We start from the raw sequence: 72089 nt of genomic DNA, 5'->3' as shown, positions 1-72089 counted from the left end.
TTCTCTATATGTTGTAACGTTAGGGGAACATTCTCTAAAGGTTGTAACGTTAGGGGAACGTTCTCTATATGTTGTAACGCTAGGGGAACGTTGTCTATATGTTGTAACGTTAGGGGAACGTTAAGGGAACGTTAAGGGAACGTTCTCTATATGTTGTAACATTAGGGGAACGTTGTCTATATGTTGTAACGTTAGGGGAACATTCTCTAAAGGTTGTAACGTTAGGGGAACATTCTCTAAAGGTTGTAACGTTAGGGGAACGTTCTCTAAAGGTTGTAACGTTAGGGGAACGTTCGGGGAACGTTCTCTAAAGGTTGTAACGTTAGGGGAACGTTCTCTATATGTTGTAACGCTAGGGGAACATTCTCTAAAGGTTGTAACGTTAGGGGAACGTTCTCTAAAGGTTGTAACGTTAGGGGAACGTTCGGGGAACGTTCTCTAAAGGTTGTAACGTTAGGGGAACGTTCTCTTTATGTTGTAACGCTAGGGGAACATTCTCTAAAGGTTGTAACGTTAGGGGAACATTCTCTATATGTTGTAACGTTAGGGGAACGTTGTCTATATGTTGTAACGTTAGGGGAACGTTAAGGGAACGTTCTCTATATGTTGTAACATTAGGGGAACGTTGTCTATATGTTGTAACGTTAGGGGAACGTTCTCTAAAAGTTGTAACGTTAGGGGAACGTTCTCTAAAAGTTGTAACGTTAGGGGAACGTTCTCTAAAGGTTGTAACGTTAGGGGAATGTTAAGGGAACATTCTCTAAAAGTTGTAACGTTAAGGGAACGTTCTCTAAAAGTTGTAAAGCGCTGGAAAGCCTTCTATAAGCTGTAATAAGTTAGGGGGTTGACATTTTTTTATAATCTTCTGCATTTATTGTTGTGCTGCTGTGTCCCCTCTGTGTGTAACAAGCATAGTGTGCGCTGGCCGATTACCCAGCCTAGGAGCATTTTACTAATGCTCTGTTAAAATAACAATGAAATGCTGCGTTATTGACTTTAGACCAGGTTTTTGTTGGTCAATAGCGCGATCACTTCCCGCTGCCTCAAGATAGCAATACGCCCAGAATGCACCTGAACACACCTCCCTGTAAGACCAGCACGCCCATGGGCGCAGGCTTTGCGCTGCATCGGGTGCAAGATAGGGCCCCTAGTGTTTAACGGTCACATGATTAAAATGGTCATGTTTGTCATTGTCATTGACAATCGGCCTATTCAGTCGTTTAGGTCACTTTACGTCCTTGATTTTAATAGTTTATAAATGTAATTTCTAGCAGACAGAGTTGTAACATGTGACCATAATGGAAGGGCCTCTCTACGTTTGCAAAAAAGCAAAATCTTAGTAAGTATATTCAACACATGACCAGTTATATTTCAGTGAGACATAGGAACATGTTCTTAGACGATGCATCTTAAATATTTCGTTAAGGGAAAAAGTCTTGAACACATTTTAAGATGCTGTGTTATCTGTAAGAGATGCATCACATTGTTTGAATATCAAATCTTATATCAAGAAATCTTAGCAAGTAAATGTTTACTTGTTCCATTGGCAGATTTTTATTACAAGCAACAACTGCTACTACTACTACTAATAATACTACTACTACTACTACTACTACTACTACTACTACTACTACTATCTTCTCTTTCTGTGAGGTTTCCTACAGCTGTCATCCTTCTGCTTGTTCCGTCTTTGAGCTTCCTCCATTAAACTCTTGGCTTCCTCGGAAACAAAAGAGGGATTTCCTCCCCACAGACCAGCTCTCAAACCACACACACACAGACACACACACACACACACACACACACACACACACACACACACAACAGTTATACACGAACACAGACACAACACAACACACATACACCACACACCACACACAGAAGTTATACACAACCAACACACACACACACACACACAAACCACACCCCACCACACACACACACACAGTTATACATGCACAACACAAAACACACACATCACCACACACACACTACACACAGAGTTACACAACCACCACAAACACACACAATACAATACACACAACACACAGATTATACACACACAAACAACACACACACATACACAACACACACACACACAGACGTTATACACGAACACAACACCAACACACACACACACACACACACAGACAGTTTACACAACACAACACAACACAAAACACACACACACACACAGACAGTTATACCGAACACAACTACACACACAACACACAACATTATACACAAACACACACACACACACATTACACACACACACAACATTATACACACGAACACACAACACACACACACACAGACGTTATACACGAACACAGACCCACACACACACACACGCAACACACACACATTACAAACACACAACACTAACCACCACACACAAACACACACACACACACACACACACACACACACACACACACACACACACACACACACACGTTATACGGACACACTCACACACACACACACACACCCACACACACACACAACACACACACAGACAGTTATACAACCACCACAAACCACACACACACGCACACACGGTCTCCACACACACACACACAGACTTATACAAGAACACAGACACAAACACACACACATACACACGGTCTCACACACACCCACACACACACACACACACACACACAGTCACACACACACACACACAGACAGTTATACACGAACACAGACACAAACACACACACACATACACACGGTCTCACACACAGACACACACACACACACAGTCACACACAGGGACACACACACACACACACACACAGACAGTTATACACAAAACCAGACACAAACACACACCACCGGTCTCACACACACAGACACACACACACACACAGACAGTTATCACAAACACAGACACACACACACACATACCCACGGTCTCACACACACACACACACAGGCACACAGACAGTTATACACACAAACACACAAAACACACATACACCGGTCTTACAACACACACACACACACACACACAGTCACACAGGGCACACACACACACAAAACACACACACACACACACACACCACCACAGACAGTTATACACGAACACAGACACAAACACACACATACCGTTCTCACAACACACAAAACACACACGCACACAAACACCACACACACACAACTTACAACAACACACTTACACACAAACACAGACACACACACACACACACACACACACGGTCAACACACACACACACACGAAAACTGCCTACACACCGCTACACGTCCCACAGTAGGAGGCAGATTTGGGGTTAGCAGAGGAATGCAATGACCAAAGACTATAAAAATACTGTTTTTTACGATCACTTTGCTACTAATTTCTAGCCTGCTGAGAGCGTCCTGATCTGGCGAGCTCCAGTTTTCTACTCGCAGATCAGTCTGGCATCTCAAGATAGAGAAAATTTGGAGCCGTTCGCCAAACGACCGGGCCAATCAGCGTTGGTTTTGAGGCGGGTTTAGGTGGTGACAGACAGATGGTTTATCCAATCAGCTAACCAGTATTTTCAGACAGCGGTAGCCCCAATTCTGTTAGCCGCTCGCTAATGCTTTTTTCTCTTGGATCCTTCTTTTGGAATATGGACCAGGAACCTGACATGGGGCCTTTTATTCCTAAATCCTCGTTACACAAACGGCAAATCTCCTTTACCGACATGTTGCTAGCTTGCTGAGCTAACGAGCTATGCTTTGCCTGCAGCAGCAGCAGGGGTAGCCTGGCTTGTGGTTGTATTTTCATACGCTTCGTTGATCTGATTGGTTGATTTGGCCCGTCTATCACCAACATAGGTGATAGACAGATGGTTTATCCAATCAGCTAACCAGGATTTTCGCCCCTTCCCAAAAGTTCTCCAACGGAAAGTTCCCAGATGAATATGCCGAGACCAGCACGCCCAGAATGCACCTGAACACACCTCCCTGTAAGACCAGCACGCCCAGAATGCACCTGAACACACCTCCCTGTAAGACCAGCACGCCCAGAATGCACCTGAACACACCTCCCTGTAAGACCAGCACGCCCAGAACGCAAACGAACACACTCCCTGTAAGACCAGCACGCCCAGAATGCACCTGAACACACCTCCCTGTAAGACCAGCACGCCCAAAAAGCGAGCACCCTGAACACACCTCCCTGTAAGACCAGCACGCCCAGAATGCACCTGAACACACCTCCCTGTAAGACCAGCACGCCCAGAATGCACCTGAACACACCTCCCTGTAAGACCAGCACGCCCAGAATGCACCTGAACACACCTCCCTGTAAGACCAGCACGCCCATGGGCGCAGGCTTTGTGTGTGTGTGTGTTCCCAGATGGATATGCCGAGCAAATGCGAAGCGACCCATCTGGCGGAGTCAGGTTAACTAATTTCCGAACCTTGATGTCATTTTTCAGAACTCTAGACACAAAACTCACAACAGTCATCACTTGTAACACAGGCTGTCCAATGTTCAAAACATTACATCATTCATTCATATCTTTAAAGAAATCTTGCACAATCACTGGTTCAAAAGACTAATTTATTGTGAAATACCATTGAAACATTACTTTAGATCACCCACACACAAGCTACCCATAGTTTCACTGTGGCATCGTTCGTACAATCATTAAATATTGTAGTACAAAATAGGTGATACATGTTTCATTATGGTACTACATGTACATACATCCCTGTAAAAGTACTGCAGTAGTAGAGAGAATACTACAGACACAGTGGAGTAATTGAACAAAACCTGAAATGTATTGATGAAAAACAATATAGTACGATCACAACATAGGTTTACTTGAATCAAAGCTAAATAATTGGCTACAAAACAGAAAAGAAAAGACAGTAGTACTGTAAAACATCAAATGCAGTATTCCTCAACTTGCCTGTACTCTAAAAAGCAAAACAAAGAAGTGATTACTGTACTTCTACATCTTCATCAACTCTGTCTTGTGGATTTGGCCACAAGTTCTTATCTACATGGCAATTAGCCAAACATCTTGGATTGGAAAAAACCTTCGGGAATGGCAAACAACGTGGTACGAGTGTATATGTATATGTATATATACAGTATATATATAAAGTATATATCTCAATAATGGCAGAATTGGACCAGCAATTCCAAGGGCCTGCATGCATACAGTGCAGTACTGTCAATACTGTAAATAGTCTCAAAGGTGGTATAAATAGGGGGGGTGGGAGCATAGAAACAGTGTCTGATAAACAGTAGTACATTACAGTAAAGGTAGTACATGGGACCATAGAAACAGTGTCTGATAAACAGTAGTACATTACAGTAAAGGTAGTACATGGGACCATAGAAACAGTGTCCAATAAACAGTAGTACATTACAGTAAAGGTAGTACATGGGAGCATAGAAACAGTGTCTAATAAACAGTAGTACATTACAGTAAAGGTAGTACATGGGACCATAGTAACAGTGTCTGATAAACAGTAGTACATTACAGTAAAGGTAGTACATGGGACCATAGAAACAGTGTCCAATAAACAGTAGTACATTACAGTAAAGGTAATACATGGGAGCATAGAAACAGTGTCTAATAAACAGTAGTACATTACAGTAAAGGTAGTACATGGGACCATAGTAACAGTGTCTGATAAACAGTAGTATATTACAGTAAAGGTACTACATGGGAGCATAGAAACAGTGTCTAATAAACAGTAGTACATTACAGTAAAGGTAATACATGGGAGCATAGAAACAGTGTCTAATAAACAGTAGTACATTACAGTAAAGGTAGTACATGGGACCATAGTAACAGTGTCTGATAAACAGTAGTACATTACAGTAAAGGTAGTACATGGGACCATAGAAACAGTGTCCAATAAACAGTAGTACATTACAGTAAAGGTAGTACATGGGACCATAGTAACAGTGTCTGATAAACAGTAGTACATTACAGTAAAGGTAGTACATGGGACCACAGAAACAGTGTCTGATAAACAGTAGTACATTACAGTAAAGGTAGTACATGGGACCATAGAAACAGTGTCCAATAAACAGTAGTACATTACAGTAAAGGTAGTACATGGGACCATAGAAACAGTGTCTGATAAACAGTAGTACATTACAGTAAAGGTAGTACATGGGACCATAGAAACAGTGTCTGATAAACAGTAGTATATTACAGTAAAGGTAGTACATGGGACCATAGTAACAGTGTCTGATAAACAGTAGTATATTACAGTAAAGGTAGTACATGGGACCATAGAAACAGTGTCTGATAAACAGTAGTATATTACAGTAAAGGTAGTACATGGGACCATAGTAACAGTATATTATATACAGTAGTACATTACACTAAAGGTAGTACATGGGACCATAGTAACAGTGTCTGATAAACAGTAGTACATTACAGTAAAGGTAGTACATGGGACCATAGTAACAGTGTCTGATAAACAGTAGTATATTACAGTAAAGGTAGTACATGGGACCACAGAAACAGTGTCTGATAAACAGTAGTACATTACAGTAAAGGTAGTACATGGGACCATAGTAACAGTGTCTGATAAACAGTAGTACATTACAGTAAAGAAGGATGATGAAATAGTACATCCATAGATACTGTATTCTAATTGGTTCATGCTCTACGCTAACTGGTGACAATGAATCTCGTTATCTTGAAACTTTCATGATCTAAAAATGGAATATTGTTTGTCTGTTTCCATACAACTAGTCATTAAGAGTACTGCAACAGTTACTTATAATTTTGAGTAGTTGTATTAATTGATAGTTAGATGATTGTAATGAAATGAATAGACAATCATCTGAAATGTAATGTGTGAATTGCTTTTTGAAATAGTAGTACTTTGATGTTAAGTTGTGTCATATTGAAGAGCTGATCTTTGTTAAATGAAAAAATGATCTCAGGTTTATGTGTATTGTATCCAAACAATTGAAAAAAGTGTTAGAGTTTTGAAAAATGCATTTTGATCATTGGTTGTGAGTTTTGTGTCTAGAGTTTTGAAAAATGACATCAAGGTTCTGAAATTAGTGCCAAAGTGATCGTAAAACACTGTAATACAAAACATAGCAAAAGGCAGACAAGTACATATATATGTACTGTATTTACCATTTATTTACAATATCCAGGTAAGTTGATTGAGAACAAATTCTCATTAGCAACGACAACCTGTCACATTCACACAGTTCCACATTCATACCTGGAAGTCTGATCTACTGGCCACTGAGCAATATGCAGTTTATATATATACAATATATATATATATATATATATATATATATGGGCAATATGCAATACATATATATATATAATATATATATATATATATATATATATATATATATATATATATATATATATATGAGAAATATGCAGTATACATATATATAATATACATATATATACATATATATATATATATGAGCAATATGCAGTATACATATATATATACATATATATACATATACATATATATATATATATACATGAGCAATATGCAGTTTATATATATATATATATATGAGCAATATGCAGTTTATATATATATATATATATATATATATATATATATATATATATGTATACTGCATATTGCTCAGTGGCCAGTAGATCAGACTTAATATATATATATATACACACATACAGTACTTTCTTTTTCTCTTTTTCATCAAACCGCAGTTTTTGTAAGTTCCCGCAATTTCATCGCATTAAATTGCATAAATATCCCGCATATTCCATCGCATTTTTTAAGAAAACATGCTGCATAATTAAGGATTTTTGCCCCGCAACAACCACTGGATAGCGTTACGTGTCGTGGAGCAGAGCTAAGCTAGCTAGCGAGCGAGCGAGGTGACGTATATTGTGCGAGACGAGCGATGTAGTTCACCGAACGGTTTCACACTAAACCAAGTGGCGCTACGACAAACTGAGACTTTCTTCACTTGCTAAATTACCTTCTAAAAGGACAAACATCCTATGTGTAATTCATGGGATCAAAACGATTATTAGTCTCTCCCTGTTCACTACCCATAGGCCAGTCCTCCCAGAAAAAGTTTTTTTGTGATTGTTGCGGGCAAAAATCCTTGATTATGCGGCACGTTTTCTTAAAAAAATGCGATGCAATATGCTATATATGATATTTATGCAAGTTTATGCGATGAAATTGCGGGGGAACTTGCAAAAAACTGCAGTTTGATGAAAAAGAGGAAAAACAAGTGATTCCCCGCCCCCCCTCCAACACGCTGCTTTTCTATGATGTTCACGTCGCGTAATGACGTCACTTCATAACGTTCCCATGGCAACAGGGGCTAAATGGCTGCTCTTGTGTGAAGTAAACACAACATTTTTCAACTTTCTGCCAAGATGTATTATGGGACTTTTTTGCAACCAAAATGCGGGGATTATGACATCATGCGAGCACCGCATATTTTGCGCGGAAATCGGCAATTTATGTGGCGAAAGTGCAGCATATTTACACATAAATATGCCGCACTTTGGCTGATTATGCGTTGAATTATGCGATCGCATAATCACGTTTTTCTGGAGGGACTGAAAGGCCTAATTTACAGGGGGGATACGGGGGTTACAGCCAGGGTTCAAAATTAGCACCGTTTACCAGCCAAATGCTGGTAAAATATGCATGTGGCTGGTAGATTTGCTTCACTCACCAGCCAAAAAAACAATGGTAATCTATTAAAGTGTCTAAAGTGGCTGGTCAAATTTGAACATTCACTAGTCATTTGGCTGGTGGACGAAAAAGTTCATTTTGAACCCTGGTTACAGCCCCCCCCCCCAAATGATCAAAACTGGCCAGTGCAACTTCAGGTTTCAGATTCAATATTCAGGTTTGCCCAAAAGTGTAGATCTCAACCCAAAGTTACGCCCTTGTCACTACCGGACATATTTCTTCCAAAATAAGTTCCCATGGTGGTCCAGTGGAAGGGGAGGGGCTTCGCCTCTCTATTGAGAACATAAAGTCTTTATGAAAATGTTAACTGAGGTAATAAAAGTGAGAAGTAGGCTGATTTTCTCAGAGACTTCTTTAGAAAGAGGCCTGTGTGTGGAGCCGGTGGAGTTAGAGAGAATGCAGCTTTAAAGGGCTTCAGCCTTGACTTCACTTTTCAGACCTGAAAGCTTTTTATTCTTCTTTTCTTTTTTTTTGGGACAGTCTATGGCAGTAACACTCTCTTTGCCTCTTCCCATTACCCCCAAAATCCTGCATAGCTTCGGGGGGGTGGGGTGGGATGGGGGGGGATCTTTACAGTCTGGCCCTGAGCCAAAACACTGAACCCTCCCTGTAATCCACTCCTGCTGATATACACAGCTGCTGCTGCTGGGTGTGTGTGTGTGTGTGTGTGTGTGTGTGTGTGTGTGTGTGTGTGTGTGTGTGTGCATGTGTGTGTGTGTGTGTGTGTCTCTGTTAATGTGTGTGTGTTGTGTGTGTGTGTGTGTGTGTGTGTGCGTGTGTGTGTCTCTGTTAATGTGTGTGTGTGTGTGTGTCTGTGTGTGTGACTGTGTCTCTAAGTGTGTCTGTGTGTGCGTGTGTGTGTCTGTGTGTCTCTGTTTATATGTGTGTGTGTGTGTGTGTCTGTGTGTGTGTGACTGTGTCTCTAAGTGTGTATGTGTGTGCGTGTGTGTGTGTGCGTGTGTGTGTGTGTGTCTCTGTTAATGTGTGTGTGTGTCTGTGTGTGTGTGTGTGTGTGTGTGACTGTGTGTCTCTGTTTATATGTGTGTGTGTGTCTGCATGTGTGTGTGCGTGTGTGTGTATGTGTGTGTGTCTGTGTGTGTGACTGTGTCTCTAAGTGTGTCTGTGTGTGTGTGTGTGTGTGCATGTGTGTGTCTGTGTGCGTGTGTCTCTGTTAATGTGTGTGTGTGTGTGTGTGTCTGTGTGTGTGCGTGTGTGTGACTGTGTGTGTCTCTGTTAATGTGTGTGTGTGTGTCTGTGTGTGTGCGTGTGTGTGACTGTGTGTGCGTGTGTGTGTGTGTCTCTGTTAATGTGTGTGTGTGTGTGTGTCTGCGTGTGTGTGACTGTGTCTCTAAGTGTGTCTGTGTATGCGTGTGTGTGTGTGTGTGTGTTTGCGTGTGTCTCTGTGTGTCTCTCTGTGTGTGTGTCTGTGGCTTACAATGGCTGTCTCAGTGTCTAGCCACAGTTTGTGTGCTGTGTTTTTTCACGGCAGACCGGTCATATCTCAATCTGCCTGCCAGGGTTCAGGAGGCCCGTCAGGAACGAGATGGATCGGACTCCCAACATTACAGCCTGGCTGCTGAACCCCCGAGTAACACAAGTCAGCTGTGAACACTTGCAGGTTTCAGGTCCCTAACCCCTTTTCCTGTTCGTAATGGTGGAAATGAAACTGGATAGCTGGGCGTATTCTGCCTCCAGATGTAGTAATTCTCTCTCTCTCTCTCTCTCTCTCTCTCTCTCTGTCTCTCTCTCTCTCTCTGTCTCTCTCTCTCTCTCTCTCTCTCTCTCTCTCTCTCTCTCTCTCTCTCTCTCTCTCTCTCTCTCTCTCTCTCTCTCTCTCTCTCTCTCTCTCTCTGTCTCTCTCTGTCTCTCTCTCTCTCTCTGTCTCTCTCTCTCTGTCTCTCTCTCTCTCTCTGTATCACTTTTTCACCTTTTTGATGACGAGAGCACAAAGAACATGTTTCAGAAAGAGCAAAGGCTTAAATATAGCCTTATGTTACACACGTTTAAAGTGTACGCCACAGATTTAGCCAGTGGTGGAATGTAACTAAGTACATTCACTCCTGTACTGTACTTCGGTACACATGTTGAGGTACTTGTACTTTACTTGAGTCTTTTTCTTTTCATGCCACTTTCTACTTCTACTCCGCTACATTTCAGAGAGAAATATTGTACTTTTTTACTCCGCTACATTCATCTGTTCCAGCTTTAGTTACTAGTTACTTTAGTTACTCCGCTACATTCATCTGTTCCAGCTTTAGTTACTAGTTACTTTAGTTACTCCGCTTTAGTTACTAGTTACTTTAGTTACTCCGCTACATTCATCTGTTCCAGCTTTAGTTACTAGTTACTTTAGTTACTCCGCTACATTCATCTGTTCCAGCTTTAGTTACTAGTTACTTTAGTTATATTCCTTCATCTGTTACAGCTTTAGTTACTAGTTACCTTAGTTACTCCGCTACATTCATCTGTTCCAGCTTTAGTTACTAGTTACTTTAGTTACTCCACTACATTCATCTGTTACAGCTTTAGTTACTAGTTACCTTAGTTACTCCGCTACATTCATCTGTTACAGCTTTAGTTACTAGTTACTTTAGTTACTCCGCTACATTCATCTGTTCCAGCTTTAGTTACTAGTTACTTTAGTTACTCCGCTACATTCATCTGTTACAGCTTTAGTTACTAGTTACCTTAGTTACTCCGCTACATTCATCTGTTCCAGCTTTAGTTACTAGTTACTTTAGTTACTCCGCTACATTCATCTGTTCCAGCTTTAGTTACTAGTTACTTTAGTTACTCCGCTACATTCATCTGTTCCAGCTTTAGTTACTAGTTACTTTAGTTACTCCGCTACATTCATCTGTTCCAGCTTTAGTTACTAGTTACTTTAGTTACTCCGCTACATTCAAAGCATCGAAGTCAACATTGAATTTGTGGTACTTACCATTGTGGTTATAGGATCTGCAATGCCTGATACGGTACTGGTGCAAAATATATATATATATATATATATATATATATATATATATATATATGCTATGTTACTTTTGATAAGGTATTATGCAATTGGTCATTGTGCAATACAGAAGTTATTGACCACAGCATGAGTTAACGGGAAATGTGCAATCATTATCAAAATGAAGTGCAATACGAGGGGGAGGATGTGTTTTGGGTTCTCTTCTGTTCTTTTGTGATTGTGAGGAAAGGTGTGTGTGTGTGTGTGTGTGTGTGTGTGTGGGGATTATTGTGTGAGGTTTATCAGATATTCATTGAAGCATTGGATGACATGAATATGTTTCTAGGTTAACTGTATGTTTATTGTGTGTTTATGCGCGATGTGTCGACATTTCGTTTCCCAAGATGAATTTCTCCTACAGGAGACAATCAAGGCTTATCTTCTTAACTCGCTTATACTCGCCATTCCTGACCTGTCGCACGACAGTGTGACGTCATGGGAGCGCCACTAGCTGCAGTCTTCTCCTGAACAGAGGAGGCGCTAGTGAGGAAAGGCTACCGACGTTGCTCTTTCTACGGACAAGAAGAAGAAGAAGAAAAAGGTAAACAACGGCAGAACTGGCAGCAGCATTGACATCAATGTCTGCACTATGATTGGATGACCTACTTCACATGTGTCAAACTCGAGGCCCGCGGGCCAAATGCGGCCCCTCGCTGATTTTGATCCGGCCCGCATATCAATTTAGGTTCACAATACATTTTGGCCCGCCTAGTTTTTGTAGCTTTTTCAATGTTTTGTCGCTTTTTCTGAAGTTTTTGTCACTTTTGCAGACGCTTTTGGTGCCTTTTTCCAACGTTTTTGGGGCCTTTTCTGGTGTTTTTTTTCCAATGTTTTTGTCGCTTTTTTCGCCCTTTTCTGTCGCTTTTTTCTTTGATGGCTAAGTTACTTTTTGGGGGGTTTATTTCTTAATCAAACTGTAAGTGAGAATATACGAGACACGCAATAATCCAGTTAAAGATCCTTGACTTTGTCGATGAAATAAAAGCATGTGAATAAACTTAACATGTCTGGCCCTTGATGTGATTCTTAGGTTCCAGTGTGGCCCTCTGGGAAGTTGAGTTTGACACCCCTGACCTACTTGGTGGGATCGAGCCTTTCATTCACCATAAAAGAACTCATCTTAACCCAGTAAGTTTGTCGCGCGACAGGTTGGAAATGGCGATTGTAAAGACGCCATAATACTTCCTCACCTTCCTGCTTTGCTCCCGTCAGAACTACTACGGCCACTAGAGGGCGCCGCCACTACAAACGGAAATATAGGTCGTAATTGCTGCTTGAACAAACGACTTATGTGGCCGTTTTTTAGGCCAGGAAAGTCTCCGTAAGAAGACACGTTACGGACGCAATTTAGCCAGAAAAATCTCAGAATTGACAAGTGCATAAAATAAATAGTTTTTGTGTCTCTCGCCTCCCTGTCCTCTCCTTTGCACTCTCAGCTTGTCGCGCTGTAACATTCAGTTTTCTGTGTAAAGTCATGCAGTCGTGTTAATGGTTATAACAGATGTTCCAGCTGTTCATGGCTTTGACCCGGGGCTGACCTGCTATTGTGCTCTGCAGCTGAAACACAAGAACTGTGTGTGTGACAATGATTCTTATTGACTTCGCTTTGAAACACCCTGAAATACGGCAGGCTGAGGCTTTACATTTACATCGCTATGTCTCGGGTTTTTAAGCAGAGTTTTGAGCCAGTGCACACAAGTTTTTTTTTTAAACGTTGGCGTCAGCGTCGGTGTTACCAAAGGTCTCCGTTTGCAGCAGTTGAGACGGAAACACAACCTGCAGATTCCAAACCAAAACGGGTCAGAAATGTTTCCTAATGTCTCCGGTTTAGGGGTTCGGAAACACCAGAGCAGGGGGAATGAGAGGGGGGAAACGCCAGAGCGGGGAATGAGAGGGGGAAACGCCAGAGCGGGGGAATGAGAGGGGAAACGCCAGAGCGGGGGAATGAGAGGGGAAACGCCAGAGCAGGGGGGAATGAGAGGGGGAAACGCCAGAGCAGGGGGGAATGAGAGGGGGAAACGCCAGAGCAGGGGGGAATGAGAGGGGGAAACGCCAGAGCAGGGGGACATTGGGAGGTTGGAGGGGGTTGAGGTCTCACAAAGCCAAACAAACTTAAAATAAAGCGCCAAACACTTTGAAAACAATACAAAAAAAGGAGACAAAAACATTGAAAAAAGTGTCCCAAAAAAACTCGTAAAAGGCGGGAAAAAACTGATAAAAGGAAAAACATTAAAAAAGGGACAAAAACTAAGGGAAAAGCCCAGTTTTGGTTATATTTACATTTACAATTTACGATGCAGGACTTTGACTTGTAGTTTTAAACAGTCTCTGTTTGTAACAGTGTGGTAGCCTATTAGTACTTTTACTTTAGTAATCTGAGTACTTCTTCCACTTATCAAAACAACATAAAGACCCGCTTGTTTCCCTCCTCGTAGGTCAAGAGGTCAGAGAAGTGTCTAACTGCTGCTTTAAGGTCCAATAAAAGTGTCCTTTTTGTCCCATCTTAAACTCCTCCTCCCTCCTTCTTTTGTGCCTCCTTCTCTCCTGCAAACAAATGGGATCAACCTGTTGTGCTGCCTGATCCGGGATCAGTTCAGTTTGCTCGCCCTCGTGCTTGTGGAACAGCGGGAGCGCGCTTCGCTGAACTGATCCAGGGTCTGTAACGTCACGGAGCTCCAGCCCAGCCCCTCCAGTGTGTTCCGACGGACAGCCTCGCGCAGTCTTTTCCCTTCAACCACTCCAGAAGCTCCTTCTTCCACCAAATCGACTTGAATCAGCGAGAGGGTTTTTTTTGAAAATGCGGAAACGACCGTTTTAAAAACGCCTTTAGTGGGAATTATGCGTGTTTTAAACCGGACTAACGATGTTGGAATTAAATCAAAACGGGCCTCTACTTTTTCCCCTGGAGTGACGTTAACTGCGCGTAAACTTTTCGGTCGGAGCGACTGCTCCACGCTCGGTTTCATAATGTCAACGGCCCTGAGTCGGTTATGAGTGATTGTTATTGTGATTTTTTTAACCGTTTTGAGCGTTTCCTGTCACTGCACTGCTTTTTATGGACTCTTTTCTCGGTGGAAACCAGCTCAAGGAGGACTTCTTCCACACCTCAGGAATTCGACGTCAGTGAACGCCGCAGGTAGCTAAGCTAGGCTAGCTAGGCTAGCTTGTAAGATAGTTTTGGTTGTGACTAGAATGGATACAGCTCCGGCCGGAAGTTACGCAAAATTACGCTAAATATCCCTAAATATACTTTTATTTAATAATATAATGTTAACGCTTTCACCCAGGAAACGTGTGTTCGTTCATTCGGAGTGTTTTAATCCAAACCACGATTTTATTTTTCCCTCTCACCGAAACGTAACTATTCGTTTTGGTGCGTCGCCGTAGCTGTATCCCTTCTACCCTCAACGGACAAAACAAGCAGTTAACACAGCGTGTGGTGCGTGCAGCACGCATTTAACGTAAGCTGAATGTTTTCTTAAAGGTTTTCTAGTCATGTAGGTGTGTTGTTGTTGTTTTTCAAACCGACTGTAACTCGGGCTAAACTCAAACCCCTTTTTTTTTTTTTTCAATGTTAGCAGCTAACGTCCAAACATGCCGCAGCTAAACGGGGCAGACGGAGACGACTTGGGAGCAAACGATGAACTCATTGCGTTTAAAGACGAAGGGGAACAAGAGGAAAAGAGGAATGTGTCCTCTGAACGGGACCTAGACGACGTAAAGTCCTCTCTGGTCAACGAGTCCGAGTCCAGCTCAGACTCCGAGGTAAGTTGGACCCACTTATCAACTTTTAATTAGATCCCCAGCAGTGGTTCCCCCCCTAGCTTTGTGGAAGACTTGAGTGCACAGTATGGTTTCGAGGTCCTTCCTCAAGAAAATGGGAAGTTTTTCAATACATTTCACCATAAATGTTGGGTCTCTTTGTGGATTTTTTGGGTCTCTTTGTAGTCGTGTTGTCTCTTTTTGTTGTTGTGATCTTTTTTCTTTCTTTGGGGTTTCATTTCCACATCATTTTGAACTATTATTACCATATATGCAGGGTCCAGAATTAGCACCATCTACTAGCCAAATGCACAAGTGGCTGATGGTAGATTTACTTTACTTACCAGCCCCCCAAAAAACGATGGCTATCTATTGAGTGGGCCGGTGGACAAAAAAAGTTTATTTTGGACCCTGCATATCTGTGTCTTAAACATTGGAAAAGCTAGGGTAGATAATGAATAAATACTCAAAAAGCTTGAAGATTATAAGGTTTAGGTGCAGCTAACAGCTAAGCCTAATGAATATAACTAAAAGACTTTTCTAAGAGCTAATGGTTGTAGTTGGACTTCTTAAGCAAGTTTTGTCATTAAGCATTTTGAGAGTTATGTATTTATTAGATAGCTCTAGCTTTTCCAATGTTTTAGACACAGATATGGTGATAATAACGGTCCAAAATAATGTAAAAAAGAGACCCAAAACTACCACACAGGGACACAAACCGACTATAAAGGGACGCCAGATGACCACAGAGACTCAAAACAACCCCAAAGAAAACACAAATGACCAAAAAAAGAGACATTAAAACCCACAGAGACAGTATCCCACAAAGAGACACAAAATGTTTGGGGGGGGAAATGGCATTTTCTTTATATTGAGAATAGTCACATTTTCTTGGGGAAGGACGCCTAAACCCCTTCGACGAACACATAAGGCTTCCACAAAGCCAGGAAATACACTGGACCAGATTTAAAACTTTTAATTAGAGCCCCAGTGGAGTTTGTTTGTGTGCTTTTCCACAGCATCCACAATGCTCGCTCTATCTTTGTTTACGCTTCTCTGTGTTTGTGTGTGTCTGTGTGCAGGCAGACAGACGCCCCAGGACCAATCCAGATGCGGAGAGCAGGGCCAGGCAGAATTATCTGTTTCAGGAAGGTAATTAACACACTTTTTTTTTAGTGCTACTAATGCTACTATGTCTCACAGACTTCACTATACAAGTAAACGTAACGTGCCTGCTGAGAGTAGGGCTGCAACTAGCGATTATTTTCAAAGTCGATTTAATCGGTGGATTTCCTGGATGAATGGATTAGTTGTTTGGTTTATAAAAAGGTTAGAAAATTGTAAGAAAAAATGATGGATCAGTGTTTCCCCCAAAAAGCCCAAGATGACGTCCTCAAATGTCTTGTTTTGTTCCACAACTCAAAGATATTCAGTTTGCTGTCACAGAGGAGAGAAGAAACTAGAACACAGTCACATTTAACAAGCTGGGATCAGAGAAGCTTGACTGTTTTTTCATAAAAAAAAATGATTTGAATCGTTATCAAAATAGCTGGTGATTCATCGATGCATCCTTGAAGCTCTATTATCCTTCCCTAAGCAAAGAGCAGACACTCTGCGACATGGCTCGGCTTTATACTGTCATGCTATCTGCTCAGGTTTGACTACAGTGGACTGGCCCAACTGGCTTGAGAAGATTAGATTAGATTCAACTTTATTGTCATTGTGCAGAGTACAAAGACAACGAAATGCAGTTGGCGTCCAACCAGAAGTGCAAAAAGAGCAGAAAAGTGCAATGTGATATACAAAGTATAGACAGGACAAGAGATATAGTGCAGTGTAGACAGTAGTGTACAGTTGGTTTACAGAAGGTGGTTTTGAGTAATATAAATTAAATATAAATATGTGCAGTGTATTAGCAGTTACCTTATAAGAACAGAATACATATGGCTATGTAATATGAACAATGTATGAACAACATGTACAGATATGCGCAATAGCAAGAATAATATACTTTAGATATATGCAGTGTATTAACCGAGAAAAGCAACTTCAAGTGGAAGCCGCCATGACTGTGTAACTGGTTCCACTAGTCTAACCAGCAGCCGTTCATTAGCAACCCTTCTGGTACGAGAAACTTGTATCTTGACCTCTCTTACCAAATAGCGGAAACATGGGATGAAACTGAGTGTGTGTGTGTGTGAGAGTAAAATAGTTTTTTCATGCTTCTCGCTTTCAGCGCGGCCGGATCAGTCAAAATAGACAAGCTTGTGTACAGCGAGATTTGCTGTGGCGTACCTGAATGTAAAAGTACTTAAAGTAATAAATGCACAATTACTCTTATTATACACTCGTGCACAGTCATCCCAGTCAATAAATCTATGAACAAGCATTTTACAAGCATGGAAACGGTATTGCACAGGTTGTATTATTGCACATATAGTTCATGCCACTGAGTTGCTACATTCGTAGGTAAGTGGAGACACTTTGTTTCTTCCACTGTGCCTGTAGAGCCGCTACTCGCTCCGAAGCTAACCACTGTCGCTCTCTCACTCGCTCTACAACACACTGCCCAAACACACGCGCCGGCCCTGCTTTTCTCTTAAAGAGACAGACTCACAAGAATAAACTTCAGCCCATGCTTTTAAAGTTTTCGCTGCCTCATCTTGGTGTGAGCTACAGAGTCGCCTTTTAAACTAGATTATTTTATTAGCATGCACGATTATAGGCCAGATTAAGGACCATTTGATTACTCAATGTACATTGTTTGGTGTAATCGGCTGTTTTGTTTTAAGTCTGTTTGTTCTTTTAGTTGAAACTTTGTACGCGTTGGTCTCGGCCAGGACTCTTTTTGTAGAAGAGTTTCTGAATCTAAATGGGTATATTCCTGGTAAATTAAAGATAAAATAAAAAAACCAACTGGTGTTTGGTTGAGTTTGGAGAGAAGGCTCCAAAAGAACCAGCCCCCTCCCTGTTTTACCTGCACCCACACCCTCTGGATCAGGCTGTATTCACTTTTGCTTACAATATCAACGGCTAAAAGCATGCTAATTGCAAAGCTATCCAGCTCAACCCACCAGGTGAGCAATAGCCAAATAATGACCCTCAGCTACCGCACGTTAGCCGGCAACAAAGCACAGCCATCACATTAGGCTAACAATGTGTCGGGCTAATTAGCATGCCTATGGAGCCATCGAAGGAGCCACACAACCTGTTAAATTATAATGAAACCCCATGATGGGCGAGCTGATCTTTGGGACCCTTTTGTTGCTCACTGTGACGTTGAACTTGTTCCTCAGCCCTGCGGAGGCAGCAGGACGCCGGCCTCTTCCAGCACTCCCCCTACGTTGGATATCCCTTCTTCATGATCCCGGACCTGGGGAACCTCTGCAGTCCCTACCTCGCCAACGGAGCTCTCCCACCAAGTGCCAGGACGGTAAGTCAACCACTGCCAACAGTTCCCTGTCTATATAAACGCAGTGTGTTTGGTTTTAATATTTGTTTTTTGGGGAGAAAGACCGGTTTGGTTGTTCTGCACCTGGTGCGACATCCAGGTTTCCTCCCAGAAAAGTTGTCTAGCCCGGTGGCGAGTGTCTTTGGGCCCGGTCACACGCTGATGACAGCATTAAGGTAGATTGTGTGATACCAGAATAATGGATGGAGTCACAAAATAGAGAATTTAAAAAAAGCTGTAAGATGGATTCCATAGGGCCCTTTTTCTAAGGCAGGGCTAAAAAAAAAAATATACGACCACATCTTAAGTTTCCAACTGAGCCGCCCAGCTGTAGCTGAAAAAATACATTTAAAAATACTAATTTCCAGTAGCTTAGGCCTGCAGTACACTGGGGGCAAAACCCTGGCGAGCCTGATGTTTGGTTATCACAGAACCATCTGGGAAGCAGTCATTGGAAACTGTTTGGGCACTTTAAAAAAAATACCTGGCAGGTGATTGGACGAACCATCAGTCTACCACTTCCGCCATTGTTGTTTTGAATCAACGGTCGCTGCCATCACACACACACACACACACACACACACACACACACACACACACACACACCTAAACCACGGCCATAGCTGGCAGACACCGATTGGTTCGTTGAGCTGCTGGTTCAGACACAAGCGCTTTATTTATGTTCACTGTGCACTACCATAGCATCTGTACAATCCTCTGTTTTAGACACAAATCTTTTTAACCTACTCTCACCTTACTTCTACTTTACGTTTTTGTTTTTCTACTGTAGCTATGCAACTTTATACTTCATACACTCATTGACTCGCTCTTTTCTTTACCTTGAATTTGAGCGCGAGCAACTGCAACTAAACGATCTCCCCAGGGGATCAAAAATAGTGCTTTCCATTTCCCGTTAGCTCCAGCCAGGTTAGCCGTTGGCAGCGTAGCCAGTTTATAACAACGCTGTTTTTGTGCGTACAAACAGCGTAGCAGCGTGTCCACAGATAGAACATGGACAGCACCGTGTGAACGATAGGGGTGGGGGAAAAAATCGGTACAGCATAGTATCGCAATATTTTCCGTGGCAATACTGTATCGATACACAGACGCCAAGTATCGATCTTTTATTATATATGTGTTGGTCAGTTTGTCTGCTTGACAATCCCATTTTGCAGCAATAAAATTGAAATGAGATGAACAAACAGAGAAATGTGTCTTTTTAGACAAAACAGATGTTGACGGTTTTCTTTTGGGGACATAATTTTGAAATTTGGAAAAATTTAAGTTGGGGAAAAAAAGGTAATACATTGCAATATATCGCAGAATATTGCAATAATATTGTATCGTGACATAAGTATCGTGATGATATCGTATCGTGAGGTCTGTGGTGATTCCCACCCCTAGTGAACGACTGCTGAGAGACACAAATTAGACAGAAGTGCTTATAACTTTGCGTTACTACAGCTTTCACAACTGCTGATGCACGGAGCAGCCTCGTTTTTGTATTTTTTATATTTTATATTCTTTGACCTCGGGAAAATCCAACCTCCGATTACAAATGGAGCGCACAGTTCTGATTCTGAAAGCCTGACGAGATGGATTTGTCGTGCGATTATGTAATCGCCGATTCTCGCGCTATATCGTTGTATCGCCAGAATCCAGCCGCTGCTCACAGTAAACGGTGACGTGCAGATGTCAGTTTAGTTAGCTGTTAGATGGAACATCTTCATGGTTCTAGCTTCTCCAGAGCGAGGATTTGCTGCTTTCTGAGTTTGAAAGTTTTTACATCTGTGGTCCCTGGGCAAGGGAGATACAAGGAAAATATAGACACTATAGACAATACTTTTAAAACAGATAAAAACTTACCCACAAACAACATGTGACAAGCATTACGTCACATATAAACCAGAATACAAAATACACATTCCATGTAATAAAAAGATCAATGATCGCATAGTTGAGTCGCCTTCAGCCAAGTCTTTAAGGACCTTTTTAAAACTGCTGAGACTTGCACAATCTCTTGCACGTTTCTACTACAGTAAATGGAAAAAGCTGACCAAATGTAGTCTTCCTAAATTGAGTGTAACGGTCACCTCTTACAGAAGCACTGGAGAGCCTTACATTATCTCTGCAAAATGACACACATTGCTTGAGTGGTGGTGGTGCAAGATCATGGGTCAATTTATACATCAGGCACATTTCTGCAAAACAGAGAAAACTGTCAAAGGTTAGTAGGTTGTGTTTTTTTTTTTTATGATGGTGCAGTGGTGGTAGTTTCTTGGCTTGTTTTGTCAAGAACTTTGACAGCTTGTTTGTAAAGGGTACACAAGGGTTTTAGCGTAGTCCCACCCGCCTGGGACCAGCTTGTAGAACAGTAAGATAAAATGTGAGAAGATCATTGAATGCATAAACTGTTTAGCTCCGGCTATTGTTAACTGGTGTCTTATAGGTCTAAAATTAGGTAAACTAGCTTCTATCAGTATTGTCTTTGCAGAGGCTTGGTTTGTGAAGCTGTGGCTGAAGCAGAAGTATAAATTAATTTGTGTGTGTGTGTGTGTGTGTGTGTGTGTGTGTGTGTGTGTGTGTGTGTGTGTGTGTGTGTGTGTGTGTGTGTGTGTGTGTGTGTGTGTGTGTGTGTGTGTGTGTGTGTGTGTGTGTGTGTGTGTAACTCAAAGCCACAGCAGCCGGTTCTAGCTGCCTCACACTGTGGAGAAGTTGTTTGACTGATTGAGACCCCGATACCACCGACACCCCCCCCCCCCATTGTCCTGCAAGCTTTTGTGCATTTGCATTCAGGGATGTAAGGATGCATCGTGGATCGGTTCAAAATAGATATCTAAATGTGTAAAGTTCATACGTTTCTAAACGGCCCAGGGCGTAATCTGTTTTAGATTTCACTTGTTTGACTTCAGGCGTCACTACGTGTTCTCAGTTCATTTATTTAAAGAACATTTTTTTATATTTTAGTTACTGTATGTTGATGTGGGATTTTTTCTTTCTTTTGTTCTTAAAGATAAAATACATTTTCAGAGTCACTTTTGATAAGGGGACACATCTGTTGTTTTGCAGTTTATAGAAAAATAAAAGGTAACATAAGTTTTTCAATTTAGCTGCAGCTCATTCTGTTAAGAAAATCCTTAATATTGAACTTAAAATCATGAATCACATCGCGTGTGTCTCCCCCTGTGTGTGTCCCTCTCTCTCTGTGTGTGTGTGTCTCTCTCTGTCTCCCTCTGTCTGTGTGTGTGTCCCTCTCTGTGTGTGTGTGTGTGTGTCTCTGTCTTTCTCTCTGTGTGTGTGTGTGTGTGTGTGTGTCTCTCTCTCTCTGTGTGTGTGTGTCTCTGTCTTTCTCTCTCTCTGTGTGTGTGCGCGTGTGTGTCTCCCCCTGTGTGTGTCCCTCTGTGTGTGTGTGCGCGTGTGTGTTTGTCTCTCTCTCTCTCTGTGTCTCCCTGTGTGTGTGTGTGTGTGTGTGTGTCTCTCTCTGTGTGTGTGTGTGTGTGTGTGTGTGTGTGTGTGTTTGTCTCTCTCTCTCTCTCTGTGTCTCCCTGTGTGTGTGTGTGTGTGTGTGTGTGTGTGTGTGTGTGTGTGTGTGTGTGTGTGTGTGTGTGTGTGTGTGTGTGTGTGTGTGTGTGTGTGTGTGTGTGTGTGTGTGTGTGTGTGTTATGATAAGGTGGTTTGTGATGCTAGGGTTGGACAGGCCTGGACAGAGTCTGGGGGGTGAAGTTGCCCGCCTGCAGCAGAAATGAAGCTCCCATCATGGCTGCTGCTGTGCAGTAGATTAGCTGCTCTAGCTGGCTGCTGCACAGTGGGTTCGACAGCGTGTTGCCCAATTTCTAATCTAAAGCTTTATGGAAGCTCAGCAGGGATTAGAGGGACACTGGGCGATGGTTTAATACAGTAACACTCATGGCCACTAATCTGAAAATTGCCTCGTTGGCGCAACCAGGAATTTATTTGAAGCAAAATATTATTGCAGAGGACAGTTGGGCACAAGGTTGTGGTGAGGCTGTGTGAGCGGTTCACGGTCTGGTTTGTGCAGGGTGTGGTCTTCATGGGCAGTTAAAACAACAGATTCTTGTGTGGAATAAAACCTGCACAATACCAACAGAGGGCTGGTAGCAGTGCTGCAGCTCCCACCGAAGCCACTGAGGTCATTCACTCGGGGTCATACAGTTACACGTGCACATGCTCGGGGAGCTGATTCCAATGTGTTTAGGCTCGGCTTTTTTGGTAGAGCGGCAAAGATGAATCGATGAGTTGTCAACTATTCAATTAATCGCCGACTATTTTAAGTTGGTAAATCTTAGCACAGCGGCGCAAAAGTGCAATAAATGCACCAGCAGTTTTTGCACTTCGCACTTTAATGATTACAGTTACCGTTTTTAAGGTGTTGTCTTGTCTGTACAGGCATGTATCCTTCTTTTTATGTCCTGAGATGCTTCGTTGATCTTATGATCTTATGTTTTTATGTTGATTTTTGAATGGGTTTTCTGTTACAGGTTTGTGTTGTGCAGCAACAGATTGTAGCACTATGCCCAAGACAAATTTCCCCCTCATCCTTGGCTGATTTTAGAGACCAAACAACTAATCCATAATGTCAGAAAATGTTGGTTTTTATCCGCAACTCAAATATATTAAGTTGACTGTCACAAACTGGAACATATTCTCATTTAACTGCTGAACTAGTGAGTTAGTTTGTAAGGTTTGTAGCGCTCCGATTGATGCCCAGGGACACAGGTTTGTGAATTCTTTTCCTTCTCTGGTTTGTTTTGAAAGTCTGTCCTCTGTGGATTTAGCCCAGACGCACATGTAGGCTAAACACACAGCCGAACCCACTCACACAAACACCTGCATTCCTCAGCTTTGTAACGCCCTCCCCCCTCAGTTAGCGGCCCATTGTTGTTATTAGCACAGTCTGAATGGTCCTAATGCATGGCTCCACAGGGGGGTCGTTACATCTCATTATACCTAACACACTGCCCATGGCTTCTCCGGACACACACACACGCATGCACACACCACACACAGTCTCACACACACAGACGCACACAAGCAGACATACAGACACACGCATAGACACACAGACACACACACCACACAGTCTCACACACTGATACACACAGACGCAGACATACAGACACACGCATAGACACACACACCACACAGTCTCACACACAGATACACACAGACGCACACAAGCAGACATACAGACACACGCATAGACACACAGACACACACACAGATGCAGACACACGCACACAGTTGTACACGCAGAGAGACACACAGATGCACGCAGACATACAGACACACACACACACAGAAACAACCACACAGACACACACACGCACACATAGACACCCATAGATACAGGCACACACACACACACACACGCACACACACATATATATATATATATATATATATATATATATATATATATATATATATATATATATATATATATATATATATATATATATATATATATACACACACAAATCCATGTTATGTTCCTCTTTCTAAATGACATAAATATCAGACTGACTGACTTCATTCTTCTTAGAAAACAATCAGTTTTTAGAAATGTCTCATGATATATAGTCTCTAGAAGTTTAAGTTTTGTCTTCTGTTAAAGAAGGACAGGAAAATTCCAACACTCAATACTATGGAATCGCTCATAAATGAAAATAGCAACACAAATCCTATCAAATCGGTACAAAAGCATACGGTGCCAGCCCTAGTGTAGCTGTAGCCTGTCTGATTGTTAGTGCTCAGAGACGACAGTTATTCCTTCTCTCCCCTCACATTTCTCTCTTTACACAATGGAGACCTTGTGTACTGTTCAAGCCTCCTCGGCGCGAGCGTTAGGTCGTGTTTATGAGAGACAGGAGGCGGAGATGCGTCTGCCAGCCCGAAGGCGAGTCAAGGTAAACACGCTCTCGTGAGTCGGACGCTACCTGAACCACAATACTGGCTGTTTACTGTACTCGTGTACTCAAGGCAGGAAGCGGGAGCCAGCATGTAGACAACCTGTCTGCTACCTACCCCCCCCCACCTGCTTCCAGTCGGCCGCTCACCTCTTCCTCCGCTCTGCACACGCTCAGATGGAGACGTCCACGTGCTTCATTCTCGCCTGTTAAATATCTACACTGCAAATACGACACATTCAGAAAGACAAGACAGCAGCGTAACGAAACGCGCCGCGAACAGCACGACCAAAGTTATACAAATATCTTGTTTTAATAGGGCTGTGCAATTAATCAAAATGTAATCGTGATTATGAATTCTGCTCCCAATGATCAGAAAAACTGAATGATCGAGAGAAACCATTATTTAAGCTCATTGCGTTTTGCAAGTAAACTCTTATTTTCTCTTGTGAATGGAAAAAATAAAAGTTTAAAATAGGAAAAGTATTAAGGCAAATTTTCTCACTGTTTTTTAAGTTCAATAATTGCAACATCTTTCCAGAAGTCAACGAGTAATCGTGTCAAATTATCGTGATTTCAATATTGACCGAAATAATTGTGATTTTATATATTTATTTTTTTTCATAATCGAGCAGCCCTATGTTTTAATCAGCTTTAATAAGCTGCAACTTTTATGCTCACTCTGTGCAGATGAACGGAGCGGCTAGGGCTGTTACTTGCTTACTATTATATATTTAATCGTTGATTTTAATGTGTGGATTATTTTCTGGATGAATAGATTATTTCTTTGTCTCTAAAATGTCAGAAAATGGTGAAAAATGTTCCCCAAAAGCCCCAAAATCACGTCCTCAGATGTCTTTGTTTTGTCCACAACTCAAAGATCTTCAGTTTCCGGTCCCAGAGGAGAGAAGACACTAGAACATGGTCACATTTAACAAGCTGACGTCAGAGAATTTCTGCCATTTAAACAAGCGCACAGATTAGGAATAAAATGGAAAACCAGCCTCTGGAGACTCCACCAGCTGAGTCCCAGCGACATCATCATCTGGTTTTTGCCTCTTTCTCCCGTTGTTTTATCGACATTTTTGGCGCATTTGGTGCATTTTTGGTGCATTTTCAGTTAAGTTGCTTTTTTCAGTTTTCTTAGAAAGTTTTGTTGCTTTTTCTCTTTGCCTCCTTCTCTGCTACGTTGTAAAACCAGCCTCTGCGACTTGGAGCAGCCGAGTCGCGGCGACTCCATCGGCCGGTTTGAGTCGAGCTGAGACGGGCCGGTTCAGACCGCCGAAACCTTTCTCTCTGACGTTCTGAAACGGTTTTTTTTGTCTTGTTGTGAATCTTTTGTGTAAGGAGTAAAAACACCCAGTTGGCTCAGGTTGGCTGACTTTTCAACACACACACACACACACACACACACACACACACACACACACACACACACACACACACACACACAAGGCTGTCACACCTGAGCAGCAGTGAAAGGCAGGACACTGATAAGCTATCTGGTGTGTGTGTTGATCATGCTAGAGGTGGCAGGCGTCTCACTTTATTTTCACTCTGTTTAAAAAGATTTATGTTGACAAAGCTGTGTGTGTGTGTGTGTGTGTGTGTGTGTGTGTGTGTGTGAATGTGAATGTGGCTGTGCTTGTTTAGTTAAAGTTGGTCCCTTTCAGCCGGCAGAACAATCCCAGAATTCCTCTGTTTACTCGACATTGTCTCCAAAGTCTTAAAATACCAAGAGGATGACCTGTCTAAAACAACTGCCACACACACACACAGACAGACAGACAGACAGACACTAAAAACGTCCATCATAACAGATTCTCACTCGAGCCGCCCCCTCTGAGACGATAAGTCGACCAATCGGTCGTTTTGGTCTTAGTCGACTCAGGTTTCTTTAATCCATTAGTGATTTTGTTTTTTAATGCTGAATGGATTATTTCCGGGAAACATGTGAGCTCGTCTCTGGTAAACACAAGATTTAAAGAGGTGCTTTTGCAGGATCTGTCCATTAAGTCAAAACCATACGAGTGTTAGTACACAAAGTATTTCTTCACATTCAAAGTCGGCCATTACGTGTTACTTCTTCTCAAGAAAAAGCCAATGAATTCACACCAACACGGTCAGACTAGACCACTACGGAGCTGTGCAATGAAATCCGATAAACTGAACAAATGGATCGGTTTTGCAGCTTTTCAAACGTGAGAATGCGTTTCCAATGAGAACCTTTTTAATTGATAAGCAAAGATTAGAATCGGAAGAGATTAAGACAATAATATATACACAACTCTGCTTCTTAGTTTTATTCATAGCAAACTCTTCAAGCTTCAGCCTTTCCTCTGCTTTGTGCACATCTTCACGCTGTTTATCTGCGCTCGTTTCATCCTCTGCTTCTCGGTCTTGAACGTTGGCTCTGTGTTTGTGCTCGGCAGCAGTAAACAGCAGCAGGCCTAATAACTTTCCCCTCTAGTCACTCACTGATTTTATGCTTCCTTCAGTAATAGACCCTGATTGTGTGTGTGAGACTGTGCATTGATTTCGCTGGTATTTCCAACAGCTGGATCCAGTTAGCGCTCACAGTCAGAGCTTCCTCAGGCCTCAGAGTGGGGGACTGTGTGTGTGTGTGTGTGTGTGTGTGTGTGTGTGTGTGTGTGTGTGTGTGTGTGTGTGTGTGTGTGTGTGTGTGTGTGTGTGTGTGTGTGTGTGTGTGTGTGTGTTTTTCTACAGAACAGGGTTTGTTCTTTCCAGTGTGTACTTGTATGTGAACACTGCTGTGCTTGTGCGTGTTTGTGTGTCCAGGCTCGGGTAAAAGCAAAAGTCATGAGGTTTTAAACGCCGGAGCGGGGAGGTGTGCAGATGTGTGTTTGCATTGTTGTCTGAAGCAGAATAAGATGAGCTGGAGATAGGAGTAATTATGAGAGGAAAATGCAATTAGTGTGCTGACTGGGGACATTTATTGTTTCCCTGTTTAGCAGTCAGTGCATTTATGTGTTCTTAAGGAGACCCTGTGGAGGTTTTGACTGCTATGGATCCATGTTTTTATGAGCTGGTCCCATTAAGTTTGTTAAAGGAAGGAAATGAATGTGTTAGGCCTCAAGGACACGCACAATGCGTCTTTGTGAGTACACTGTATGTAACAGAAACTTTTAAGTAAGAGGGTTACTTCTTTTCAAACAAATTCCTTTTTAATATGTTTGTGTGTGTGTGTATGCGGCAACAACCACAAAGGCAGAATCCTCCTACGTGTTCCTTAACTTAAAAGCAATAAATCCTTTTCTGATTCTCGATGCTCCCGATACCATTTTCTACTTAGCCTTTATGGATGTGGTGCATTGCCGTACGGCCCGGCTCAGGTCGAACCCTTTTTTGTAAAACGTGAGCAAGTACATACAGAGAATGATCTTTCTTTTGTAATCTAGTTTCACAGTCAGTCAGTCAAGGTCTATTTTGAATTACATGGTATTGGATTGGTCTGAGACTCGCACACTCACCGTTACCAATGCAAGCATTTTAGGCAGTATGGGTATCTTTCTGTTCTGCTTATGAGGTTATGAGGTTAGGGTATTAGAGAATGAAAATAAATTTGATGTCCGCAACACTGCTTAAACTCCCATATTTAATACAAATGCAACGTTTCGACTCTACTGGGTCTTCTTCAGGCAAAAAGCCTGATTTCTCCTGGAAAAAGCAGACTTCTGGTCCATGTGTGCTCTTAACTGGGTTTTTAATTGGCTTCAGTATGCCCAGGTATACTTAACTTTTAGTCCATAGATACTACATTTCCCATAATGCAAACTTAACTGTGTTTTGTCAAATTCTCCCTGCAGCTTAATAAACAGACGTGTGTGTGTCTGTGGGTCTGTGTCCGTGTTATTGCGGGCTTTCTGTCTCCGCACCCAAGCTGAGATAGCCCTGATGACAACACTGTGACATCATCAGGGTTATTTTCTCAGGCTTTTGAAAACTCCTCCAGAGCCACGGAAGACATGTTGCAGATACTGGACACTTTTTTTACTAGAGTAGACTTATTAGAGCTGCGTAGATTAATTGATCAGTTGTCAACTTATTACACTAGTCATTTTTATTTTTTAAGTTTATAGACAAAACAACAAATGGGAATAATCGAGAAAATAATCAACAGATTCACCGACAATAACGATATTTAACGGGTTAGTTGCCCTAAAGCTGGTTACACACTGACCAGACGGCCGACCGTTGACAGAAGAGCCGGTCGAAATGATCAGTCTCCCCGTGTTGGTCCAACAAGTGCCCCAGAACACACCGAAAAGACGAGACGGGATACATCTCCATAGCAGCAGGCGGCGCCAATCTGTATTGTTGCCCAAGAAATGAAAACCGGCAGCTGATTGGACGAACGCGTCACATGGGTTTGTTTTCTCCGGAAATTCAAAGCCAGACTGTCGTGGCGGCTCGTTCAGAATACGATATCTCAAATCGTACTAAAACAGTTCACCGGGACGCGTTTCTGAAGAACATTTTAAGAGAGAAATAGGCCGTGCAGTTGCTGAATCTGTCAGATTTTGAGAGACTCTAGTCACCTCATTCCCGCTCGCCATTTCCGGGTGAGTCCCGACTGCCGTGCCTCCGACTGAACGCGTCAGGTCGCCCAAAATGAACGCCGACAGCCCCCCCCCCCCAGACTGCACGGGACACACCGAACAGACTCGAGTCACCGACCTCGCCAGACTGTCCCACGGCCGATTATCGGGTTAGTGTGTGTCAGCACCTTTAGTGACCCTTTTTAAAAGGCAGCCTCCACTGTGTTGTGGTAATAAAGGTTGTTATCACCACCCTGGTAATGAGGTTAAGATAGGAGTACTAAAAGATAAGAACACGTCACTTGTTAGTCAGGAGGAGATTTGGTACGCCAACGGCTGTTGGATTCTCTCCTCTCTTTGGGGGTCAGAGGTCACATTTGTGAGTCTGTTGACGTCACTCACAGTTGAATGAGCACCAAAGGCCCCTCTTTTCTTCCTGTGTCTTTTTGGTGGGAGGTCTCCCAGTTTCAGACTGCTCGGTCAACAGTGGGACCCCGGTGGTGTGGGGGGTGGGGCCAAGGCAAACTCTTTGGACTCTGTTCTTTGTCTAACTGAAGACCCAGAGCTCACACACACACACACACATTACACACTGACACACACACACACACTCACACTGACACACTCACTTACACTCACTCACTCACACTCTCACACTCACACATTGTCTGAGCAAGCACATACACACATACACTCTATGAGCACACACACACACATATACACTGTCTGAGCGAGCACACACACACACACACACACACATTCACACTGACACACACACATACACATTCACACTGACACACACACACACTCACATTCACACTGACACACTCACTTACACTCACTCACTCACTCACACTCTCACACATTGTCTGAGCAAGCACATACACACATACACTGTATGAGCACACACACACACACACATATACACTGTCTGAGCGAGCACACACACACACTTTCTGAGCACGCACGCACACACTCGCACACATTGTCTGAGCAAGCACTTACACTCTCTGAGCACACACACATACATACACTGTCTGAGCACACATACACTGTCTGAGCACACACACACACACCGTTCAGCTTGAGTTTTTCGAGGTGCACTTGAACGCAGCATTGTGTCCCGTTGATGTTGTTTCTCTGGCAGTGTCCACATTGTCTCAAAGGTCAACTAGTCTCCTATGTGTCTTTAGCTGCAGACTGTTGCATGTCCTGCTGTTGGAATCCTTTCCAAAGAAATACAGCCACACATTAGACAGGTTTTGCTGTCAGCATTTTAACCGTGTTTAAGCCAGCTGATGGGTAACTGCATGCTGCGTGACATGCAGCGATACGTTCGGTAGCCTTTAACATCGGTTTGAGAGCATCAGTGGGCAGCGCGGACATTTAAGAGTCACCGAAATCAGCCTTGTCATTCGGTCTGGCAGACACCGGTCGTTTAGGAAACAGGTTTCGATTACAAACCCTAATATGCACAACAGAGTTCTTCTCCATAACTTCTTTTTCTCCTGTGTAAGTCATGCGTTTCCTCTCGTTTAAGTGCGTTATGGGAGTGTGTGTGTGTGGGTCTGAACAGCAGAAAGAATGTAAACATGAGGGAGATGATCACTGTTGAACTGTGTTATCTCACCTTTTATCAGAGGTGCGGATATGTGGCTCAGCGGTAACATCCTGCACACAAAGACCCCGAGTCTCGTGTGTGTGTGTGTGTGTGTGTGCGTGTGCGTGTGTGTGTGTGCGTGTGCGTGTGTGTGTGTGTGTGTGTGTGTGTGTGTGTGTGAAGATGTACTCTTTGCTATCATGGTTTCTTTACACGCATGAGAGATGATGCTGGTTTATGAAGTGAGCGAGTGTGTTAACTTCCCCTGTGTCTCTGTCCACAGTACCTGCCGTTTCAGTGGCCTCTGCTCGACGTCCCAGGACGAGCATCGATCAGAGACTCTGCTACTCCGACACACCTGGTGAGACGCACGCACACACAGATGCACACAGACACAGCGCAGACACGCACGCACGCACACAGATGCACAGACACAGAGACGTGCACACACAGATACACAGACACACACACACAGACGCATACAGACACAGCGCGCATGCACGCACACACACAGATGCACAGACACGCGCACACAGACGCACACACAAACACAGACGCACACACACACACACAAAGTGCGGCACACAGTAGGGTTAGTAGCAACTGACAATCTGCTGATTATCTTCTCAATTAGTCGTTCGGTTCACAACCGAACGACTCGGTTCGGTTTGTTTTGCCCGCCCAACATGTCTTAAACCCAAAGATATTTAGTTTAATATCACACAAGACAATGAAAACCTGCAAATTCTAATATTTGAGAAGCTGAAACCAGAAACATTTTGGCATTTTTGCTTAAACCTTTTTTTTCTTCTCCATTATAAATAAAAGACTGAATCGATATTCAAAGCGATTGCCAGTTAATTTGGTGTCGATCGACTCCTCAGTGAATTGACTAATTGTTTCAGTTCTAGAGGAAATATTTCTGCCTTCATCCGCATTTCAATCGTTCATATCGTGCAGCCCTGACACGCAACGCTCGAATGAGTTATCCGCGAGAATTAATGAATGAATGAATGAAAGAAGAAATCTATTGCATTGGTAGGAGAAGTTACGAGAACACATGTCATTGTTTGAGTCTGCAGCTTCTTTTCTCTTCTCTGTCTCTGATTTGTGCTAATAATAGTTAGACTGGCGTCTCCAGCAGCTTATCACTTCAGCTGTTGCGTACGTGTGTGACCTCAGCACACACAGAGAGCATGATCCGCCCTGCCGTATCGCTGTTTAACACGGGCATGTGTCACAACTGACCTCAGTCACGCAAACATGACAGATTAGATCACTGGTTCTCAGACGTCTTTCAATAATGTGCCCCATTTGAATTGTGTTTTTAAGCCAAGTACCCCCCTGACCAGCGATAGATTTACCAAACAGCAGCAGCCATGTCACTGAAAAACATTTAAATGCTGATGGAAAGAAGGCAACAAAAACTTTGAAAAGAAACAGTAAAAAGTTGGTAGAAAGAAGGAAGGAAGGCAGGAATAGGTGGAAAATAGTATACAGTATATAGTATACAACTTGGAGAATAAAACAAGACAGTAGAAGGAAGGAAGGAAGGAAGGAAGGAAGGAAGGAAGGAAGGAACAGGTTGAGAATAAGTGACAAAAACCTTTTTTTAAAATGACAAACTTCAAAAACTAAAAAAGTGCTCACCTACCCCCTGCAGTCCCCCAAAGTACCCCTTGGGTAGAGCTGGGCAATAAATCAAATTATATAGATATCGTGATATGAGACTAGATATCGTCTTAGATTTTGGATATCGTAATACGCCATAAGTCGTTGTCTTTTCCTGGTTTTAAAGGCTGCATTACAGTAAAGTGATGTCATTTTCTGAACTTACCAGGCTGTTGTAACTGCTCTATTATTCACCTTTACCCACTTAGTCATTATATCCACATTACTGATGATTATTGATCTAAACTCTCATTGTGTAAATATTTTGTGAAAGCACTTATAATCAGTCCTTCCAGAAGGAGTTTTTTTGTGATTGTTGCGGGGCAAAAATCCTTGACTACGCGGCACGTTTTCTTAAAAAATGTGATGGAATATGCTATATATGATATTTATGCAATTTTATGCGATGAAATTGCAGGAACTTGCAAAAAAAAAAAAAAAAACATCCTGCTTTTTGATAATGTTCACGTTGCGTAATTACGTCCCTTCATAACGTTCCCATGGCAACAGGGGGAAACGGCTGCTCTTATGTGAAGTAAACGCAACATTTCTCATCTTTCTGCTAAGATATATTATGCAAGCACCGCATTTTTTGCGCAAAAATCGGCAATTTTTGCGGCGAAAGTGCTGCATATTTGAAAAAAATGTGCTAAAATATCGTCGCAGTATCAATATCGAGGTATTTAGTAAAAAATATCGTGATATTTGATTTTATCCGTATCGCCCAGCCCTACCCTTTGGGGTGGGGGGGGGGGGTCATCCCAAACACTGGATTAGAGGGCTGCAGTCGAGGGTTGTAGGTCCCAACACTCAGGCCCCGTCCACACGTACCAAAACAATCTTTTTTTTACCCGTCTTCCCTGGATTCGTTTCAAGAATAGTTGCGTCCAAACGAATCCACTTGTAAATGACTCAACACGCTACTTCATATTCCAGGCCTATAGGCGGCGCTGTTTCTGCTACAGAAATTCACCAAAAACGGAGAAGAAGAGCATAGTCACTTCCACTTCCCATCATAACATGACTAGATTATAACGTTCTCTTAATACATCCGTGGACTATAATACCTTTCACCACTGCTCATTTTATAAAGGCCGCCGCAAGAAAACGTGTCTTTGTTTACGTTGTATAATGTGCTGTTGGATTGCCTTTTATTTTGCATGATTGCAGCGCGCTAGTAGCGAGCTAACGTTAGCGCGCTAACGTTAGCTAGCTCTGACATCGGCAGTCAAACAAACATCAATGATCCATGAATGACGTTGGCTACATAACGTTAGCAATATATCTTGTGTAGAATCCAGAGGGAAGGGTCAGGGAGCAGAGACTCAGTATTTAGATGAAGTGAGCTGGTGTAACCATGGAGATGGGATGTGCTGGCTTAGCTTTAACGCAGATGTGTGCGTCAGCGGCCGTGGAGAGGGTGTAAAAAGAGGGGTGTGGCGATGACCATCTACGATGCGCGGTTATTCACCATCCATACGAAGCCAAACGAGAGCCGTTTTCGGATTTTTTCACCCTGAGACCTGGTTTCAAAAAAGTGCGTTTTCAAGGCAGTGCGTTTGCAGGATTCGTCTGGACGGTCGGCCCAAACGATGCAAAACATGTGCGTTTGCACAAAAAATGCATGGCCCCTTAGAAGCACTCAGACGCTCAGAGTTTAGGAGTTCACATGTGACCTGCTTATCCGTGTGTACACGTCTCTCAGACATTCCACCATATTTTGGTAGCGTTTCTTCCTAATTTTTAATTGCAAAAGGCTTGAACCCTCCAGGCGAGGACCTAGCTCCTTCAGCTCACAGGTTCCCAGTCCGATAATCTTCTCTGATCCATCTGGGAGACAAGACGTCTCGTGACTCCTGAAAAGAAATGAATGAATGTTATCAGCTGCTGTTGTGATTTACCATCAAAAAAAACACACACACACTTCCTGGAATATGTTTGCTTCCTTCTCAAAGGGAATCTACAACGGTGACTTGACAGCGTTGCAAAAGTTAAAAATAAACATCAATAAAACAACCATGCTTTGGATAGCTCTGACTCATACTGTGAATGTCCCCTGCCTTTGGTTCCTAAGAATGATCCCACACGGTTATTTTCTGCTGCAGCAGCATAAAAAAAAAGAGGAAGAAAAGGATGTAAAGACAGTATTTCACAGGCCTGTAACTCAACTATACACCTTATAGCTCTTAAAATATTATATACACATTCATATTTATTTTATTTGAGAGAGAGAGACTCTGTGTGTGTGTTTTTTCATTTTTATTTTCCTGACAAAATGTTTCAGTATGTGCTCATTCAAACTAAAAGAGGGGAAACCCTGACACCTGGTGGACAGGTGTGTGTGTGTGTGTGTGTGTGTGTGTGTGTGTGTGTGTGTGTGTGTGTGTGTGTGTGTGTGTGTGTGTGTGTGTGTGGGGTGGGGGTGGGGGTGGGGGGTGGGGGTGGTGTGGGGGTGTGGGGTGTGTGGGTGTGTGTAATTATTTTTTTTTATTTAATGAAAAACAACAATTACTTTTGTAATATCACTATTACTAAATGAAAAGTTTGAGAATAAAAACTCATGATGTCTGTTTCTCTCTCTGTGTGTGTGCGTGTGTGTGTGTGTGCGTGTGTGTGCGTGTGTGTGTGTGTGTGTGTGTGCAGTCTAACAATGTGCCGGTGGTGCAGCACCCTCACATGACCCACCTCCACCCGCTGCTGTCCTACAGCCCGGAGGCCTTCTCCCCTCAGAGAGCCTCGCCGGGCTTCTCTCCGGACGCAGGTCAGTCTCTCCTCTCCTCCAGAGACCTCCGAAAACACACCACATCCACACGGCTACTGTTGGCTTAAAAAAACACATCGCTATGGCTACGTATACTATTTAAGAAAGTTTCCTATTTTTAGAGAAAAACTTGAATATTGTGAGAGGAAAACGACAAATGTTTTAGAGTTTTGATGGGAAAAAGCGGAACGTTTTGAGTCAGTCTGCTTCCTGTTTACACTCGGCACGCACATGCCCAGTGTGTATGCACGGTCATGTGATTTGTGATGTCAGACGCGTTAATATGGACGCAGATGAGTTCTGCTGCTGGAGAGCAAACTTGCGCGTGGACGTTTTTGTCTCAAAACGCTGCTTAACCCTCGTGTTGTCTTCCCTGTCGACCATGACGCTTTGTTTTTCTGGGTCAAACTTTTTTTGTCAGTTTTTCAGATGTTTTTTGTCTGTTTTTTATTTATTTTTAATTTTTTTTCTGCACTTTTGGGCTATGTTTTTGTTTGTTTTTTTCCCGACATTTTTGAAGGTTTTTCCATCATTTTGTCACTTCTTTCAAATGCTATAAACATTGAATAAAAACACTTTTTTTTTTTGGGGGGGGGGGGGGGGGGTTTTTTTTTTTTTTTTTGGGGGGGGGGGGATTTTTTTTTTTTGTGGGGGGGGGCCTCGGGGGGGGGGTGCTGTCGGGTAAGTGAAGTGATGGTTTTCCAGCGCCGAATCTAGACGCCTAGATCAATCACAAATAATTCTGAGCCATTTTCAGAAAAAATAGTAGCCTGACAAGCCAGACCCACATCCAGATGTTGAGGTCTGGGAAGAGAGTCCGGAGTTCGCCTTTTTTCTGCCAGAGAATCTCATTTCGTCTTTTCCTCTCATACTAATGACACGTGTAGGCTACGTTTGTTTGTGTGGAAAGCCCTTTTTTATTAAGCAACTGTAGGAAGGCATTCGGAAATGTCAGCAGTTGAGCGCATCAGCGCACACGGGGCAACAAGTTAATCAGCTGTTAACATGTTGAACGTGTTAGCCTTTCCTGATCGCTTCGTTTCCGACCGTGATCAGAAAACCAACGGAGACTGGTTACCTCCAGGGCCCACGCTATAACACGAATAACCACTAACTCTGCTCCGGTTGCATCTACAACACGTCTGCTTCCTCTTTCTCTATCTCTCTTCTGCCCACTTACCACACACACACACACACACACACACACACACACACACAGTCACACACAGTCACACTTTCTCACACACACTCACACTCTCACACACAGCTCTCTTAAAAGGAGCCGCAGCACCATTTTACAACAAATGCCTTATCGCGCTGATGTGACCGAGCCCGACCCGACCCCGACCCTCATTTCTAAATATCTGTCCGAACCCGGCCCGGCCCGTCGGGTACCGTCGGCCTCGGGTATCCGGTCGGAAAAACTGCGAACACATCTTCCTTTTTTAAGAATGACTTCACTGCCGTTCTTTGTTCTTTTCTCAAAGAAAAGCTGAACTCCAAGTCTTCCAGAAGACCGCTGTTCACCAGCAGCAGCAGCAGCCATAAGCCCCGCCCACCCACTCTATACACGATGTGATTGGCCTGACCAGAGTTTGGTTTTTTTATTAATAAGGGACAAACTCCCACTAATTAACCCTGACAAAGCACACCTGTGAAGGTAAAACCATTTCAGGTGACTACCTCATGAAGCTCATTGAGAGAACACCAAGGGTTTGCAGAGTTATCAAAAAAAGCAAAGGGTGGCTACTTTGAAGAATCTAAAATATAAGACATGTTTTCAGTTATTTCACACTTTTTTGTTAAGAACATAATTCCATATGTGTTCATTCATAGTTTTGATGCCTTCAGTGAGAATCTACAATGTAAATAGTCATGAAAATAAAGAAACACATTGAATAAGAAGGTGTGTCCAAACCTTTGGCCTGTACTGTATACACCTACACACGAAAAAGAAAACCTACATATATACGCTCGACAAAATATAGTCATATTTTCACTCGCAGACAAACTTTCTGGTTCAGTTTTTGAGAGATAATATTTAATATTTAGAGAAGAACGTTGAACAGATCTGAAAGAAATGTTGCTTACATTGTTAGAAAATTACAAGAACACTGTCATAGTTTTATGGGGACAAAAAGGGGAAAAAAGTAGTAATATTTAGAGAAAAAGGTTGAAGATTTATATATTTGAAAATATCAACATTTCGGGACAAAAACTTGTTTTTATCATAATATTTTACAGACAAAGTTTCCGGTTGAAAGTCGTAATATTTCCAAACTTTACTGTTGAAACCTCAGATTATATCTCACACACACACACACACACACACACACACACACACACACACACACACACACACACACACACACACACACACACACACACACACACACACACACACAGTAGTCCTAATCCTGTTGAAACTGCTACGTTAGATAATATATTTAAAGATGAATCGACGATGGAAAGTCTCAGCCCTGTGAATATGAACTTGCTTTATTGATCTGGTGTTAAGCTGAAACATTTGGTGTGTGTGTTTTGGTTGGCAGCCTGATGTCAGGGAACTTCTCTCCACGTTTGGTGCCGACCTCCCAGTCGTCCATCCCGCACCCGGCCATCGTCTCGCGGGAGGTGAAGCAGGAGCCTGCAGGCTGCAGCCAGCCGGGGTAACAACAGCTCAGTCATTTCACTCCTATCCCTGCACTGTTCACTCTTGCACTACCACCATTGCACACACCCTACCATAGCACCTTATCCTGGTCAATGCATCACATGGTCAGTCCATACCAGAACTTTGTAATCACTTCACAAATTGTTAACTCTTTAAATTTCTCTGAGTAATTTTTATGTATGTGAGATATATGTGTTTGTGTGTTTGTTGTGTTATGGTTGTCTAAGCTGGTGGATGCCTAAAATTTGAATAAAGTATTGATCTCTTTAGTTTAACATGAAACAGCCTCGAAATCACCATCACCAAACCCACCAGACTCCATGTAAATAATCAGGACTTTTAGCGTGTATAGAGCCAGCATATTTCCACCAGACTCCATGTAAATAATCAGGACTTTTAGCGTGTATAGAGCCAGCATATCTCCACCAGACTCCATGTAAATAATCAGGACTTTTAGCGTGTATAGAGCCAGCATATCTCCACCAGACTCCATGTAAATAATCAGGACTTTTAGCGTGTATAGAGTCAGCATATCTCCACCAGACTCCATGTAAATAATCAGGACTTTTAGCGTGTATAGAGCCAGCATATCTCCACCAGACTCCATGTAAATAATCAGGACTTTTAGCGTGTATATAGCCAGCATATTTCCACCAGACTCCATGTAAATAATCAGGACTTTTAGCGTGTATAGAGCCAGCATATCTCCACCAGACTCCATGTAAATAATCAGGACTTTTTAGCGTGTATAGAGCCAGCATATCTCCACCAGACTCCATGTAAATAATCAGGACTTTTAGCGTGTGTGGCGGTCAGCATATCTCCACCAGACTCCATGTAAATAATCAGGACTTTTAGCGTGTATAGAGCCAGCATATCTCCACCAGACTCCATGTAAATAATCAGGACTTTTAGCGTATAGAGTCAGCATATCTCCACCAGACTCCATGTAAATAATCAGGACTTTTAGCGTGTATAGAGCCAGCATATCTCCACCAGACTCCATGTAAATAATCAGGACTTTTAGCGTGTATAGAGCCAGCATATCTCCACCAGACTCCATGTAAATAATCAGGACTTTTAGTGTGTATAGAGTCAGCATATCTCCACCAGACTCCATGTAAATAATCAGGACTTTTAGCGTGTATAGAGCCAGCATATCTCCACCAGACTCCATGTAAATAATCAGGACTTTTAGCGTGTATAGAGCCAGCATATCTCCACCAGACTCCATGTAAATAATCAGGACTTTTAGCGTGTTTAGAGCCAGCATATCTCCACCAGACTCCATGCATCCTTGGTTTTTCCAGCTCGCAAGCCAACAGAGAGTTGCTAGACTGATCCTGGCTGCAAATTACATTTGCTGCTGCTAGGGTGGTCTAGATTTCTAAGCTATGGATGCATCCCTAATTCAAAGTTGACAGAAACAAAAATAAAATTTTGAGTTAGTTTTCAGATTTTAAATGCAGGACTTTTACTTTTCACCGAGTGTTTTTATACTGTGGTTCTATTACTTTTTACTTCAGAGCACAACTGGCAGTAAGTTTTGAGATGGCAGCACTCACACTTACATCTTTAAACAACACTGCCTTCTGCTGGTGTATTATGGCACAACACACAGCAGCCATATAAATAAATAAAGCTAACCTTCACAAGGTTTTCTACATGTTAAGATTGGGTTCATGTGAATAACTAAACAAAAAGGCTCTTAATCTTAAAACAAAAACCCACCAGACTCCATGTAAATAATCAGGACTTTTATCATCATAAAACACACTTCTTTCAAAGTGGACAGAAATTAAATAAAACTACCAAAAGCCGTCTCGGTTCATCTTTCCACTGTTCCAACAATCACCACCACTCTGGTTTGGTTGAAATAAACCCTTAATTCACCCATTTACATGTGGAAATATGCTGGCTCTATACACGCTAAAAGTCCTGATTATTTACATGGAGTCTGGTGGAAATATGCTGGCTCTATACACGCTAAAAGTCCTGATTATTTACATGGAGTCTGGTGGAGTTTGGTGATGGTGATTTTGGGGCTGTTTCCTGTAAACTAAAAGGATCTTACTCTTTAACTAAAAGGTCTATCTCTGTAGGGATCCTTTCCATAATGTTGTCAGACACTTAGAATAATAATCTGAGCCTGTCAGCATTTCCCCCTCTTTTATTGCATTTATGCCGCTCATCTCAGCGCGTCTGTCGTCAATGGTAACACGTGGTCTTGTCGTCGTCTCGTTGTGTAGAAGGTCTGACGTCCAGCAGGAGAAAGAAGACGACAGGAAACCGCACATCAAGAAGCCGCTGAACGCGTTCATGCTGTACATGAGGGAGGAGAGGCCCAAAGTGGTCGCTCAGTGCAAAGTTAAAGAGAGCGCCACCATCAACCAGATCCTGGGACAGAGGGTGTGTGTGTGTGTGTGTGTGTGTGTGTGTGTGTGTGTGTGTGTGTGTGTGTGTGTGTGTGTGTGTGTGTGTGTGTGTGTGTGTGTGTGTGTGTGTGTGTGTGTGTGTGTGTGTGTGTGTGTGTGTGTGTGTGTGTGTGTGTGTGTGTGTGTGTGTGTGTGTCTCTCTGTTTGTGTGTGTGTAACTGTGTCTCTCTGTTTGTGTGTGTGTAACTGTGTCTCTCTGTTTGTGTGTGTGTAACTGTGTCTCTCTGTTTGTCTGTGTGTGTGTGTAACGGTTTGTGTCTGTGTGTGTGTGTGTGTGTAACTATGTGTGTAACTGTTTGTCTCTCTGTGTGTGTAGCTGTGTCTCTGTGTGCGTGTGTGTGTGTGTGTGTGTGTGTGTAACGGTTTGTGCGTCTCTGTGTGTGTAACTGTTTGTCTGTGTAACGGTTTGTGTGTGTAACTGTTGTGTGTCTCTGTGTGTAACTGTGTGTGTGTGTAACTGTAACTGTTGTGTGTCTCTGTGTGTAACTGTTGTGTGTGTGTGTGTGTGTGTGTGTGTGTGTGTGTGTGTGTGTAACTGTTGTGTGTCTCTGTGTGTAACTGTTGTGTGTGTGTGTATGTGTAACTGTTGTGTGTAACTGTGTGTGTGTGTGTGTGTAACTGTAACTGTTGTGTGTCTCTGTGTGTAACTGTGTGTGTGTGTGTGTGTGTGTGTGTATGTGTAACTGTTGTGTGTCTCTGTGTGTAACTGTGTGTGTGTGTAACTGTAACTGTTGTGTGTGTCTGTGTGTAACTGTTTTTGTGTGTGTGTAACTGTGTGTGTGTGTGTGTGTGTGTAACTGTAACTGTTGTGTGTCTCTGTGTGTAACTGTTTTTGTGTGTGTGTGTAACTGTTGTGTGTCTCTGTGTGTGAGTAATCTGACGGTGTGATGTGTTGTGTGTCCACAGTGGCACTCCCTGTCCAAAGAGGAACAAGCCAAATATTACGAACTGGCTCGTAAAGAGAGACTGCTGCACTCCAAGCTGTACCCGGGCTGGTCCGCCAGAGACAACTACGTGAGTCCCGCTGCTCGCACACAGCGCTGCACGTTTACATCCGTCCGCGTCAGCTGATAACACTTGTTTGTTTGTTTGTGTGTGTGTTTGTAGGGTAAGAAGAAGAAGAGGAAGAGGGCGAAGAGTGAAACTCAGTTCGAAGGTAAGACGATGCTGCTGTAAATCAGAAACAGACAGAGTGTCCCGGAGAAGTCAGTTTGGTTTATTAAAGCGTAACTCTCGCCAAAATGCAACCTAGTATCTTTTTGTGAATGCACACGTTTTATATTAGTATGAAAAGGACAAATAATTGGTCAATATTTGACCGCATCTATAACTTCATGAAATTTGAAAGCGAGGTGTGGCACGAGGGTTTGTTTGTTCCACATGTGTTATTTATTTAGTTTCCTGGTTCCTCCTCTGTGTTAATAAATTTTCCCTGAGTTCTGACACGCTGCCTGTGTGATGATGGGAGTTGTAGTTCTTCTGGAGAGCTTTAGGCTTTAGATTTCTGAGTCTCGGAGTCAGCAAATCTGCCCAAATTCTGCTTTGAATGTCAATGTGTAATTGCAGTTTAAAAAAACACTTTCCTGTGTTTTTGGTTTGGCGCGCAACTAGGTGGGCCAAAATGTATCGTGAATTAGAGCTGCTCCCTGTTAGTCGATTAATCGACTAATTGGTCGTTTTGGTCTTAGTCAACTTAGATTTCTTTAGTCCATTAGTCATGTTTGAGGCTTTTTTCATGCTGAATGACTTATTTCCAAGAAATGTTACGAGAAGAAGAAGAAGAATTAAGGGTTGACATTTACATTTTACCTAACAGATATCACCGTGAAACCTACTTTGATTACTTTCATTAAGGCAATTATTTGTTGTATTACACGTTTCTGAAATGTTGTGTTTAAATATGCAAAGCAGGCTAGGGGTGGGAATCAGCAGAGGCCTCACGATACGATATCATCCCGATACTTATGTCACGATACGATATTATTGCGATTTTAAACATATTGCAATATTCTGCGATATATTGCAATTTATTACCTTTTTTCCAACTTCAAATTTTTCCCAATTTCAAATGATGTCCCCAAAGGACAATTCTGTCAACATCTGTTTTATCTAAAAAGATACATTTCTCTGTTTGTTCATCTCACTTCAATTGTATTGCTGCAAAATCAGATCGTCAAGCAGACAAACAGACCAACACATATATCATAACAGATCGATACTTGGCGTCTGTGTATCGATACAGTATTGCCACGAAAAATATCGCGTTACTATGCTGTATCGATTTTTCCCCCCACCCCTAAAGCAGGCGTTATCTTATTCAATACATGCATCCTTTAGCGTGACTCTTTGCAGAGAAACTCAGATTTACAGATCTGTCGATTAAATCAACTAATCGATTAGTCGATACAGTTGAATGAGTGTTAAGTCGACTAAGAATTTCTTCAATCGAGCACACAGCCCTACTGTGAACCCAAATTCATATACGGGCCGGATCTAAATCGGCAAGGGGCCAGATTTGGCCCGCGGGCCTCGAGTTTGACACGTGTTGTAACGTGACAAAATGTGGCAAAGTGGGTCTGAATACTTGTGCAAGCCGCTGTATATGATATGCCATAAAGAACCGACTACTACAGGAATGACCGTTTTGGGAAAGTTTATGTAGTAGGGGTGGGAATCACCAGAGGCCTCACGATACGATATCATCACGATACTTATGTCACGATACGATATTATTGCGATTTTAAACATATTGCAATATTCTGCGATATATTGCAATGTATTTACCTTTTTTCCAACTTCAGATTTTTCCCAATTTCAAATGATGTCCCGAAAGGACAATTTTGTCAACATCTGTTTTATCTAAAAAGATACATTTCTCTGTTTGTTCATTTCACTTCAATTTTATTGCTGCAAAATGTGATTGTCAAGCAGACAAACTGACCAAGACATATGTAATAAAAGATCGATACTTGGCGTCTGTGTATCGATACAGTATTGCCACGAAAAATGTCGCGATACTAATGCTGTATCGATTTTTTTCCCCCACCCCTAATTTCCACTGTATTACTAATAAATACTTTGATAATAGATGCATACATTACAATGTGCTGTTTCTTTAGGCTTTAGAGTCTCAGAGTCGGCAAATCGGCCAAATTCTGATTTGAATGTCAGGTAATTGCGGTTTAAAAAATCACTTTCCTGTGTTTTTGGTTTGGTTTGGCGCACAACTAGGCGGGCCAAAATTTATTGTGAACCCAAATTCATATACGGGCCGGATCTAAATCTCCAAGGGGCCGGATTTGGTCCGCGGGCCTCGAGTTTGACACGTGTTGTAACGTGACAAAATGTGGCAAAGTGGGTCTGAATACTTGTGCAAGCCGCTGTATATGATATGCCATAAAGAACCGACTACTACAGGAATGACTGTTTTGGGAAAGTTTATTTAGGAACTCTTTCTGTCAGAACAGCTGAGGTAAAACCGTGTGGAGTTGCTGTAACGGCGGCCGTTTGAATATCTTCGCACGCGGCGATGGCCTTTCTGATGACCGTATCCTGTTTGTGTGTTTTTGTTCCTCAGACCCTGAACAGGACTTCCCGCTGCAGCTGAAGAGACCTCGCGTCCCGCCTGACGAGACGCCTCACGCACACGCTCCGCCCCTGCAGCAGACCGCACACACACACTCGCACGCACACACACACTCGCACGCACACTCGCACACACAGCCCCGCTCGCACCTCTCCCAGCCGCACCCCGTGTCCCACCTGACGCACACCCACCTGTCCCAGGCCAGCCCCGCGTCCTCGCTGGACTCGCCAGCGACGCCGACCACGGCGCTGGCTTTCGCTTCGGGCCCGCCGACACGCACTACCCGAAGCAGCACGCCTCCGTGACGGCGGCGGGCGCTACATCGCCGGTATACGGCGAAGCAGCTGCAGCCGCTGTCCTCACCACCAAACCGCACCGGAGGCGGCCGTTCTGAGCCGGGGCCCGGCCGCGCGCCACGTTCCGGACCTTCAACGGCCCCTCGTCCCGCGCGCACCTCCGTGCTCACCCCGCCTACCTCTACCCCACCAGTCGGGGGGCGAAGCTCACACTCACACGGTGCCTTCACTCAGTCGCAGGCGTTCGCACGCAGAAGAACCAATCAGCTGTGAGGATCTGCTTTTCACTCTGAATCATCACATCCAATTAAAAAAACAACAATGACATCACAAACAGTTGGATGTGATTTGTACCTCTTTTTTTTTTTTTTTTAACGCTGTAAATAGGCTTTCTTTTTTTTAAAAAAAAAACTTTTTTTATTATAGACGTATCACGTTTTATATTAGTATGAAAAGGACAAATAATTGGTCAATATTTGACCGCATCTATAACTTCATGAAATGTATTTTTTTTTGTCACTTTTTTTTCCTAATTCCTTTCTATGAATGATCAACTTGTTGTAATTTGAAAGCGAGGTGTGGCACGAGGGTTTGTTTGTTCCAAATGTGTTATTTTTCTCCCCCACCTGGTAGTTGTTGAGTGTAAATCTGTGTCCTGGTTCCTCCTCTGTGTTAATAAATCTTCAGAGTTCTGACACGCTGCCTGTGTGATGATGGGAGTTGTAGTTCTTCTGGAGAGCTTTAGGCTACATGTGCTACGATTTGGTTTAAAGTGCCCATATTATGAAAAAATCACTTTTTCTGGTGATTTGGGGTTTTCTTTTGTGTCTCTGGTGCTTCCACACGCATACAAACTTTGAAAAAATCCATCCATGCTGTTCTGAGTGAGATACGGTTTCTGAATGTGTCCTGCCTTCAGTCTCCTGGTGAGCTTTTCAAAATCGGCCGTGACGTCACAGTCCGAAATGAGCTGGCTAACCACAACCGTTAGCTCGTTAGCATGCTAACGCTAATGCTAACGCTAGCATGCTACGTCGTTCTCAATAGCAAAGCACTGCTACAACACACACAAGTTCACCATAATCTACAAAAGAACTACTTACATGTGAAGTCTCCCAGCTAATCCTGCCTTGTAACTGACCAAAGTTGGAGAAACAGCCTTTCTTTTACTGTCTCTAGAGTTAGCTAGCTGACATGATCTACATCTGAGCTACTGATTATGTGCGAGTGCAATCAAAGATAGTACAGAAGAAGAAGATGAAAAGAGGTCTCACTCTGTAGCTAAAACAGAGACCAGGTGAAAAGAGGATCTGCAGCAGTGAGAGAGAGCTGTGCAGTACAACAACAATATGGTGTTTTCTGAAAATTAAACCATGTAAACCTATTCTGGTAAAACCTTAAAATACAGTTATGAACCTGAAAATGAGCATAATATGGGCGCTTTAAGAACAAATATCTTATATACGGTTGGGTTCCCGAAACACGGTGCCAATAGGGCACCGGTGCCGACGTAAACTGTACTAACGAGACAGGATAAGAACAAAAATTTCGGTGCCTGACTTTACGCTACACCTGACAGCAGGTAACGTTAGTAAGTAAAGTTTATTTGTATAGCTCCTTTCACAGATAAAAATCACAAAGTGCTTCACAATAAAATGCAGTACAACACAAGAAAACACAATACAAGCAAACTGAAATACAAATAGAAAACATAACAAACAACCATAAAAACCCCTCGACTAAGTAAAAGCCTGCTTGAACAGCAGGGGTGGGAATCACCAGAGGTCTCACGATACGATATCATCCCGATACTTATGTCTTGATACGATATTATTGCGATTTTAAACATATTGCAATATTCTGCGATATATTGCAATGTATTTACCTTTTTTCTAACTTCAGATTTTTCCCAATTTCAAATGATGTCCCGAAAGGACAATTTTGTCAACATCTGTTTTATGTAAAAAGACACATTTCTCTGTTTGTTCATCTAACTTCCATTTTATTGCTGCAAAATGGGGACTGTCAAGCAGACAAACTGACCAAGACATATATCATAACAGATCGATACAGTATTGCCAAGAAAAATATTGCGATACTATGCTGTATCGATTTTTTACCCCCACCCCTATTGAACAGCAGAGTCTTCGGCTGCTTTTTAAAAGATTCGACAGAATCCGCACCACAGCCTACCGTTAGCTAGCAGCTGGATTAAACACGATGGTTAAAATGCTGACAGTGTAAAGTGCGACTGTATTTCACTGTAGAGGATTCCAATACCGGGACCTAACAGTCTGCTCTGCAGCGCAGCAGCTGCCGTTGTCGGAATTAAACAACGCAGATGGTGCGTTCACTTGAAACCGGTAGCCTCGTGGTGCATTCAAAGTTATTGTAAAATACCCTTTTTCCCATCTGGTGGTTGTTTTTGTCGTTCAACAGCAATTTACTGGTGAAATAAGTCATTGTTATAAGTTATAGTTATTACATTATTATTAAATATTCAATTTTGAGCAATAGTACCCTTATTTGTTTTAAACTTTATTAGAAATTACCTTTTTAGGTAACGTTTAGGCACCAGCACCGTTTTAAAAGTATCGCTTTAGCACCGTTATCGATGGCCAAGTCTGTCTGACTATCTTGGCGAGTAAATCTGAGTAAACCCAGTCCTTCCTTCTTTCTAATGTCTTTTCCAAGTTTTTGTCTCCTCTTTCTATCAGCATTTAGATGTGTTTCAGTTCCACGGTTCAGTCAATCTATCGCTGACGTCGCTCTATTCTACCTCTTTATATCGACTTTTTTAAAGAGTCAGACTTTGGAAGTATTCAGATCCTTTTACTGCAGTTAAAGTACTAACACCACACTGTAAACATACTCTGTAACCAGTAAAAGTCCCGCATTGACATGGTAACTTCAGTAAAAGTGTGTCAGTATCATCAGCAAAATGTAGTTAAAGTATTAAAAGTGAAGGAGAATCCTCCCGTTGTCGAAAGAGTAAAGGATGAGTTGTGTGTTTAACGGTCTCATCATCTCAGCTGGACTTGGAGGCTGTTTGGAGCGGTGGATTAATCCACGTTTGATGCAGAGATGTTCACAAGTCATTTTTTTGGAAGGTCAAGTCTTTTGCCACGAGTCCAAGTCAAGTATCAAGTCTCTGGCCATCTGATCTTTCCATAAATGTTATGAATTCAAAGCATGTCCTGTAGCTACCATCCGTACAGTACAGTATCAAAATCAGCCGTAGGAGAACTTTATGGGGTCTACTTAACACATCTAGCCCTCGGACCTGGTGAAATATTAACCTCTCTGTCACATCATATGGATACAACTAGAAAGACACAATGTGCCTGTTCCCAGCATTAGCACAACACTTTGCGATGGTTAGCTTGTTACCTGTGACGATATATGCTAAATGTAACGTCTCTTTCACTCATTTTATAAAATTTTTGAAAGATTCTCATTCATTTCCTATTGAAAACAGCTTTTTGCCCAATAGCTTCCATGTTATGGGACCCAAACATCCCCAGACCAATGAAGAACTGTTCGGAAATGTGGTACTAATCAGACACACCTCACTATAAATTAAACTATTAAATAATGAGCCGAGCAATCAGCTGGACAGAGTTCTGGAAACTGCCACAGGCTCGGCTCAGTTTCCTCATTAGGGCAACATACGACACCCTCCCGAGCCCTAAAAACCTCCATCAGTGGCTTGGAACAGAGCAATCCTGTGACCTCTGTGGAACCATCAATGCCTCACTCCAGCATGTTCTGTCAGGCTGCAAAACAGCACCAACACAGGGTCGGCTCAGATGGCGGCACGACCAAGTGCTCAGGAAGCTGGCAGAGGTGCTGGAGAAAAGTCGGCAGGAAGCAAAAATCCAGAGTCCATCAGAGAGCCGATGCAGGATCCACCTACTCAGGCAGGGGGAACCCGCAAGGCATATCAGCAAGAGACCACCCGCCAAGCTATTAACACCAGGGGTGGTGTGGAAGATGGAAGTGGACCTGGTTAAGCAGCTTCAGTTCCCACAGGAGATATGCAGCACCACCTTAAGACCAGACGTGGTGCTGTGGTCTGCAGCTGTGAAGTCAGCAATACTGATCGAGCTGACAAGGGTGGAGGGTCTGGAAGCCGCCTACGAGAGAAAAAAGGCGAAGTATGCATATCTGGTCACGGAGTGCAGATAAAGTGGATGGAGTGTGAGGCTGTACCTGATGGAGGTGGGAGCCAGAGGCTTTGTGGGCAGATCAACATCACGTCTGCTGAAGGACCTGGGACTACGTGGAGCCACACTGAGCAGATCCACCAAAGAGCTCTCTGAGGAAGCTGAGAAAGCAAGCCACTGGCTCTGGCTGAAACGACGAGACAAGACTTGGGGAGTAACATCTAATTAGGTTTTGCTGCAGGGGGTGTCAGGGAGACGTCCCTGTTCACTGCCCCGCCACCAGGAGATGTTCTGGGCTAAGGGGCGAAACGTCAATGAGCGGTGGTCCCCAGGTGAAGACCCTGCAGCAAAACCTTGCGGTATGCGGTCAGGTTTAGGCCTGCCTCAGGGAAGAGGATGCCCCTGCCATGCACAGTCCACCACAGGCACCGTTGGAGGTGCGACGGGCCAAAAGCCCAGCAGAAAGAACCCCTCGCTGTAATGAATGATGCTGAGGATGTTCTATCAGTCTGTTGTGGCCAGTGCTATCTTCTTCAGTGTCACATGCTGGGGCAGTGGGATGAAGGTCGCAGACACCAACAGACTAAACAAACTGATCAGGAGGGCTGTTGATGTCGTGGGGGAGGAGCTGGACACACTGACGATCGTGTCTGAGAGGAGGATGCTGTCCAGGCTTCAGTCCGTCTTGGATAATGTCTCACACCCTCTCTACGACACACTGGCCCAGCAGAGGAGCACCTTCAGCAGAAGACTCCTCTCACCCAGATGCACCACAGAGCGCCACAGGAAATCGTTCCTGCCTGTGGTCATTAAACTCTACAACGCCTCCCTCAGACAGTCGAACACCCCCTCTCTGTAATCTCTCAAACACAGACAATCATTTTTCTTTTTTATTGCACTTTTTGCACATTAACACTGTACATTTGATCTTTTATATATTATTACTGTATATTTGTTTTTAATATATATGTTAAAGTCTGGATAATATATGTTGTGTGTATATGTTGTTTGTATATCTGGAGTTGTAACAAAAATAATTTATTAAAGGGATTGGGATTATTAAAGTATTTCTGATTCTGATAATTTGCAAAAATTCCATTGGGTAAATTAAGATAATCAAATGGTCAATGAAAAACAATGCTTTGTTGTCCTTAGAAATTCTGCTGATGTCCCTGGTGGAAGGTATAAAGCAAAAATCTGTTTTCTGGAATCTGGAAGATGGAAGATGGATGTTATTTAAAAATTGTAAATGAAATACAGGGTTCCTACGCAGTCTTGAAAAATATGGAAAAGTATGGAATTCGATTTTAGCGTTTTCCAGGTCTGGAAAAGTATGGAAAAAGGATAATATGGTTTGGAAAAAATAAAGTTTCTCAACGTTTCCCACACCTCCATATCCTAATTTGCTCCGCCATAGTTTCATCACACACCAAACATTTTATGACACTGCTTACTGACATACAATAAGGCTACTTTCTTTGCATTGTGTTATACTACTGATTTTATATAGTTAGTTGATTTCAGTATTGGTCTTAATGATGACCAGCTCCATTAATTTATAACTGGAATGCTTTAGATTAGGCCTACCTTATATGTCCTTAACAGTTGGATGTTTACATCTATAAAAAGTGTGCGCCGATGTCCAATACGTTAAAAGTAATTGAGTATGGAAAAAGTATGGAATTTTGAAATGTGTAGGAACCCTAGAAATAGTAGGTGCAAAAAAATACCATTAATTAAATAACCAAAAATTACCCATATACCAGCAAGGTTCTGCATTGGTCTGCGGTGTTTGGGTCCCATAACATGGAAGCCATTGAGCAAAAAGCTGTTTTCAATGGCAAATGAATGTGTTTTCTTTAAAAAACAAAAAATAGAATAGTAGATGCAAAACATTAATTTAGAGTGAGGTGTGTCTGATTAGTACCACATAGCAGAACAGTTCTGCATTGGTCTGGGGATGTTTGGGTCCCATAAAATGGAAGCTGTTGAGCAAAAAGCTGTTTTCAATAGGAAATGAATGGGATTCTTTCAAACATTTAATAAAACTATAATATTTTATTGAGGTGTGTCTGATTAGTACTACATAGTACAGCTCTGCATTGGCCTGGGGTGTTTAGAACATCTGATATACAAGCTATTGGAAATAAATGAAGTTCAGAACATTACTGACGGTCCATAAGTAAAAACCAAGCAGTTAGGAGCAAATGGGTGTCGTATTGTTTTCTGCCAAGACTGAGTGAAAGCACAGCAGGAACTGCTGATGAACCCAAAATGAATATCTGAATATCTGTGGAATATCCAACATAAAACTAACTTCACCACGGTACACTGCTTGTATTTTATTTAAGTGGAACTCATTTTATCCAGATGGTAAAAATCTGTAAATGCAGCCGTCTTAAAGATAATAGGCCTATTAAATATAAATGTAAAATATAACAATATAAACTTTTATTCAACTTAATTACATGACAACTCAGTCATTTAGTAAACTGGGGAGCATTCTCCAAACCCTCTGATTACCTCCGAAAAGCTGAAGTGAGCAGAGTTTTTAAATGAGAAATGAGCTCTTAAAAATTTTTTTTTTTTTTTTTTTAATTTTTTTTTTTTTTTGTAAACAAATTCTAGTGCTTCTTACAATTTATTATTGCCTCAGTTTGCCAAAGTGTACAATCGGTAAAACTCTGTGATAACTTTGAGCATCTTGATCAGAATATTTTTTTTTTTTTTTTTTTTTTTTTTTTTTTTTTTTTTTTTTTTTTTTTTTTGCTCTGCACAGACAATTGTCCTTTTTTTTTTTAAACACAGCCAGCTCCACTCTGTGCTCATATTTCCTTGTTCCCTCCCCTTCAGAGCTACAGTTTGCAGATGGGTGTAACCAACATCCTGAGAAAATACAACAGCGTATCACTGCTGTTTTAACATCAGAGCTCAGACTAGTTTCACTTCTCAGGAAGTGAGACTCAGACAGTTGTCACTGAGCGAGAGGTGAAATGGCGCAGAAAGGAGTTCAGCTGGACCGGGAAACCTTCTCTTGTTCCATCTGTCTGGATCTACTGAAGGATCCGGTGACTACTCCCTGTGGACACAGCTACTGCATGAACTGTATTAAAAGCCACTGGGATGTAGAGGATCGTAAGTACAGCTACAGCTGTCCTCAGTGCAGGAAGACGTTCACACCGAGGCCTGTCCTGCTGAAAAGCACCATGTTAGCAGATTTAGTGGAGGAGCTGAAGAAGACTGGACTCCAAGCTGCTCCTGCTGATCGCTGCTATGCTGGAGCTGAAGATGTGGCCTGTGATGTCTGCACCGGGAGAAAACTCAAAGCACACAAGTCCTGTCTGATCTGTCTGGCTTCTTTCTGTGAGAAACATCTTCAGCCTCATTATGAATCAGCTCCATTAAAGAAACATAAGCTGGTGGAGCCGTCCAAGAAGCTCCAGGAGAACGTCTGCTCTCGTCATGATGAGGTGATGAAGATGTTCTGCCGTACTGATCAGCAGCTTATCTGTTATCTCTGCTCTGTGGACGAACATAAAGGCCACGACACAGTCTCAGCTGCAGCAGAGAGAGCTGAGAGGCAGAGAGAGCTCGAGGGGAGTCGACAAAACATCCAGCAGAGAATCCAGGACAGAGAGAAAGATGTGAAGCTGCTTCAACAGCAGGCGGAGGCCATCAATCTCTCTGCTGATAAAGCAGTGGAGGACAGTGAGAAGATCTTCACTGAGCTGATCCGTCTCCTGGAGAAAAGAAGCTCTGATGTGAAGCAGCAGGTCAGATCCCAGCAGAAAAGTGAAGTGAGTCGAGTCAAAGAGCTTCAGGAGAAGCTGGAGCAGGAGATCACTGAGCTGAAGAGGAAAGACGCTGAGCTGAAGAAGCTCTCACACACAGAGGATCACAACCAGTTTCTACACAACTACCCCTCACTGTCACCACTCAGCCAATCAACATCCAGCATCCATATCCGTCCTCTGAGCTGCTTTGAGGATGTGACAGCGGCCGTGTCAGAAGTCAGAGATAAACTACAGGACGTCCTGGGAGAGAAGTGGACAAACGTCTCACTGACAGGGACTGAAGTGGACGTTTTACTGCCACAACCAGAGCCCAAGACCAGAGCTGGATTCTTAAAACATTCACGTGAAATCACACTGGATCCAAACACAGCAAACACACGGCTGTTACTATCTGAGGGGAACAGGAAAGCAACAGTAATGAGTGAACATCATTCTTATTCTAATTATCCAGACAGATTCACTGTAGAGTGGCAGGTCCTGAGTAGAGAGAGTCTGACTGGACGTTGTTACTGGGAGGTGGAGAGGAGAGGGAGAGGAGTTGATGTAGCAGTCGCATACAAGAATATCAGCAGAGAAGGGAGATCGATTGAATGTAGATTTGGACGAAATGACAAATCTTGGGCGTTAGATTGTAACAACAACAGTTATAGATTTTGGTCCAACAAAGTCCAAACTCGCGTCTCAGGTCCTGAGTCCTCCAGAGTAGGAGTGTACCTGGATCACAGTGCAGGTATTCTGTCCTTCTACAGCGTCTCTGAAACCATGACTCTCCTCCACAGAGTCCAGACCACATTCACTCAGCCGCTCTATGCTGGACTAAGGCTTTATTCTTCTTATGGAGACTCTGCTGAGTTTTGTAAACTGAAATAGACAGAAGTCATTTAAGGGTTAATTCTGTGTTTTAACTCTTCGACTTATTCACTCTACATGTTTTTTGTTGAGAGCTGATTGTTGTGTCATTCTATTTCGTTGACGTTTTTCAACATTTTTGTCACTTTTTTCGACATTTATTTGCTTTTCTAAACGTCTTTGTAAATAAGTTTGAATTTTTTTTTGCTTGTATTGACGTTTTAGAAGTGATGAGATGTTTTTGTTTGTTGAGATAAACATTTGGGGAGTCCCAGAAGCTCTCAATGTGATCAGTTGAGATCTGTTATTTTACTTTGGATTGTTGAAACAGGACGATATGTTAAAAAATATCTTTACCGAGATGATCTGTAGATATTAGTTGTTGTTTGTTATTCATGTATTTCTCCACGTTATGTATCTGCGGTACAGGAAGATGTCTGTTAAATAGCGAAATAGCGGTGTCTTGTTATCCCATGTGGGATCAAATCAAACTAAAAGTGTATTTAGTTTCTCTTCCACTGCACGGCTCTGAAGAGAGAAAGCACCAGACCTCCTTTATCCTACACACTTTGTTTTCTTTGTGGACATTTGTAAAGAAATCTAGATTTATATGTATTTGTTTGGCGGACCAAATGTTGTTATAATCATAATCAATAACTCATTCTTCTCTCTTACATATCTGAGATTCTGGTTCAAACTAAGTGATAGTGTGGATGAAGTCAATCTGTTCATGAAATCATTGAACAAGAGTCTTTGAACAAACTTTACTGATGGGATGTGTGAACAAACTGAAGCTTTACATGATGAATAAACTAATATGAACAAAGTCTTTTCTTCCTGTCTTCATTCCAGGGTTTCATACATACCTGACGGAGAAAATGTGAAACTGATATGAGAGTATAACTGAGGCCCTTTTCCTCCTGAAACACCACAAAGTACAGTGTTCATGTTTAGAGTCAGTCAGTCTCTGTCCTTTCAACTTTCCTCACTAAAATTGCTCCGTCACAGAGAAATGAGCAGAGTTTTCTATCACTTGTTTACAGCGTTTAAGTAGTGTGTTAGAACATTTCAATAGTGTATAGTAGTGTGTTTAAGTAGGGTGTTAAAATAATTTTAATAGTGTCTATGAGAGTGTTTAAGTAGTGTGTGTGTGAGCTTCTCAGCAATGTGTGTAAGAGCGTTCCAATAGAGAAACGTGCATCAGTCGCCACAGTAAAACACACTTTATTTACAGAGCATTTTTAAAAACGCAGTTACAAAGTGCTTCACACAAACATTCACAATACATATGAAGAAATAAACATAAATTATAAAATACAAGTTAATGTAAAATACTGCATGAAGGGGGTGTAGCCGTTTACACGAAGGCAAGTGTAAAAAGTAATGTAAACATGCTTAAAGGTGTTGTCAGGGTGGAGGATAAATACTGATAAATCATGGATATACACTCACCTTAAAGATTATTAGGAACACCTGTAAAATTTCTTGTTAATGCAATTATCTAATCAATCAATCACATGGCAGCTGCTTCAATGCACTTGGGGGTGTCGTCCAGGTCTAGACAATCTCCTTAACTCCAAACTGAATGTCAGAATGGGAAAGATAGGTGATGTTGGGACCACCAGTGGTGTTAAATCTGATTTTAACCAAAAGGCCTCAGATTAAACTGACCTCTGGATACAAGACACATGTGGCACATGTGTTCAGAGACAAAGAGCTCAGAGACAAAAGACAGGCCTACTTGGAAGCGCCTCAGCCTGGTGAGTTCACACCTCTATGCGAAAGTCCCAGCCAGAGGGGACAACTGGCAGGAAGTCAAAAGAACTACAAGATTGTAGTCTCGACACTTTCAAGAGTTTTGAGTCTTCCTATTGGGAAGCGGGACCATAAACACAGCATGAAGTCTTGACCTATAAATAAGCCTGATCACCCAAAAATCCTTTGTCTTCGCTTGCAACTCACGTTGCTGACAGGAGGCGCGCAAGCGCTTGTGCTAACTTCTATTTTCTGGAGAAAGTGGATTTAATTTCGGTGGATCCTTGAAAACGCACCAGTGTTTTCATATCTGCAGTGAGAAGGAAACAACGTTTTTCTTCTCAAAGTCGACTAAACTTGCCCCCCCTTGCTGCCTTTTTGGAGGGAAGTTTCTCCGTGGCCGCTGACGAGCGCCAGGGACCCGTTCTGTTTCATTTCTGTGGAAATCTATGGACAGGAACAAACGGACTGAACACACCATAAGAAGGCTTACGTCTGGGCAGAGATAAGTAGTGTGTTTATTAATGAGCAAAGGGTTCGCTACCACTTGCTGCCATTAAGGTGATCTGATTTAATCATGTAGTGATCAATATGTGATTATTAATCTTTTTCTGTGAATGTATCATTGATCACGATACTGTTGATTATGTTGTGTTGAGTAGCTTGGTAAAAAACTGTAATCGCTACCTGCTAAATCATTCCTTTCACGGAGTTTAGTTACTGTCTGCGAGATAATCGCGGAAATCAGCTGTTAGCCACTGGAGTGGTTAGTGAAAGTTGAGGGAGGCTGGTCATTATCGATAACTAAGATCAGTTTGTCTTTTTCTTTAAACTTTCTTCTTTTACTAATTATACACACACACACACAAGCTAGCCACGGAGCTCCCGAGCTAACGCTGCTAGCTTAACCACGTGGAGTCGGCATAACGTTTGGGCAGAGCTAACACATAAACTACCACACGGGCTAAGCGTGCGCGTTGCCTAGCAACCCCCTCGCCCTCTTCAACCCCTCCTCGTGCACCCAGCACCACTACAGCCCTCTTGAGGCTAAATAGTTTTGTGCAGCTCACAGGAGTAGCCATTTTGGTAGTTGTTTTTGTGTTAGAACTACATTTCGACACCGCCCCTCCACTTTCAGTCACTCACACACACACACACACACACACACACACACACACACACACACACACACACACACACACACACACACACACACACACACACACACACACACACAGACGTGTCCATGACACAGGCTGCTTTTTGTTTTTGCTATGTTTTGGTTGTGATATTGTAAAAGGTATATACGTTTTATTATTGAAGGATTATTGATTGGCTACTGATAATTGTGACGTTAAATAAATTCAATTGTACTTAATTAGCAGTTGCTCGTGATTATTTGTGTACTTATTGTGATAATTGCTGGTGAATACAGGTCTGTGCTCGAATTCACACCTTCCTTTGTTTCCTTTTAAAGGATCACTACAGAAATGAGACTGTTCCACAGTTTGATTATTGGTCCCTGACTTGCAGGGTGGTGCCCCGTTTTGATTGTTTGTCGATTTGATAAAGTTATTAATAACCATACTCATAACTTTATTAATATTGATAAAACATCTTTGATAATTTGCCGATGATCAAATCTGTACCCTACGAGTATCCTACAGTGATCTAAGCAACTTTGAGCGTGGCATGGTTGTTGTTGCCAGACGGGCGGGTTTGAGTATTTCCCAATCTGCTCAGTTACTGGGATTTTCACCCACAACCATTTCTAGGGTTTACAAAGAATGGTCTGAAAAAGTGAAAACATCCAGTATGCGGCAGTCCTCTGGGTGAAAATGCCTTGTTGATGCTAGGTCAGAGGAGAATGGGGCGACTCATTCCAGCTGATAGAAGATCAACTTGGTCTCAAATAACCTCTCGTTACAACTGAGGTCTGCAGCAAAGCATTTGTAAAGCCACAATACACAGAACCTTGAGGGGGATGGGCTACACCAGCAGAAGACCCCACCGTGTACCACTCATCTCCACTAAAAATAGGAACATGAGGCTACAATTTGCACGAGCTCACCACAATTAGCCTTTCGCCAAGCCCCGCCCCCCTTAGTTACTGTTGCTACGTCCGACAAACAAATGGTCAAACACGACCAGCGCGACAGATTGCCATGACGGGAAGAGGTATACCCGTGCGTGTCAGTGACCTTTTTTGGAGCTATACCTCCGCGATATCCTCCAGATCGAGGCAAAAGGGGTTACAGTACGCAGTGGAGGGATATATTCAAATGTTCGACTTTGTTGTAAACTGACGAAAAATAAAGTTGGGGAGCTCAAAGACCCAACACAACAGCAGCTAATGTCAACAACAGTCTTATTCTAGTCACCCAGACAGATTCATTAACAGGTCTCAGGTCCTGAGTAGAGAGGGTCTGACTGGACGTTGTTACTGGGAGGTGGAGAGGAGAGGAGGAGTTGATGTAGCAGTCACATACAAGAATATCAGCAGAGCAGGGAGATCGATTGAATGTGGATTTGGATACAATGACATATCTTGGGCGTTAGATTGTATCAACAACAGTTATACATTTTATTACAACAATGTCCAAACTCCTGTCTCAGGTCCTGTGTCCTCCAGAGTAGGAGTGTACCTGGATCACAGTGCAGGTATTCTGTCCTTCTACAGCGTCTCTGAAACCATGACTCTCCTCCACAGAGTCCAGAGCTATACGCGATATCCTCCAGATCGAGGCAAAAGGGGTTACAGTACGCAGTGGAGGGATGTATTCAAATGTTCGACTTTGTTGTAAACTGACGAAAAATAAAGTTGGGGAGCTCAAAGACCCAACACAACAGCAGCTAATGTAGCTAGCATTAGCTAACATGTTAACTAATGTTGGCTAAAGCTAAAGGGCTCGTTAAACTTAGCTTATATCCATGGTATCATAACTTTGGTCCAATTTGTGTTCTTGCCTCTAGTTAGTAGATCTAGACAACACGGTAACTAGTTAGCTGTTAGCCTTAGCTTTGAGCAGACGTATTTATGCTTCGTAATGTTCGACACATTTAACTGGGAGCGGGGCCGTCCACACTGTTTTATCCACTGTAGGCACCGCTCACGTTGGCCCTCATTTATGAAACGTTTTCTCTTGAGGACACGAGCTCTCCCTCAGCTGTTGCCTCGTTCTGACTCATGAAAAAAACATGAGTAAAATAAAAGACACTGCATAAACTCAGCTACTGTGTGTTTATTTAAATATAAGTACACCTACATGTAGGCCTACAGTTTTCAGGCTGCCAAATAGTAAACACGTTAGTGCAAATGAATCCTCCAGACAATCGGGGTATCTAGTGTCCGATTTACAAACGCCGTGGGCGCACCGCTTCACCATCTTGCTTGGAGTCAGTGTTTGTCGGACCTGCTCACATAGTAACGGTTGCTACGATGTATGATTGGACAATTGCCGTTTTGGGGGAGGGGCCGGCGAGAGGTCAATTGGACAGTTGAAGACTGTAAAAATGTTGCCTGGTCCGATAAGTCTCGATTTCTGTTGAGACATTCAGATGGTAGAGTCAGAATTTGGCGTAAACAGAATGAGAACATGGATCCGTCATGCCTTGTTACCACTGGGCAGGCTGGTGGTGGTGGTGTAATGGTGTGGGGGATGTTTTCTTGGCACACTTTAGGCCCCTTAGTACCAATTGGGCATCGTTTAAATGCCACAGCCTACCTGAGCATTGTTTCTGACCATGTCCATCCTTTTATGACCACCATGTACCCATCCTCTGATGGCTACTCCCAGCAGGATAATGCACCATGTCACAAAGCTCGAATCATTTCAAATTGGTTTCTTGAACATGATGATGAGTTCACTGTACTAAAATGGCCTAGCCTGGATGCCAGCCGAACTTAGCCCCGCCCACAAAATTCGAGGTCGGGAAGAATCTGAGTATGACCACGTCAGGCTAAAAATGGCCCCCACAATCACCAGATCTCAACCCAATAGAACATATTTGGGATGTGGTGGTACAGGAGCTTCGTACCCTGGATGTGCATCCCACAAATCCCCATCAACTGCAAGATGCTATCCTCTCAATATGGGCCAACATTTCTAAAGAATGCTTCCAGCACCTTGTTGAATCAATGCCACAAAGAATTAAGGCAGTTCTGAAGGTGAAAGGGGGTCAAACACGGTATTAGTAAGGTGTTCCTAATAATCATTTAAGTGAGTGTAAAGTATACAGTATATTTTTCTTTAATTATGTCTGTAAATGTATGACTCTTTCCCTGAAGTGGTAATGACTGTAAAACCCTGTTTTTATGTTCAGCAGACAAGCGCTGAGTCATTTGGAGAAACACACCTGAACCAGCACAGAAGACGAAGTTACGTAACGCTGCGAGACGTTAATGCACGTCATCCTTCGACATGTAAGCCTGCAGAGGGAAGTCCATGTACGGTTGGACAGCTGTGTCTGCAGTATGTTTTCACTAACAAGTCTTTCAGTTAAAATCAATCAGCAGTGTTTAAAATGCACCAGACTGAAATCCATTGTGTTTCAAATGGGTGGTTAACAGTTTTTACAGCAGTGTGTTAGCATTTGAACAAAGTGCTGTGAATCCACAGTGTTGTGCAGGTTGTGGTTAAAGTCATGGGATAAGTGTGTAGAGTTTTGAAAACTGTGTTCAAGCAATGAAAAAAACAACTAGAGTTTGGTTCACATGAACTGCTGCTGTGCAGACTGGAGTTAGAGTTTTGCACATGTAGCTCCAGTTGTGCCCACTGTCATCCAGCAATGGAAAACAACTGTAATGTGTAAATTAACTAGTAACTAAAGCTGTCAGATAAATGTAGTAGAACGAGTGTGTTCAGCTGTTATATCTGCCAAAGGGTGCTACTTTGATGAGTCAAAAATGTAGAATACATTTTGGTTTATAAATTGATTCCATGATTTCTTTTTTAACTTAAATTGTTCATTTGTTCTACGCTTTCATTTCAGAGTACAATAAGACATTGAACTGCATGAATTTCAATAAAAACCTGGAAAAATTGGGGTGTTCTAAAACTTTTGACCAGTAGTGTATATAAATGTAGGCATTAATTAAGTGATGCAATTTCCATTTCTGGCACTGGTTACCACAAGGTTTCCAGGCCGATAGAAACCTTTTATAATAAACATGCAGTGTGCATTGGACTTGTGGAGGTTTCTTACTGCTAGACTGCTTGAATCTAGGCTGAGTACTTTCTTTAAATAGGCTTCTCTGCTTTACTGTTACTGTATCTGATGTCTGACGTTAACTTGACTGCTTTGTTTGAGCTGTTTTTCTTACCTAGGACTGTGTGAGCTAGGATTTAGTTTCACTCAGGTGTTTGAGAGAGATAAGAACCAGTTAGAGTTAAGGTCGCTTTAATTTTACACTGATTCAGGCAAGGGCTGTTTGAATTATTGTAAACAATATAAACTTTTATTCAACTTAATTACAGGACAACTCAGTCATTTAGTAAACTGTGGAGCCGTCTCCAAACCCTCTGATTCTAAGAAGAGTTTACCTCCTAAAAGCTGAAGTCAGCAGAGTTTTTAAATGAGAAATGAGCTATGTTATAAACAAGTGTTGCTGCGTTCCTTATTGCATACTTTATCTTTTTTCTTTAGAACAAACTGCAGCTGCTCTTACAAAATACGTACTGTTGCCTGCAGTACAGTCTGCAGACAGTCGGGACATAAAACTCTGTGACAACATCGCAGCTTGAACTTTGAGCCTCTTGCTCAGATATGCTGCACAGAGGATTGTGGGTCAGAAATCAAGTTGGCATGCATAGTGCAAAATGCAACCGGATACATAGGACATTATTTGGAATACTACGTTTGATATACTATGTATTGGGGCATACTAAATCTTTTCATGTCATACTAATGGTCGTATGGGCATTGCAACACACCCAGTATCTCTCTCAAAGCACTCCTCTTCCAGGAAGGAACAAAGCTTGATAACTCCTCCATCCTCTTCCTGCTCTCAAACACAGCCAGCTCCACTCTGTGCACATATTTCCTTGTTCCTTCCCCTTCAGAGCTACAGTTTGCAGATGGGTGTAACCAACATGCTGGGGGAAGTACAACAGCGTATCACTGCTGTTTTTACATCAGAGCTCAGACTAGTTTCACTTCTCAGGAAGTGAGACTCAGACAGTCGTTGTCACAGAGCGAGAGGTGAAATGGCGCAGAAAGGAGTTCAGCTGGACCGGGAAACCTTCTCTTGCTCCATCTGTCTGGATCTACTGAAGGATCCGGTGACTACTCCCTGCGGACACAGCTACTGCATGAACTGTATTAAAAGCCACTGGGATGGAGAGGGTCGTAAGTACAGCTACAGCTGCCCTCAGTGCAGGAAGACGTTCACACCGAGGCCTGTCCTGCTGAAAAGCACCATGTTAGCAGATTTAGTGGAGGAGCTGAAGAAGACTGGACTCCAAGCTGCTCCTGCTGATCACTGCTATGCTGGAGCTGAAGATGTGGCCTGTGATGTCTGCACTGGGAGAAAACTCAAAGCACACAAGTCCTGTCTGCAATGTCTGGCTTCTTACTGTGATAAACACCTTCAGCCTCATTATGAATCAGCTGCATTGAAGAAACACAAGCTGGTGAAGCCGTCCAAGAAGCTCCAGGAGAACGTCTGCTCTCGTCATGATGAGGTGATGAAGATGTTCTGCCGTACTGATCAGCAGCTTATCTGTTATCTCTGCTCTGTGGAGGAACATAAAGGCCACGACACAGTCTCAGCTGCAGCAGAGAGAGCTGAGAGGCAGAGAGAGCTCGAGGGGAGTCGACAAAACATCCAGCAGAGAATCCAGGACAGAGAGAAAGATGTGAAGCTGCTTCAACAGCAGGCGGAGGCCATCAATCTCTCTGCTGATAAAGCAGTGGAGGACAGCGAGAAGATCTTCACTGAGCTGATCCGTCTCCTGGAGAAAAGAAGCTCTGATGTGAAGCAGCAGGTCAGATCCCAGCAGAAAAGTGAAGTGAGTCGAGTCAGAGAGCTTCAGGAGAAGCTGGAGCAGGAGATCACTGAGCTGAAGAGGAAAGACGCTGAGCTGAAGAAGCTCTCACACACAGAGGATCACAACCAGTTTCTACACAACTACCCCTCACTATCACCACTCAGCCAATCAGCATCCAGCATCCATATCCGTCCTCTGAGCTGCTTTGAGGACGTGAAAGCGGCCGTGTCAGAAGTCAGAGATAAACTACAGGACGTTCTGAGAGAGAAGAGGACAAACGTCTCACTGACAGGGACTGAAGTGGACGTTTTACTGTCACAACCAGAGCCCAAGACCAGAGCTGGATTCTTAAAATATTCACGTGACATCACACTGGATCCAAACACAGCATACACACGGCTGTTATTATCTGAGGGGTACAGGAAAGCAACAGTAATGAGTCAACAACAGTCTTATTCTAGTCACCCAGACAGATTCATTAACAGGTCTCAGGTCCTGAGTAGAGAGGGTCTGACTGGACGTTGTTACTGGGAGGTGGAGAGGAGAGGAGGAGTTGATGTAGCAGTCGCATACAAGAATATCAGCAGAACAGGGAGATCGATTGAATGTGGATTTGGATACAATGACATATCTTGGGCGTTAGATTGTATCAACAACAGTTATACATTTTATTACAACAATGTCCAAACTCCTGTCTCAGGTCCTGAGTCCTCCAGAGTAGGAGTGTACCTGGATCACAGTGCAGGTATTCTGTCCTTCTACAGCGTCTCTAAAACCATGACTCTCCTCCACAGAGTCCAGACCACATTCACTCAGCCGCTCTATGCTGGACTTCTGGTTTATTGTCCCGGAGCCTCTGCTGAGTTTTGTAAACTGAAATAGACAGAAGTCATTTAAGGGTTAAATTCTGTGGTTTAACTCTTCGACTTATTTAGTCTCCATGTTTGTTGCTGAGAGCTGATTGTTATGACATTCTATTTTTTTACGTTTTTCATGTGTTTTAGATGTTTTTTTGCTTTCATCCAAGTTTTTGTAGACTTTTTTTAATTGACATTTTAAACATGTTGAGATATTTTTTTTAGCTTCTGTCGACATTTATTTTGTCGCTTTCTTATTCAATCCTGTTTTGTATCCAACTGTTCTCCAACTGTCTTCATCATTCTGAAACCAGAACACAACAAATGTTGAGGATGACTCATTTTCCCTCCAGACACCTAAAGAGAGACAGAAACTGTTTCTATAAGTCCCATAACATAGGTAGAAACTGTCTGATGGTTCTGTTTCTATAAGTCCCATAACATAGGTAGAAACTGTCTGATGGTTATGTTTCTATAAGTCCCATAACGTAGGTAGAAACTGTCTGATGGTTCTGGTTCTATAAGTCCCATAACATAGGTAGAAACTGTCTGATGGTTCTGTTTCTATAAGTCCCATAACATAGGTAGAAACTGTCTGATGGTTATGTTTCTATAAGTCCCATAACATAGGTAGAAACTGTCTGATGGTTATGTTTCTATAAGTCCCATAACGTAGGTAGAAACTGTCTGATGGTTCTGGTTCTATAAGTCCCATAACATAGGTAGAAACTGTCTGATGGTTCTGTTTCTATAAGTCCCATAACATAGGTAGAAACTGTCTGATGGTTATGTTTCTATAAGTCCCATAACATAGGTAGAAACTGTCTGATGGTTATGTTTCTATAAGTCCCATAACGTAGGTAGAAACTGTCTGATGGTTCTGGTTCTATAAGTCCCATAACGTAGGTAGAAACTGTCTGATGTTTCTGTTTCTATAAGTCCCATAACATAGGTAGAAACTGTCTGATGGTTCTGTTTCTATAAGTCCCATAACGTAGGTAGAAACTGTCTGATGGTTCTGGTTCTATAAGTCCCATAACGTAGGTAGAAACTGTCTGATGTTTCTGTTTCTATAAGTCCCATAACATAGGTAGAAACTGTCTGATGGTTCTGTTTCTGTAAGTCCCATAACATAGGTAGGGTTGCTGCGTTGACTGAGGGGAAATGACACAAAGTTGAAGTTATTTTACAACCTTCAAAGATTCGGCTTCTCAATAATGTGTTTGAAATGTATATCTGATTATAATTTGTTAAATTGATGTGTGTAGAACCACTGTATATAGTATGTAACTGAGGCAGCTGTAATGATGTATTTTGTTGTACAGATGAGAATGTGCTGAGGGACATTTTGGTTTTATTGTTTTCCTTAAATTTGCAAAAGCGTCTTGTAGTGGGAAAATGACACTTAAACATGACCTTTTTTATATTCTTGCCTCATTTCTGTTTTTCTTATTCTCACATGTTGAAAGTAGGAGCCACAACGTGTACGACCATTGTGTGACCCGATAAGGTACAAGGTCACCCTAAATTATCTCTCTCGACACTGTCTTTCCTCCCCTGGCAGTTGAGGTAAATGGGATGTGTAACCTTGGGGTGAAAGTTTGTGCAGGGGGGAAGAAGCGAAGTGGCTCCAGGATGTCTCCTGTGTTTAGATTTAGACGTCTAATAAATAGACATTTCCAAACTGAGCTGCTGTGCCGTTGTGAAATTGTGTTACTCCTGTATTTGAAAATATAAATAAATTACAAAGACCAAACTTGGTTTAGTTTTCAACTGTCTTATTTCTTTCACTTTTCTATTTTTTGAAAACCACTCCTGCTGCAAAAGAAACTTCCATCACAGTCTGTTAATGTCGGCAGCCATTACGCTTATGGAAATGACTGTGCAACTTCTACTGTCTTTCTTCTGTTAATTACAGAAAAAGAGAGTTTTTTAATTAAAATATGTGGCATCAGATTCGTTCTCCTGTCATCAATCTGCACCTGCTACATAAACAAGAGGGAATGAAAATCTGCCCTTTGCTTCGATAAATGTATCACTTTATTTTGTCTGTAGTCATTTATGTAATGAATGGAAGAAAAAGTTAAAAACTAGGTTAGGTACGTAATAACAAAGAACCCCCAATGTCCTGGCTCGCCATGCACCTGCATAATCTCAAAATCCAAATGAATGTGGTGTTTCCATGGCTTCCACCTCCATTACTTTGTGAAGATCAGGAAGTCCTCCATTTTACTATAGTAAAGGAAGTGCTTTTCACATTGTTTATAGCTGTGTATGTAACCTCAGACATCTTACCTGGACATGTTGGGATCTTTGCTCTTTTACCTGTTCACTGTTTCTCTCCAACAGTACAGTGTAGAACTGATTGATTTGTATGTGTGTGTGTGTGTGTGTGTGTGTATATATATATATATATATAGAAACTGTCTGATGGTTCTGGTTCTATAAGTTCCATAACATAGGTAGAAACTGTCGGAGAAATGACACAAAGTTGAAGTTATTTTAAAACCTTTAAAAATTTGGCTCTTTAACTCTTATTTAGTCTTCATGTTTTCTGCTGAGAGCTGATTGTTGTGGCCTTTCTTCACGGCACAGAGATCAGCTGTCAATCAAACATTATGGGCGGTACTTTGACATCTTGTCATTAGTTGTTGTGTAAATGTTTAGTTTCATTAGGCGGCGCTCCTTCCTGTGTCTGTTTGAAACATGAAAACTTCTTTGTGCTCTAAATGTTTGATTAATATTTGTATCGATGTATTTGTAGGAGGCCTTAGAAATATCTTTGACTTAGAACAAAACGGGTCTTTTTTAGTATGCCAAAATAATAATAAAAGGAGGAAAAAAAGGAAAAGAAGTGTTTGGTCATTGAGTAAAATCCAGTTCTTTATTTCAGGGTGGATGCATCAAATCCCTTTCAAGTGGGGAATCGGCACAAAAAATTAGATAAGACTTAAAAATAGCTGAGGCACTTTTCCTCCTAAAACACCACAAAGTACAGTATTCATGTTTAGAGTCAGTCAGTCTCTGTCCTTTGAACTTTCCTTACTAAAACTGCTGCGTCACAGAGAAATGAGCAGAGTTTTCTATCACTTGTTCACAGCGTTTAGGTAGTGTGTGTGTTAGAGCTTTTCAATAATGTATATATAGTGTGTTTAAGAAGTGTATTAAAATAATTTCAGTAGTGAGTATGAGAGCGTTTAAGTAGTGTGTGTGAAAGCTTCTCAGTAACGTGTGTTTGAGAGCGTTTCAATAGAGAAATGTGCATCAGTCGCTGCAGTAAAAAGTAACACTTTATTTACAGAGCATTTTTAAAAACACGCAGTTACAAAGTTCTTTTCACACACATGCACAATACATATGAAGAAATAAACATAAATTACAAAATACAAGTTAATGTAAAATACTGCATGAAGGGGGTGTAGCCGTTTACGCAAAGGCTGTTGTAAATATGGAGAGGATCAGTAATTGATCAGTAAAAGAAGGCGCTTGACTAGAAACAGGCTGCGGTCCAGTGTAAACATGCTTAAACGTGTCGTCAGGGTGGAGGATAAATACTTATAAATCATGGATATAAAGTATATATTTTTCTTTAATTATGTCTGTAAATGTACGACTCTTTCCCTGAAGTGGTAATGACCGTAAAACCATGTAGCCCATGCTAGAGAGCTTTGTGCGGCTACGGTGCTCTACAGGTCAGCAGTAGTTGGTGGTTCAGTTACCCGACAATAGGTGACTGTGAAGCGGGTAGAGAGCAGTGCGAGCTGACGGTTATTTCAGCGGAGATTACGGTTAAGATCTTCTCTTCTCTTGAACTTGAAAACATGTCGGCAGCATTTTCATTTGATGCACTATTGGTGTACTTCCATTTCTACTAATGCATCATATCTTATAGACCTTTATAATACATTTTAATCTGCAAAGTAACAACACTGTGAAACAAATGTAAAGGGTGGGATATGTAGCGACAGGACCTGTGTTTTTAGATCCACAGGGATAAAAGAGGCAGAGCTGGCAGGTGATTTGACTTAATGAGACTCACCACCTGTTAGTCATCAAATGAGCTGCAGGCATCAGTCTGAGTCCTGACCTCTGGCTACATGTTGCATCTGCTCCTCACTGCTCTTCTGTTTCGCTGAGTCTTCTAAAAATGGTAAGAAATCAACATGTTGGTTTTTACTTTCTGGGAAAAAAGCAAATATTGGAGTTTTGTTTTGGTGTTGTTTTGGTCGCCTCCAATCATTTACCTCAAACTGAGAAAAGTTTGGTTTGGATTTAAGTTGATTAAAATGTTGACAATCATGGGATGAATGTGTTTTATTTAAAAATCTAAATGTGTTTTAACTAGTTAGGCTATATTTATGAGTTTTTATGGTTATATACATACGTTTTTATGTCTTTGTGAAGCACTGTTTTTTTTTTTTTTAAAAGTGCTATGAATGCAATTAACTTGCATTTAGAGCGAAAAGACAAATGTGATTTTTTTTCTTTAATCTCGTTTGTTTTAGTCAACTCCAGTCCTTTACTTGACTTGTTAGGGACCCAAAATTCAGTTTTTGAGTAATAATTCTGAAATGTACCACATTTGTCTTATTTTCTTAAACATTGGTGATGTATAAGTGAGAATTTTCAGTAGTTTACAGTAAAACATTTTGATAAACTGCAGGCTCAATTTTTGTAAACTCAAAAAAATCTGCCTGAATTTTGTAGAGGACAGTTTACAGATGTACTGGAGCCATTTTGGTGTCCTAACTGTGGAAGGAGTTAGGTTTATAGGTTTAGTTAAACATTTTCTTAAGAAAAACAGTGATGGACTTTGTAATTTCTCGCAGCTTGAAGCCGACCTACATTTCAGCTCAATTGGGCCTACATTTTGGTAAAACCTATTCTACTTATTTACATCAGTCTTGCATTACCAAACCTTCCTCCACAGCGCTGCAGAGGAAGGTCTGGCAAGTCCACACAGCATTCTGGGATGGGAGAAAAACGTGCTCTGGTTTATGGCATTTCTTTAAACCAATCACAATCGTCTTGGGTGGCCTAAGCTCCGCACGGAACCACAGTGCCTCTGCAAAATGGCCTCGAGGAAGGAACATGTTTTGGTGGAACACGTGCACATTAAAAAGTAGTTTTAGTCGTGCAACAGAAAACCCAGATTCGACAGTCTAGCTAGCTGTCTGGATTTACCCTGCAGAGATCTGAGGAGCAGTTAACCATAGTCCTCATCAATCCACCGGAGTTTAGAACGCCAACACAAAGAGGAATGTAACGGACATCGAGCCAAAAAGAGGGCCATCCGGCGGAATTTCCAGCGGCAACAGAGCAATCCCAGAAGTGGAACGTCGTAGATATAGACTACTTACACACCAATACATGGGGAAAATGGGATCCAGGTTGAAACAAAACCGAAATGACCCTTTTAAATTAGTAGTAATAATAGTTGCTGATGTGTTTTAGGCACATTTGTTAGAAAAAAGGACAAACACGATACAATTTTAATTATGTATTTTATATATGTGTAGGAGAGAAATGTTAAATGTAATGGTATTTGTTTTTCTATGTTTGTAGAATAGTCTCGAAACTCAGATTTGAGTCTTGATTTCACAGAAGCAGCACATGGGATCCATGTGCTTCTGTCTGAAGTCAATGGAACCATTTGTAAACTTTCCATTCAGAATCTTATTGGCATTCATTTTGCCGAATCACGCTCACCATCTACTCAAAACGTAACATTAGCCTACTAGTCTTGGGCCGGCTCGCAAGCCCAAGTGTGTGCGGCGCATGGGTGCGGCATGCCCGTTTTTTATTTCCGGTCTAGCTAGATCTGGTGTGGTGTTGTAGTTTTTCTAACGTTACTAGTTGTTGCAACAGCATGTGAAAAAAACTACAAAGTTTGCTAGGCCAAAAAGAACATTAATCTCGCAATTTAAAAAAAACAAACTTGTCTTTGTCTGAGTGTGCATGAACTATGGAAGAAAATGACATTGGAACTTTGAAAAACATGTTATCTGAGTTCTTATGTCCTTTTTGCTTCCATAATCAACTGTAACATTGTAGTTGTGGGTCATATGTGGGCTTCATCGGCGGAGAACAACCCGTCTTCATCGGCCCAGAGTGCATCGTGGGAAACATCGCCCATGAGATTCTTCATTCTCTGGGCTTTCAACACAAACACAGGAGGTCAGACCACAGAAAGTACATCGCAATTATTCCGAATAACATTAAGGAAGATAATGTTTCTGTGCTCCTGTGTATCATTTATTTAAAGATCAGCTCTAGCTGTGTACAAATATTTTGCTTTGATAATAGTTTGTGTCTGACACATTTTCCATGAAAGACAAAAGCCTCAAGGGGACGACAGAGTTTGTTTGCTTCTTGAGTGGTGTAGAAATATATTTGGTTTAGAATAAGAATGTCCTGTAGCCTGGGATGGCCTCGCTGTCTCCTCCTGTCTGGCATGTGTAAGATAAGACCGGTTCAAATTTAGTGGAGCAAAAGTGCTCCTGTTTTGTTTAATAAACAATTGGAACAGAATGCACCTAATGAAATCTCTTAAAGGAACAGACAATCTCTAGCCGCGCAACTTCTCTATCTTCTCGGAGACAGAAAGTCTGAGGGATATCCAACCAATTGCGGCCCACACGCAATGGCGATAGGAGGAACCTGAAGATGAATAAAAGAATAGGGAAAAGGAAGGTCCGGTGTCAGACCCGGAAAGACTTTGTTGGTGGCTAGGGAGAGAAAGTCTCGAAGGAGCGGCTGATCCATATGCATATGAAAGATCTGTTTGCAATATTATTTTACTAAAGATTGTTATAGTTTAACTGAAGAATCCTGAGTATTCATTTCTTGGTCTGCCTTTCAACGAACACAATAAGTAAAGGGGAAACTTTGAGAGGAACCGGTGGTTCTTAAAAGACTCTGGCTTTTGAGCAAGAGTAGAATCGGTCGCTTTTTTCCGCCATGGTGACCCCGACGTGATGCAGAGACCAGGAAACCAACAGAAGCCAACCAGAACTTTTTGGCTGGACTTCACACACTCAGACTCTTCTTTTCGGATCCAAATGGTGCACCAAAAATTAAAGGTAAGAGAATTCCTGTTTTGTCTTTAAGAAAGAACAAAATTCTCACATTCGGACCTCAAAACTAAATTTCTTTGGGATCTGTGAGGTTAAGACATCTTGGGTTTTAATTAAAAATTGGGCTAACCAGTACTGTAAGTGATATTGCACGGGACAAAGACGCCTCCGAGTCAAGGAGTGTCGCCTGGGAAAAACTGAGAACGCCCGAGTGAGGAGTGTCGTCCAGTTTAACTGAGAACGCTCGAGTGAGGAGTGTCGTCCAGTAAAAAGACACCTCGAGTGAGGAGTGTTGTCTAATAATAAATGTCCTGTGATTACAAAGTAAAGACATCTCGTCAGAAAGAGCTGTCTAAAGCTGACTGGAAAACTGGGTTTCGAGATATGGTCTAAGAGGGACACCTGGTGGAGAATTGGTGTCACTATATAAAATTAAAATAAAAAATCAGAAGAGCATAAAGTAAATTGGGGACACGCAGTAAAGAGTAAAAAACAAAAATGCAAAAGTGATCTCACAGGGCGATTTGCCCATAGCGATCCAGTCTCGAAACCCAGGTGAAAAGCAGTGTACTAATGTGTTTGGCGTGATGATGTGAGCAGTCAGTGTATTCATTTGTGTGGCAAATGTTTATCTAGTTTGGGTTAGTAGACTGTTGGCGTGTTGGTTTAAAAATGGCTGGAGAGAGTAGGAGTTTTAATAAATTATATAGATATAATATAATAATCAACATACTTGGTGGGACAAAAACGCTAAAATAGTGGATCTAGAAAAGATAATAATATAAAATCCTCGGTATATTAAAGGGGGTAAATAATTATTGAAGAAAATAGTCAGGAAAGCTGACAGTGAAATCCAAACGCGAGGGAGAGTGTGAAGTGGGTCGCACAACTGCGGACTGGATCAAATTACGCTTTGGCGAAAAAAGGGAGTGAACTTTCTGAGATGAGCGGGCTGCAAAACCCGTTTTTTCACTAAGGAGAAGTAGGGAAAACTTTATTGACAGAACCCTACATACATACACACATACACACACACACACACTCCTGTTAAGATAGAGCACTAGAGGTGCAGACAGGACTACAGCCAGCGAGCAACTAGCTCAAATTTCACGCATAAAACACACACCCTCACCCGAGAGAGGAGGAGTCCAAGAAGTTTTGAGCATACACATAGCGGTTTCACATAACACACACACACTCGCTTCATGCAATGAAGAAATGTTTTGCACTGATACACTGTTTGGTTGTTTTTTGCTATTAGGAACAATTGATAATGTGAGATGTTTCCCATATCAGGTAACAAATTGGATAAATAGACGTCAAATTAGAAATACTTAGGTTTGCTCTATAGGCCTAAGAAACTTTTATTCATAATGATTTTTAGAACTACCAAACAGTGATTAGGATAGCTTTGGGTTGCAAACTAGAGATAAAAAAGAAATAAACAACATGTTTTTGTTTAATTCGTCTTAGGTTATTGGTTATATTGAAACCAATCTAGGTTGATATGAGATTTCAGCCTGAAAGCAGTTTTAATATAATACTCTAGTGAGTTCTTGGGTTGCTATATCACAAAGTGCTTAAAATTAAATTATTAATTAAGTTGAGGTTGAAAACATTTTATGTTGGTAATTCCCTTTTCTTTTAAAGAAATGATTATCATTTATATGTGCTGCGTTTTTGAGTCATGAGCTTATCATGCCTCAAATAGAAGGGATATAGTAGCAATAATAAATAAGGTGTTCACATCATTTTTTTATTTAAAAATAAGAAGAAAATTTAGTTTTGTTTTGATTGACTTTCACTATTTGCAGGAACATAACCTTTAAAAGTAATCTAAAGAGAACAATTACAAAACCAAATTTTTTAGCACAATTTGTATGGATTTTATAGAGCTAAACCAGCATAAGGGAAATAAATGCTGTTTTATAATATTTGATATTCACTAAAAATGGTAGAACTTTTTTTACAAGTGATATTGATAAAAGAACAAATAATGCCTTTTTGGGAGTTCTGTTTTGTGCCACACAGCGCCTCATGTGTGTCGATCGGGTCCATCTCACTCCCCTCCAGCTGCAGGACCGGTAGGAGAACTGACCATCACAGCACCTCAGACCACAGCACAGCTAGACATGATAAAGGTTTGTGGTCTGGCTACAGTTCTCAGCCCA

At 42.0% G+C, this 72089-nt stretch overlaps 3 protein-coding genes across 3 annotated transcripts; all 3 read left to right on the top strand.

Moving 5' to 3' along the window:
* Positions 1-14357: 14357 nt before the first annotated feature.
* On the top strand, positions 14358-45134 carry LOC120545078 (transcription factor 7-like 1-B). Its single transcript, XM_039779070.1, has 13 exons — positions 14358-14846; positions 15289-15475; positions 16555-16624; positions 18769-18905; positions 31293-31370; positions 35324-35499; positions 35715-35833; positions 37960-38110; positions 40365-40524; positions 41457-41564; positions 41658-41706; positions 44128-44427; positions 44626-45134. Exons 2-13 carry the CDS (start codon positions 15305-15307, stop codon positions 44703-44705), a joined length of 1599 nt encoding a protein of 532 aa, XP_039635004.1. The 5' UTR covers positions 14358-14846; positions 15289-15304; the 3' UTR covers positions 44706-45134.
* Positions 45135-51518: 6384 nt separating this feature from the next.
* LOC120545706 (tripartite motif-containing protein 16-like) lies at positions 51519-54068 on the top strand. Its single transcript, XM_039780255.1, has one exon. It carries the CDS (start codon positions 51592-51594, stop codon positions 53260-53262), a length of 1671 nt encoding a protein of 556 aa, XP_039636189.1. The 5' UTR covers positions 51519-51591; the 3' UTR covers positions 53263-54068.
* Positions 54069-60955: 6887 nt separating this feature from the next.
* On the top strand, positions 60956-63276 carry LOC120545692 (tripartite motif-containing protein 16-like). Its single transcript, XM_039780244.1, has one exon. It carries the CDS (start codon positions 61203-61205, stop codon positions 62865-62867), a length of 1665 nt encoding a protein of 554 aa, XP_039636178.1. The 5' UTR covers positions 60956-61202; the 3' UTR covers positions 62868-63276.
* Positions 63277-72089: the final 8813 nt, after the last annotated feature.

The sequence above is a fragment of the Perca fluviatilis genome, chromosome 17 (genome assembly GCF_010015445.1).
Source record: "Perca fluviatilis chromosome 17, GENO_Pfluv_1.0, whole genome shotgun sequence".
NCBI classification, from domain to species: domain Eukaryota; kingdom Metazoa; phylum Chordata; class Actinopteri; order Perciformes; family Percidae; genus Perca; species Perca fluviatilis.
The sequence above is the reverse complement of the archived record's forward strand: the minus strand, read 5'-3'. Positions and strand labels throughout refer to the sequence as shown.

Bases quoted from the DNA above. Each gene is read 5' to 3' on its own strand.
- LOC120545078 (XM_039779070.1), top strand. From the start codon at position 15,305: ATGCCGCAGCTAAACGGGGCAGACGGAGACGACTTGGGAGCAAACGAT. The intron at 15,476-16,554 runs GTAAGTTGGACC...GTCTGTGTGCAG, and splicing joins AGTCCAGCTCAGACTCCGAG to GCAGACAGACGCCCCAGGAC. The intron at 38,111-40,364 runs GTAACAACAGCT...CTCGTTGTGTAG, and splicing joins GCAGGCTGCAGCCAGCCGGG to AAGGTCTGACGTCCAGCAGG.
- LOC120545706 (XM_039780255.1), top strand. From the start codon at position 51,592: ATGGCGCAGAAAGGAGTTCAGCTGGACCGGGAAACCTTCTCTTGTTCC.
- LOC120545692 (XM_039780244.1), top strand. From the start codon at position 61,203: ATGGCGCAGAAAGGAGTTCAGCTGGACCGGGAAACCTTCTCTTGCTCC.